The sequence below is a fragment of the Onthophagus taurus genome, chromosome 8 (genome assembly GCF_036711975.1).
Source record: "Onthophagus taurus isolate NC chromosome 8, IU_Otau_3.0, whole genome shotgun sequence".
Taxonomy (NCBI): Eukaryota; Metazoa; Arthropoda; class Insecta; order Coleoptera; family Scarabaeidae; genus Onthophagus; species Onthophagus taurus.
Genome location: NC_091973.1, coordinates 6,916,476 through 6,987,998, shown reverse-complemented (window position 1 = coordinate 6,987,998; position 71,523 = coordinate 6,916,476). Strand labels below are relative to the sequence as shown.

Genomic DNA, 71,523 nt, shown 5'->3' with positions numbered 1-71,523 from the left:
GACTTTTCGCATCGATAGTTGTTTAAAAATACTTCATAAAGAAATGACCTTGAATTTTAGCGCAACCCTACATAAATAAATATTGTAAGTAAATAATACAATATAAAGAAATTAAATTTTAGGCTAACCCTACTATCCGTGCCAAAAATCAAGGCCCTTCACTTTAGATATCGATAAAATATCCTTTTCCGTCCAATCGGAAAAGATGGTGCGTTCCAGACAGTACGTCGCGCCTTTATATTACCCACATAAAGAAATAAGGCGCGACGTCCCGTCTCTGAAACACACACCAGGACCATCTTTTCCTCCTCACCCCGCATGATGTCTAACTAAATCGCGATTTTCCGCCGCGAAACTATATGTAATATCGAAAAAATAAATTATGCACCCTTATTAAGAACACATCAGGCTACCCACCCGTTCAAAATTGAAATTCTTTCGTCCGATAGTTTTTGAGAAAAAAAATCGCAAAGTGGATAAAGTCGCCGGTAACGTAAAAAATCGATTTAATTCGCGATAAAAAGAAAACCGCTGATCCGAAAGTTATCAAATTGACATATGTTACGTAAAAATATTCAGTGATTACAACAAACTTTGTTGCAATCTTTTTTATCGAGCGGTTGCGGAGATATCGATCTCTAAAGTGAGGGGCCTTCACTTTCTGCACCGATAGTAGTTTAAAAATACTTCATAAAGAAATGACCTTGAATTTTAGCGCAACCCTACATAAATAAATATTGTAAGTAAATAATACAATATTAAGAAATGAAATTTTAGTCCAACCTTACTATCCGTGCCAAAAATCAAGGCCCCTCACTTTAGATATCGATAAAATATCCTTTTCCGTCCAATCGGAAAAGATGGTGCGTTCCAGACAGTACGTCGCGCCTTTATCTTACCCATATAAAAAAATAAGGCGCGACGTCCTGTCTCTGGAACACACATCAAGACCATCTTTTCCTCCTCAACCCGCATGATGTCTAACTAAATCGCGATTTTCCGCCGCGAAACTATATGGAATATCGAAAAAATAAATTATGCCCCTTATTAAGAACACATCAAGCTACCCACCCGTTCAAAATTGAAATTCTTTCGTCCGATAGTTTTTGAGAAAAAAAATCGCAAAGTGGATAAAGTCGCCGGTAACGTAAAAAATCGATTTAACTCGCGATAAAAAGAAAACCGCTGATCCTAAAGTTCTCAAATTAACATATGTTACGTAAAAATATTCAGTGATTACAACAAACTTTGTTGCAATCTTTTTTATCGAGCGGTTGCGGAGATATCGATCTCTAAAGTGAGGGGTCTTGACTTTTCGCATCGATAGTTGTTTAAAAATACTTCATAAAGAAATGACCTTGAATTTTAGCGCAACCCTACATAAATAAATATTGTAAGTAAATAATACAATATAAAGAAATTAAATTTTAGGCTAACCCTACTATCCGTGCCAAAAATCAAGGCCCTTCACGTTAGATATCGATAAAATATCCTTTTCCGTCCAATCGGAAAAGATGGTGCGTTCCAGACAGTACGTCGCGCCTTTATATTACCCACATAAAGAAATAAGGCGCGACGTCCCGTCTCTGAAACACACACCAGGACCATCTTTTCCTCCTCACCCCGCATGATGTCTAACTAAATCGCGATTTTCCGCCGCGAAACTATATGGAACATCAAAAAAATAAAATATACCCCTTATTAAGAACACATCAGGCTACCCACCCGTTCAAAATTGAAATTCTTTCGTCAGATAGTTTTTGAGAAAAAAAATCGCAAAGTGGATAAAGTCGTCGGTAACGTAAAAAATCGATTTAACTCGCGATAAAAAGAAAACCGCTGATCCTAAAGTTCTCAAATTAACATATGTTACGTAAAAATATTCAGTGATTACAACAAACTTTGTTGCAATCTTTTTTATCGAGCGGTTGCGGAGATATCGATCTCTAAAGTGAGGGGCCTTGACTTTTCGCACCGATAGTAGTTTAAAAATACTTCATAAAGAAATGACCTTGAATTTTAGCGCAACCCTACATAAATAAATATTGTAAGTAAATAATACAATATAAAGAAATTAAATTTTAGGCTAACCCTACTATCCGTGCCAAAAATCAAGGCCCTTCACTTTAGATATCGATAAAATATCCTTTTCCGTCCAATCGGAAAAGATGGTGCGTTCCAGACAGTACGTCGCGCCTTTATATTACCCACATAAAGAAATAAGGCGCGACGTCCCGTCTCTGAAACACACACCAGGACCATCTTTTCCTCCTCACCCCGCATGATGTCTAACTAAATCGCGATTTTCCGCCGCGAAACTATATGGAATATCGAAAAAATAAATTATGCCCCTTATTAAGAACACATCAAGCTACCCACCCGTTCAAAATTGAAATTCTTTCGTCCCATAGTTTTTGAGAAAAAAAATCGCAAAGTGGATAAAGTCGCCGGTAACGTAAAAAATCGATTTAACTCCCGATAAAAAGAAAACCGATGATCCGAAAGTTATTAAATTAACATATGTTATGTAAAAATATTCAGTGATTACAACAAACTTTGTTGCAATCTTTTTTATCGAGTGGTTGCCGAGATATCGATCTCTAAAGTGAGGGGCCTTGACTTTTCGCACCGATAGTAGTTTAAAAATACTTCATAAAGAAATGACCTTGAATTTTAGCGCAACCCTACATAAATAAATATTGTAAGTAAATAATATAATATTATGAAATGAAATTTTAGTCCAAAAGTCAAGAGATCGATATGCGAAGATATCGATAAAATATCCCTTTTCGTTCAATCGGAAAAGATGGTGCGTTCCAGACAGTACGTCGCGCCTTTATCTTACCCACATAAAGGAATAAGGCGCGACGTCCTGTCTCTGGAACACACACCAGGACCATCTTTTCCTCCTCTCCCCGCATGGAGTCCAACTAAATCGCGATTTTCCGCGAAACTATATGGAATATCGAAAAAATAATAGAAAAGTATCGCTCGCAAACTAATGATGAGCAGAATTTGCGTAAAGACTGCAAAGGGACTTGATAGAGGTGAAGACAAAAATAATACTTGAGTGTGTTAATTCATTTCCTTCTTACCTTATATAAAGATAATTAACAGAATCAGCATAAAAGCTAATGATCATACCAAGAGCAGAAGATGTTCCACCAATAAGAGTAACAGTTCTATAAGAATATTTGAGTGAAAGTATGCTCGATAATGGGCCTAAAAATAAAATAAAATAAAATAATTAGAAAAAATTAAAAATAAATGAAATGTATTTACCTAAAGAGCTGTAAAGGAAGTAACATAAAGCTGGTATCCAAGCGGCTGCAGAAGGTCCAGCATCAAATACTTCAAGAAATTCGACGAAAAGTACGCCAAACGATTTAACGGTTCCTGGAATGAGGATGTTTACTAACGTGGCCCCAAAAAGGACCAACCAACCCCATCCTCCATCCGGTGGTACTAATTTCCAATTCCGCATATTTTTCTCATTACTTTCTTTGATTGAGACACCTTTAGAAAAAATTATACGAGTATTGATAAAAAATGTTATCGATATTAAATGTTGATATTTACGATTTGTATTTTTCATTTGGCATCCGAACAAATATACACAATGAATATTACCTTTTTACAATCGTTGACATTGAACCTCGTTTCTTTCCAAGTAAACAAAGTCATTACCCGATGGTTCTTTATTTTTTGTACATTTTTAAATTTACTCGTCGAGTTCATCTTCGTATCTTACAACTCATTATTTAATTGTTATTTTAATCAAAATCGATTGGGTCAAAACTTATTAACAACAAACTAAATCTGATTTATTTTGAAACTCTTTTAAGATTGTCAATCGTTTTTTTCTCTTCATACACGTGGAAATTTTCCGCGGAAACCAAACCATGTTCGGCCTATTCCTCGTGTTTTTCGTTCACTTACCGAATATGTCAGTGGAAAAATCAATACCGATGTAGTTAACTGTACAGTTTTAATCAAAAACTTTCCATAATGTATTACTTTCTTTATTATTGTTCCTTTTGAGATTGTAACTTTATATCAAATATTACCCACGCGGATATATAAGTGAATCATGCATATGATAAGGAGTCACCACACATTAAAGTAAGCAATATCAAACCGTAAATAAAAAGATTTTTTTATTACCTTAAAACAAAGAAATATTCGATTTTTGTTGGTGAATAATGATTAAAGGATGTTGATTAAATTTTAAAACGCTTAATCATTTTTAAAATTTTTCAACAATGTTTGTACAATTAAGACATTCCAGATTGTTTGAAATTTTTTAAATCATTTTAACGATTTCGAAAATATTTATCTGTACCGATAAATTAAACTGCACTTCAATTGCATTTAATGTTTGTTTCAGTTAGAACTGGATAAAAGCGGGTCGAAGTTAAACGCTATTAAACCTTTCTGGGAAAAACCACAAGAAAAACCATCACTCTTTGTGTACACAAAACAAGGACAAAGAGTTTATAAACACAAAGCTTTTCTTTAAATTTTTTAACTTACCTCGTTTAATTTTTTTTGATTCATTTTCTTTCCTAGAATTGTTTTTCTCAGACATTGTCACGTTGTTGTACTTCCAAAAACACAAATATCGTCACGTCCATGATACGATATATAAAAATTTGATTTGGTAAATTTTTCACTTAAATTGAAAATACTAAGATCGTTCACTACGAAATTGATTTAAACAGAAGCCGAGGTTCGATATTTGATGGGAAAAACTGATAGTTGATTGTGAAACGTGCCGATAAATAAAGATTACGATTCTCACATTTACACGTTTTAAAATCGAATGGCGAAGCGAAAAACGACTCAAAAACGTAGTCAGCACGTTCTGGCTGATAGACAGGCAGAACTGACTGACTGAGCAACGCTTATTTTTCTCCATGCTATTCCGTTTTCAATGTTAACTCTCTCGTTTTACACGTCTATTATTATATCTCGACTTTTTATTCCTTTGTGGTACGCAACCAAACAAGCATTTCTCTCTCGCTCTTTTTGAGGTGTCCTCATTTTTAAGTCTATTTCAGATTTTTTATTTAAGAATATTAAACAACTTGATTTGAAAATAGTATTGACGTAATAAAACCGTATGATGCATTGGAAACATTATACATTTATTTTTATTTGTACAGCTTTATATTCTTACCAAAGCTAGATTACTAATTTACAGTATACGAGTTTCTTTTTTTGTTTTAGTTTTGAAAAATATAAAAATGAGAACAATAAAAACATTTGTTCACAAATAATGGAAGGTTTTTTTACTTTTACTCAGCGTGCTTCTTCCATTATTTGAGAAAATCTTGAAATGGCAAAAAAACTGTTCAAATACTACCATGTCTTCAATACTATATTTTGTAATCAAGTAAAGAAACGAAATAATAATATTCGATATAACGAACGAACAATAATATTAATAATCATAGTTAAAAATAAATTTTATATATATATATAAAATATATATGTATACTATATATATATATATAATACTTACTTAATTACAAATTATGTAATTATAGTTACACTAATTAATTAATTAATTGAGAGTATTACCTACAGCCAGAAAAATATCACCACATATTTTAAACTACATATTTCTCAAAATCTACCGTATGATCCACTACTTTGCTCATTTTTTTGAGAGTCCATAATTAAAGTATATTTACTTTTACGTTTCTTGTCAATTATGTCGCTTCACTTCCCTCAATAGAACAATAATAGCTAAAAAGTGGGTGTCTCGTGAGTTGTTTTGTTTCACTTTGTGAATATATTGCATCGTATACGAAAACAAAAATACGGTCTCATTTTTTTCTTTACATAGAAGTAACAACTGATAATATAAAAAACACCACGGTTGGTATTTCTTTTGTACATTTATTTAATCATAAGGGACATATATAAAGCATTCGCACAATTATACCACATACAAAAAAATGGGTAATGGAAAAAACCGTTAAAATTGGGGAGAGGACGGAGAAAATGGATAAAAAATGAAAATTTCAAATAAAAATAAGAATTAAAACGAAAATTTCATCAGGCATACTCAACACCGCACCACCCAGTACCTATAGATACTTTTTAGATTAATTTTTTTAATAATTGAAAGAATAATTTATAATTTGATCGATTTTGTTTTTGAGAGGTTTATTCTAAGGAACTAAAAACGGAAAATTAAAGAAGAATCTATTCAAAAAAGTCTTTTTATAAATGCTGTTTTATTAATTATACACATCGCAACTACGATAGTGTGGCCATAACGGAAATGTACCTAGTTTTGATTACATTATCATAATTTTCGTATATTTTCAAGGTGTTTCCGCTCAGTTATTATATTATTTATTTATATAGAAATTAAAAAAAAGATTAACCTCATATTCGCTAGGTAAAATTTTTCCTGTCGATGTTATAATAAACAAAAATATATATAATAATAATAATAATACTCGAAAGATATACTAATAAAAGAATTATTTTATGTAAAATGGAAATTATTTACATCATTCGATATCGAACTATTATAATAGAAAGTATTCAAACTACAGGAAAAATAACTATATAATACACTAGATGTTGCATTAACACGACAATAACGTATACGAAAATAATTCCTATTTAATTACAAGATCCGTAGTAACAATAACTAAATAAAGCGGAACAGTGGATGAATCGCACAAAAAAATCTACACAAGAAACGGACAAAATAAAATAATAAAAATTAAAAATTATCCTGCTGAGTTGCCAAAGCATTTCATATAAACTTTGGAAGTTAAAAATTTACATCACTTTCCATCACGCTGCACGTCTACACGTTTTATATGTATTATTATTTATAAAAAAAGAACTGCATACCAAATGTAAACGGACAGGCCACCGCGTTTTCACAACAACAACATATACTTTGCCTTATGTTCAAAGGTCTTATTTGTTCAAGGATCGTATTGTACTTTGAAAACTTTCATCATTTTTTTTTATTTTCGAGATACATACAAACGCAATTTTATTTATATATATATATTTATATATGTACCTGTTTTTTAACTATATACAGCGTATATACAGGGAAAATATACACGTATACGCGCACACACGCGTTTGTATGAGCAGCGCACGCGTGTACGCGTATATATACACATACAATGAATTCTTTTATTTGCAATTAAAATTTTGTTTGTACATGAAAACAAAAAAAAAACCTCGGTCGTATGATAAAGCATATGGAAAAGTGATAGGGTATAGAACGACACGACTATGAAAAACTAGTGGTAAAAATGAAAGGAGAAGCTTTATTCCAGTCTTTTTCTTGGTCACTTTGTATTGCCAGCAGTTTAAAGGCGGGTCTGGCCGGTGGTGTTCGCGATATTCGTAATAATCGCGGTGTTCGCAAAGCGTAGTTAAAGAGACAGTGTACAAGTACGAGGTGGTGTGGTGCTTTGAAAGAAACGAATAAATACATAATTAACATGAATGTATAACATTTTCATTTTTTTTCTTTTCTTCCAGAAAGACAATTGCTTAATTTACAAAATGGTACACGGATTATACTACGTCGGATAAGTTTTAACGGAGAAATCGTATTTAGAAATCTCCACATTATTCTTGGATCGACACTTGACGACCTCACACTTTTCACTTAATTATCGGTAGATTAGGTAGAAGTATTTTTATTTTTATTTCTTTTATTTTTCATTTAAATCACTCTATACATTTCTGTACACGGTCTGCAGTCCAAAAAAAAAACAGTCCGAAACAGTCCAAAGGCCGCAAAAGTATCTACAAGGGGATTAGCTGTGGGATATCTTGTACAGCACCTTCGACAAAAGTAACGCCACCTGCTGGTCGAGTATTTGGCTCATCACTAACGCCAGCAAACGCGACTCTTGCTGAACGAGTAGAGGCCTATTATCCGGATGTTCCGCTAAAAAAACTAACGTGGACGCGGCACGTCTAAGCATGTCCAAACTAGTTCCCATCGAATCGGGGTTTTCGCGTAGGGCCGATATACCGTGTTGATTGGCGACACCTAACGCGCTCATTTCAGCCTGTTCGATAAAGGCCACCAACAGCGAAACGCACGGCTGCTGAGACGCGACCACGCGTGCCATACAACTGTCGGCTGCGGCCAAATAATGTAGTAAGTTTATCGAAAACTCCCGCAATACTTGATCTTCGGACCGGCACAAGTGCTTCGTCAATACCGCACATAGCCGTTCTAAACGCGAAAACGGTGGCGTCGCAATAACCAGGTCCACGTTATTATTGGTCACGCACAATTTGCAGAGCGCTTCCAACGCCAACCGTTGGGGCGACAACAACGACGACGAACCCACAGAGTGAAACGGATCTTGACCCTGCGCGGACGGACATATCGCCCAGTGAAGCAATCCGTCCAATAACGGCCGAGCTACCTCTTCCGGATATTGATCCAGATTTATTTGACCGGCGACGTTGGCTATTGATACCAAAATATTTTCTCGTATCTGCAGCAGGAAATCCCACCACCATTCTCCTTCGCCTTGTAAACTACTGCAAGAATCCGAGAAGTCGGCATCCTCCTAAGAGCAAACAGTTTATAAACATCTCGATTCAAACAATCACAAGACTAATAAGAATAAATAATCGAAATATTTAGATCTTACCTCGCGATCATAATTTCTAGTTTTTAGTGTGCGCAGTGGATGTTCATGATGGAATAGTAATAATTTTCCCACTAATGCCAAAAACGTAGAACTGCGCGCATATTCGGCTTCGTTCCCAGGCACGAATGTCAAGCTGCGCAGAATGTTTGATATGCAGATGCATCGTCTACCCACGCAATCCTGACTTTCCGTAAGTAAAACCAAACTGGCTTCATCACGACTGTAGGCTTCGTCTTCGTAGTCGGACATACGGCGCCGTTTTAAGGTGCATGCTGTATCCTTAATGTTGAGACAGGTACCGTTGGCGTTATTTCCAGTTCCGTTAACGCCGCCTACGGTTGTTGTTGCGGCAGGAACAACGGTTGCCGTTGTAGTTGTTGCTGTTGTGGGAGTCGTAACTGGCGATGCTACCGTCGCCGCCTTCAGATCTTTCGGCTCGTCGCTAGCGGGTTCAGTCTTAATGCGGCCCTTAATGTCCGAAGGTAACGTTCCGTTTTCCTCGGACGCGGACTCCTTTTTAATTCGAGATATCACATCACTTAAAGTTTTTGTCCTTCGCTTTATTTTCTCACTAATATTTGTTACGTCTGGCGGCGGAGGCGGCGTTCGAGGCGTTTCCACTTCTTTTCCAATCCACGGTGACGACGACGACGACACGGGAGGCTTCGTCTCCGATTTAGCTTTTTCTTCCAATTTTCTGCTGAATGGTATTCGTCCGAATTCAGCTTGAAATGTCGGAAGTATATGTTCCGACATTTGGTGCCAAGGATCGGTGATTACCTCGGCGAGTAAATCGATACCTGCCGCGTCTCCTCTGGTATCCCAATTTTTATGATGATCTCTAACGAATATATCTTCGCTTCTATCTATTAATTTTATCGGACACCCTTTCCTACTATTAAGTGTATAATTTTCCGTTTTGTTCAACACTAAAGTTCTGTTATCAGGGTCTATTGGAGTCACTACACCCCCAAGGTCCACTTCTACTTCTATCGATTCGTCGGTACTTTCTTTATCCTTCTCCTTTTCGACCTTTGGGAAAGGACCGTCAAACATGTCGGATAAATTTTTTCGTAAATGCTCTAAAAGCAGATCTAGCAAACCGTGCCACTGATTCAAACAAAAATAACCCACTGACGAGTCGTCAAATAACAGTACGTTTAATACGTCCAACGCGTAACAACTCTCTAAAAGTAAACCTGAACGTAGACACATTATCACGCGCCAGGCGTCTATCGATCCCAAATCCGTTCGACATATTCGTTTTTTACGATAAAGCACCGGCATCGTAGCTTCAACGCTTTCAGGTGGAAACGTAATTTCTCGTTTCGGAAGTTGGCTTTGGTTGTACGAACCCGATGGCGGCACCTGCGCTTGCGCACTTTTACCCGGTTGTTGTGGCTGCATATTGAAGGGTTTTCCTGGCCGCGGACCCATTGGTGGTCTCAACGCGGAATTTGGTGGCACTCCGGGCGTTGGTATACCCGACCACGGTTGGTTTCCTTGCGGTGACGGCTGATATCCTTGGTTAGGCGAGTATCTATCCCATTGTCCAGGTTGCCTATTACCTTGATTCCATTGTTGGCCACCCGTACCTGGTGTGTATTGACTTCTAAATTGATTATTATTCGTCCAACCGGCTAATAAAGTAAGAAAGCAAAGTGAGTCTTAAATTGTTTTAAATTGTCAACAAAATTGATCTCAACTTACTGTAAAGTTGGGGTCTCTGTTGACCATACTGTGGGTAACCTTGTTGATCCTTTGCAAAGTCCGGATGTCTTCTTGGTGGCGGAGGCATGTTTTTGTTTTGAGGTTGCACCCCAGGATAACTTCCACTCCCAGCGTTTGGTTGTTGTCCCGGATAATTCTAAGAAATAATTCTATTAAAAAACAAAAACTAATCTATTATTATCTTACTAACCTGTTGGTTAGGCGAATAATATTCTTGTTGTCCCGCGTAAGGCGTAGGTGGTTGAGCTGGGGGCGGTGCACCGCTACTAGGTGGTGGTCCACCGTATCCCCCAGTCCTTGCTGTGTATCCGCTTCCTGGAGCGTTAGCCATTCCGTAGCGCGTATACGAGTCTTGTCCTTGTGCCGCAACTCCTTGCGTATTAGTGGCCGATGTGGCGGCTGCGTTATCACCGGTATAAGGTGTTGGATTATATGGTCTAGGTGAAGCATATCCCGTTCCACCAGCGTATGCAGAATATTGGTCTGGTGGAGCTCCGGGTCCTGGACCTGGATATTGATTATAGCCGGCTTGGCCGGCGTAACTTTGTCCTTGGCCTTGTGGGCGTGGTGGAGTTGCTGCTGAATACGGTGGATGAGTTCCACTTGGGAACGGACCTCCTCTTGGTGGCGGACTTGGAGAGACATCGTCAAAAGGATTAGAAACATTTACGTTATCAGAAGGACCTCCGGCTGGATTCGAAGTTGTTGAAGGAGCGCTACCCATGTGATTTGCATTTCCAGCACCTTAATAATTAATAAATAAAGGAATTTGACTAAGATTTTGTAGCATTCAAATACAGAAAGAATGGTTTTCTTACCTGCATGCGGCGACGGTGCATTTATTTGGGAGGAAGTTCTTTGAGATGGTGCATTAAAATCAGGGTTCGTTCCCGGAGGATAACCATACCCAGAATATCCGTCCATAGATTGTCCGCCAGATCCTGGAGCTGGAAAAGAATCCTGAGAATTTGAAGATCCGGGAGACGGCACCGAAGCGGCCTTTGCGCCTTTTTTCTTTGAGCTTGCTTCTACTTGACTTATAATAGGTTGGGGATCGATTCCGCCTCTATCAAACTGACATTCGTAGGCGAGTAAGTTTTTCGTGTAATGTTTGCGAAGCGTGTACGCAGCGCTGGACGACGCGCCGATTCCCAGCATACCAGCTATATCTTTCCATGTTTTGTTCTTTGTAACCTGGTTAATAATCATGGTAAAAAGAAACTTAGAAAGGATTCCTCAATGATATATCTCGCATGAATTTACCTCCATAAATCCGCCCCGTTCCTTAACGTAAACATATAACCTAAACAAGTCTAAGGGATTCTTCGATATGGTGGGACAAGTTGTTATCGGAGAACGACGTTCCTCCATGAAAGCTAAAAGTTTGTCCAGCCACGCTCTCCTTTCCGGACTATCGTCCATTTCGTATAATTTACTCAAGCTATCCGTTTTCTGTAATTTTCGAATTAAAACGTTAGCTGCATCAGTTAAATTGATTGACGAGTTAGTATAAGCGCTATTGCAAAACAAAAAAATAACCATGCTAAGCATGCTATGACAAGCGGTAGGACAGATAAGTAAATTATATAAACCTTTGATCTGTACGTGTCCGTTGGTGGCACATGACTATTAAAAACCTGTAAATACCACTAAGTTAGCCAAAAAATTTTATCAAATGTAAATGTGCAAGAAAAGGGTTTGCTTGAATTATACCAAAATATACTTTAGTACACGAGAATTTTTAAAATAAATTTAAAAATAAAAAATCCATTCACACGACTTGTACGTTTTAGTAAATAATCACGTAGTAGAATAAAACTTGTTTCTACTAAAAATTGTGATGTTTTGAGTTCCCAAGGAAATATATAATACTTACGTCGGGAAGTAGGTAGTATAAATTGGATAATATATATCCATATAATGGTCCAAATTGCAGCCTCTTTACATGCACATTGACCATTAACATATATCAGTACAATTAGGCAAATCCATTTCAAAAATAGTTTCTCACAAACCCAAAACTCAACTTAATTAAACTGACGAGAATTTAGTCACACAAAAAGTAAAAACGTCCAATACTACGAAAGTTATCGTGAAAAATTAACACGTTTTAAGAAAGTACAAGTCGCCGCTAATCACGTAAGTTGTGATTAGGATATCGCTTCAATAATAACAATGTATACGCCCGGAATAATAATTCGACGAATATGAAAATATATTATAAAAATACTAATTACCGGACTCGCTGGTGTCCTCGGCCAACTTGGATTGCTAAGTTGCTCGTACTCCTCGTGAGAATTCATACTTGCTGCCGGGGACGAAGGCACAGTGCTCTGGGGCGTCGTAGGGTGGCTATAATGGCCCATATCGTTCTTTCGAACTTTGGATGTAGGACATTGGGGATCTTCACCAGAAGCTGCGAAAAAGAACGAATCAATACCACAAGCATAAACATGTAATCGCTAATATGGATTAGTTAATTATTATAAACCATTTTGGATTAAAATCAGAAGTAAAAGAAAATAAAAAGGGGGTCGGGGTGGCATGCAATAGTGATAATCAATTGTTCTTTTTTTTACTATAGTGTACCTGCTGAAGCGTTCGATAATGTAGACTGCTGCGAACCTTCGTCTACTGGCGTTCCGTCCGGTCCTGTCGTAACGACGGACGTGACAGAACCTGCAGCCGCCGATGTAACATTTGTAGATAAATTTCCGCTAGCTATCGTAGTAATACCGTTATCCATCATGTCGGATGCCATTTGATTATGAGAGTTCGGAGTAGAGCTCGGAGGAGGTTGGGGATGATTATTTGTTATCAATGGGCTAGCGGTAGGCGGCGGCCCCATACTTGCAGGAGGTCCCATCCCGGACATGTGATGGCCGACTGTCGGCGGCCCCATGTGGTAATTTTGCGGAGGGCTCGGGCTCGGGGGCATCGACGAAGGAGTAACATTCGCGAATCCCATCTTGTGGTGTAAATGTTGCTTGAGGTAGTGTGGCTGTCTTGGCGATCCCGATGACGGAGACGAAGCTTGTGGAGGGGCGCCGCCACCGGGAGCGCTCTTGCCTCCGCTAGCCGAAACTGAAGGGGCCACGTGATTTCCAGAACCGGAGGAGGAACCCGCCGTCCCCGGCCACTGTTGTTGATACGGTGGAAACTGCGAGTTGGACATGTGATTCGGTGCTGGCGCCGCCCCACTTCTGTTCGCATACTGCTGGGGCAAATGATTACTCGGGGGCGCTTGCGAACCAGGCGTATAGCCTTGGTACTGCATGTTTCCGGGTGGCCTGGCGGGGTACGCCCCCTGAGAATATTGCTGGTTTGGTTGGTAAAGAGGTAAAGGTTGCCCTGCGACACCTTGCGAGACCATACCGGGGTGCCCTTTGTAGCCCGGATGGACGTGATGGGGCGGGTAAGTGCTTTGGTTTCCTTGCGTCGCTATCGGAGAATGGCTCATTCGACTGTTTCCACTTCCGTCCGATTGCCCACTCGACGGTCTGGGCGGTTGGGGAATGTTTGGCTGACCTAAACGATCAACCAAGCTTAATTGCTTAACTTTTCCCGGATGGATTAAAAAGAAATACTAATAAGATGTAACCAACCCCTAACACCCATGTAACCTTGCCTTTTTATACAAGCTCTACACTAATCGATCTAATACATATTCAACTCAATTTCTTTATCCTTTCTTTCGTTCTTTCTTTCTATCTTTCTTTCTTTACCATCGAAATTGTCCGATTTCGTATTCATTACTTACCTACGGCTGGAGACATGGACCTTGAACCTGTGGAACCTGTCGGGCTTGGTGTAGGTCGCATTCCTTGAGAATTTGGGGTTCCCGGGGCCGCTCCTCCAGAGCTATCGTTGCTGTTACCACCACTCAAATCCTGCAATAACAAAATCAATCTAATACCTAATCGCACATATAGTAACAATAGACAAATACGAATTTAAATCCAAACCAACTCGAACAAATCGATATCAATATCAAACAATTAACGTCCTATCAAAGGGAATTCCCAAAAGCCGAAGTCGAATATGCCGATGAGCGACGCGTAATTTCAGCCTTAACCTAATTATAAATCCCCGTTGACGCCGCTTTGGGATAAATTTAGTGGCATTGACCCAATTAATAGAGCGATGGTGTAAACAACGCGAACAGACGGGACGCGTGGCACGACGTGGAACGCGGGGCCACGACCCGAACGCGATGTGCACTATATATAAATTATTCTCCGGCCGACTGCTTCACGGTCAACTTAGTTTCGTCGTTGTCGAGTGCAACGATCTCGTTCGTCATCCTCGTCATTCTTGTTGTTGTTGTCGTCCACAACGTCACAATTTCCCTAACTAATGCAATATTGATTCAAACCAACCCCGTTAAATGCAGTATTATTTATTATGGTAGAAAGATAATAAGAAAATAATAATAATATAAAACACGTGTTTGAGTAATGTGGCGGTAAGAGGTACAAACGGTTTCAGTTTAGTTATCTTGACGATAAGTAAAAGTTACGCAAGAGGCGGGCGTTCGCTCGAGAGAAAGCAAATTTCGTTCGTTTCCGAGTTTAAAAATAGCCAGCAGCCCGACGACCGAAGAATGCAAACGATTTATTTTGAAAACTTTTTATCGACCTTGACCGTGAAACTGACGGTCGATTCACCTTCCTCCGCATATTTTATAGATCGTATGTTTATGAACTCGTCAGCTGTTCTCCTTCGCGTATTTCTCGCGCGAACTTTCCCAGAGATCGACTGTCCCGCTTTCGAACTTACTAGAAAAGGGTAGCAATGATTATAAACATGTAAAAACTGTATTCGCTTGACGTCACTCCTAGAATTCCTATCGAATCAATGTTGAATGTTACGTTAGTCATCTATCGACTTTTTGTTGGATTTTGACCACTTGAACGATTCACGATGTGAATTGTAAGTTTAAAAATAACACAATTATAATCTAAAAATATAACAATAGCAATCTAAAAATAAAACATAAACCGTCCGGTGATTACATATTGAATTAAAATAGGACATTAGTCAAGTGACATTGAACTAATCTAAAACACATCTTTAATGAATGCATAACGGATAACTGTTCGATAATCCAGTTTACCGCTTCTAGTAATCAACGTGATACTTTTATATATTTGTTGAAAATTGTATACAAATTGTATAAAGAAGCAAGATGAAAGTGTTGAGTTATTCAACTGCTCCGTACAAATCTTTTTCCAAGCGAGTGTACTCTAAGGAACATTTAAACATTTGCGAGAGGTACACGTGGGTCGACGGTTACGGCGGCACATGACGTTACGTCCACCACGTTGCCAGTTCCGCTAGAGTCAAGCGAAAACCAGCTATAGGGGTGGCGGTGTATTGATTGCTTTCCGAACGAGACGGCAACGTCGCCTGCTACGCTCGCCGCACTGCACTTCGTTCGCATTCTGCAAGAACGCTTCCAAAACGATCGGCCACTCTACACGGTTCGCTCATAAACACGACAACTAATGTTTACCGATGATGACCCAAAAGAATATTTTAAAAAACTATTATATGAAATTGAATAAAAATATCGAATTTTTAGTTATGTTTTTTAATATTTAATCAATACAAAACTTTCCATTTTGATTAAGACTCAATGGCAAATCATTCACACTTTCAAAACTACAAAAAAACTAAAAGATTCACTACTTACTGCTTGGTCTGGTGCATGCGCGTTTGGAGTAGTCGGTTGCGCAGGCCGATTGGGGAAACCCTAAATCGTATTATAAGTATTGAAAAAAAATTTTTTTTTTAAATAAAATTTGTTACCTGATGTGAAGACGCTGTAGATGGTTGATGTTGAGGACTTGGGGGAAGTCCGGGTCCAGGTGAATGACTTGGTGGTTGCGAGGGTTGTGGTGATGGTTGACTCGCGCCACCAGAACCGGAACCAGAAGGTGGTCCTGGACTACCGGGACCGTGTTGTCCACCTACTTGAGCCCCAGGCCAACCTCCTCTAGGTTCACCATAACCTGGGCTAGACGAAGACGACCCGCTGTATCCAGGCGAGAGCTGCAACAACAACAAATTGATGTTATTATCCCAAAAATGAACGGAGATTTTTTGCTTACGACTGACGCCGTGCTAAACTATCTTGTTTTATATACGGGCCTTTGTCGTAACAAAAAATTAATAATCTTTTTGATAGTTAATTTAAGTAATGACATGAATTTAATCATCACATAGTTGACTCATACGCAATCGGAATCTAATCGCATTGTTAAAAATTTAATTTTAACTCAAAAGTCGTAAATTCCAAATTTTCGATAAAAATATTTCCATTTGTATTCGTTGCGGTTTTGTAAGCTGGGCGCAATCCTAATTACTATATATAAATGAAATTGAGTATGTACGCAATTATATGTATTAAATAATGGACTTTTAGATAGGTGAGATGAGTGGTGTAGAAAGAAAGAAATAGGGTTGAATGAAGAGATGTGAAAAAACGCATGCGAGACGGGTCGCGTTTGCGAGGTGTTAGTTAGGTCGGGTCGACGCATTTTTACGTCGTGACTTTTTACACATTCCGGACGGAGCGGTAGTAAACAAAAAGCACGTGCTCGCAAGGGAAACGTGTTAAACGGACAAATAGCGATATTTTTTATCGTTTAAGCACGTCGCGATTAGTTTTGAATGAAATGAATTAATATACTTACCGTTTGTTGATTTCTGTAAACCGACGTCGGCGGGTTGTTCGAGTAGGGCGCGACGGGTTTCTGCGGGGCCCAAGTTCCGCAGGTCTGCCCGTAAGGGGGTTCCGGATGTCCGTAGTTGTTTTGATAGCGGATTACGGGATTGTTGCTTTGCAACAGCTGATTTAGGGTCGGCGTCGGTCCCGTAGGTTGAGAGATCGCCTGGCCGGAGAAGATGCGCTGAGTAGGCGCTGGCTGAGCCCCGTGCGGAGCGTGAGGGCCTTGGTGGGGCACCACTTGGTGAGGAGCGTGGGGAGCGTGGGGCGCGTGGGGCCCGCCGTGCGGCCCGTGGACCGGGGGCCCCCCGGGCGATTGTTGTTTTCCGATGTTTCCGATGTTCGCGACACCCGGAGCGGAACCCGCCGAAGGTCCGCCGGGGCCCGGACCAGGGCCAGGGGGGCCGCCGCCGCCGTACGGTTGACGCGGCGGGAAGTGAAATCCTCCTCCGCCGACGCCGCCAGCACCTCCTCCTTCGCCGAAGGGGATGCCGTAGCCGGCGGCGGCGGCGGCTGCTGCTGCTGCGGCTGCCGCTGCTGCTGCGGCCGCGGCGGCGGCGTGGCCGTCTCCCTCGGCAGCCGCCGTGGACGCGGGATACTCCGAGTTCGGCACCGAATCGTTTAAACTTTGTTCACTATCGCCGCCGCCGCCGCTCTCGGATCGGTATTGACTCATGTCTAAACCGAGAGTTTTAGGGCCGGTGTTTTTCGTTTTACTCACCGCTACGCCACAACCAGACCTAACGCTACCTTTATCGGTCCCATTCTGCAACAGCGCGCTCCTAACATTCAGATCCGGCTGCACTTTTTCGCCGCTCACGTCATTTTGTTGCTTTTCGGCCTGTGTCGCAGCCATGTTAAGAGAAACGGCCGCGATCGGCTACGAACTGCCAACACCCTGATCGTACCGTTACTCCGCCTTTTATTTTCACATCTTTAACCAGAACCACGCGCCGTAGCATAATAAATCCGTTAGCGGCACCCAAACCACGATTTTCCACACGAAACTTACGGTTTTACCAAATGATCGACACATCTGACACTCAACTTTATTCCCTACACTCCAATAACACGAGTCGAGGTTATGGGAGAAAATCCGTATTCCTACGCCCAAATATTAGATAGCGATTAACCCAACTGTAGCCCGTTTGTCAATTTTACTATTATCGCACGCTTTTATCACTTTCCCATGTACACGTTTACCGATTTTAAGATTTATAGACCTTCGCATTTTCCAGAAATATCCCAACCAAGTTCGCACTACTTTTTACTTTGCTCGTCTCACCGCCGTAATGGCGCTAACGTTCGGGAAACAACTGAAACGCGGTTACGTTTGTGCGAAGCGGATCTTGCGCGCCAAATTCAAAATCGCACTATTTTATTACCACCTTTTCTTTCCCTTAAATCATTCTAATCAACCCCATAAACTCATTTCTAATCCATCTAACATCATATTTATTCATTTTTATTCAAATTTCACTTATAATTTCATCATTTTATTATTTTTATATATTTACATACTCAATTGATTTGTTGATTTTATATAATCGAGCATTTGTTTATCACTAAATTCTATTAACCTTTTTATTATCAAACAAGATCAATTTACAATTACACATTAACAATTCTAATTCTTTATACAGGGTGTTCCGGTGACTCGGGGCATAAAATTAACTTAGAGCAAAAATGATGACGATTCGTGAAAAAAAATTATTATAAAAGTCAAAAGTCATTAAAGTTCAGAAATTTTAACACATTTTTCTAAATATTTTCAATACCATTTATGGTAGAGTGTTGAAATTTGGTACAGGGTAAACAAATATCAAGCAAAATCATTGAACCAATTTTGACTTTGATCGGGTGGCGGCAACCATGCTATACAGGTGTCCCTAAAATTTGTTTGATCAGAGCTTTTTTGTTCGCTCGTAACCCTACCTTTATTTTTGGACTTTTTAATAAAAAGTTTATTTTAGAAACTTTTATCACTCTTTGAAAATTTTGATAACATTGACCGTTTTCGAGGTATACGCGAAAATTAAGCTTTCAATGATTTTGCATCATAAATGGTATTGAAAATATTTAGAAAAATGTGTTAAAATTTCTAAACATTGATGGTCTCGTTGCAAAATTGTTATTGCAAAAACTACGATTCATTGCTCGTGAATCAGGTTTACTTTATGGGAATGATATTTTGCCCAATACTCCTTACAGTAACATGAGGGTTTTCTTGCCCAGCCAAAACCACGATTTGTTGAACTTCCCTTGCAACACTTAGTAGGCCAGACTTCGAGAGATGGCCATGGTGTTTAAATTTAGTCACAGCTAGGCTCACCATACTTTGGCTAATGAGTTGGTGATCAGGATATGTTGTAAAAAATGGAAGAAGTAAAACCTTTTTGTAAGAAACAACAAAATACTTAATTTATTTCAATAAATAGACATGTTTCGAAACAAATGTTTCATCTTCAGTACTTAAAAATAATTACAAAATGATGGAAAATTTTTTTAAAATATGTTGGGAATAGGTCTGAATTCTAGTTATATTTCTTAAAAACAAAATACTTCTAAAAAATCCTTTACATAATCAAAGTAAATCCTTAAATTTCTTGGAAATTAACTTATGAAAGATATTAAAGATAAGAGATTTAGATTAAAGATATCAACTACTTACTAAATCAGTTTTTGTCACTTAGGAAATTGTTTAAAATAATTGGTTACCATAGTTACTCTTTTCTTATGTAAGCAATATTAATATTGACTGTATTAGATTCAGAAAAAAATTCCGTAATAAAAATGGGGGATTGCCTTTTGAAAAAAATACCGATGACGTCACAACTCGCTTAAAAATGGCGGAAGAAATTTAAAATCGCGTTTTAGGGACTTTTCCATAAACCGTTTATAATGATTTTATCGCCTATATCCGTTACTTTACGGACACACTGTATGCGCAGGACTTCAGGATGTGATAGCTTGTTCAAAAATTTGAAAAAAAAATTTCTGTCAACTTACCCTCTAAAATGCACCATTTTCGAGACCGTTTATAATAATAATAATATATCTTTATTGTGCCTTCAACAATACAAATAACATTCTACATATTTCTATTTCATAATATAAATTAAAGAAGGAACACAATGGGCGGGTTCCAGACAATGTCTGCTCATACCAACCCAGTTGGTTGCAAAGAAAAAAACAAAAATTAAGCAAAAAAGAAAACATGAGAAAAAAAAAGCATATAAAATGAATCAACAAATCCCAACATGCCAGCGGTAAATATCCCAGCATCAGATATTATTCTCCCCCTTGTTGCTGAAACCTCAGCCGCATCAAACTCTTCCTGAATGTGTCTAAGCTCAGAGTTCGCATGTCATTTGGCAATTTACTATCAGATTTATAAATGTTGTTTGAACTTCATTTTCTTATACAGATATTCGGGCTTACATGAGATTATAATTTTATGGAAGAGACATAAGCTATGAAGATCTCTTCTTTGTTTCTTTTATCAAATTTTCTGATACCACAAATATACCTCAGACAACTGTTTTGCACTCTCTGTATGCGGTTAGAAGTCACCACATCAACAGCCGGGTGGTAGAGTGGCGCCATATAATTAAACTGGGATAGAACAAAAGACTCACACAGTTGCTTTTTCAGATCCATCCAGTATTATCTATTCTTAACCCTAAGCATTTGGATTCTTGAACTAAACTGATTATTTCACCATTCATTTGTAGGTCTGCTACTAGCCCTGGCATTACCGAGACACATATACATGGATTTACTTGAGTTGACTCTCAATTGACAGCACCATGATAATCAATACCTGGGAACAAAAAATATAACTGTAAATAGTCTGCATACGTATTAATTTTATAATACTCCAATTGTTTTGCAAATTGTGACGTGTAAAGTCAGCTGCGGGACACCTGTGGTAATCCTCACCACGCTGGACACATCATCTCCTATCTGCGTCCTATCAGTAAGATAAATATTTAATAAGTCAACAACCAAAGTACCACTCCTGACATGATCTTGTGCTCGCGAAACATAAGATCCCATGTTGCAGTGATTTGTGCTCCGATTACTTGGGTATTCTGGTCCACCTGCAGTTAACGTCTCCCATTCCAAGACCGGTTCCAAACGCCATAAAAAATTCCAACCTCAATATGGAAGAGGTGAACTCACGCATCTCAGAATTTATCAACACGAACTCTTTAATTTCTGCCGATCCGATATCTCTACGATTTTAGAATGTCTGAGGTCCCAGACGCATAAACTTGGGGATTTATCCCTCATGACAAATAATAAGTAATAGGTGAAAAAAATTGTAGCAAAAGTTTTTTAGTTTCCTAGATATCCATGAAATTTACTTTCAAGTCAAAAATACATATAAGATTTTAAAATGACATCAAAGTAAGTGTTCCAAGTTGTTTCCAATATTTTCTATACACAATTGAGCTCGCTGACTCGATAATGTCGGTTGGCGGATTGTCTCGGCAGCAGTTTGTATCTGATTTTGTAATCCTTGCTCAGTATTAACTTCTTCAGCTGCAATGTTAAATGCCTGTGTTTAACACTGTATGCCAGTGGCAGCAGTTCTAAACAGATGAGATAGTTTGGTGTTGCTGTGTAAGATGATTTCTGGAAGCAAAAACTGTACGCTTTGGAGATGATATCATAGCGCTGCCTAAATCTAAGGGTGTTGGCAGATAGTATGTGTAGATACTATACTTTTTAAGTGACCCCAAAAATAAAAATCAAGAGGATTGAGGTTGGGCGATCGAGATGGCCAAGTCAATGGACTACCTCGATCTGACCATTTTCCGGGAAGCACAAAATAGCTCAACGTTTGCTCTTGTTACTTGTTCTAACGTTTTAGTAAAATAAAATTTTTATTTAAAAAAATTGACCATGTTATTTAACATAAGTTGATTTTTCTCGAAAATGGTCAACTTTAGACCTTCAGTACCTTTTTTAGAAACTTAGCTTATTACGAGTTCTGGAACTTTTTTTCAAATTTTTGGACAAGCTATCACATCCTGAAGTCCTGCGCATATATTATGAAACACCCTGTATAATTAACAAATTTTGTTTATTACGTATCGATTTACAAAAAGGATTTGATAAGGAATAAGAAGATAAATAAACAATAATAAACAACATTTACTTATTAACTTTTATTTTTTAGACAATCATTTAAATTTAAGAAAAATTATTATTATCGTTATTTTAAGCAACTTTAAAATAGTGAAATTCATTAATTATTAAGTATTATTATAATTAAGTTATTACATACGCTACTTTATTTAAAAATATAAATCAAATATTTACGCGTGTGAACTTAGACATATTAAAAATGAAAATAAACTATATATATATATAAAATTCGACAATTCAATGGATATTAATAAGCCAGAAATAGTAAGACTACTAAAAAACTCAACCCAACCCAACTCAACATTCTGAACTAAACTAAAATTCAAGTCAACCAAATTCTCTGCATCAATATGTTCAGTTGTAAGATCACCAATACCAGAAAATATTTGGGAATAAAGAGCCAAAAGTATGTAGCCAAAAGGCAACAAGATATATCTTAGTTGAAAATTAAATATTGAAAATGACCACCAAAAAACTAAGTATTAAATAAGTTACTTTTGTTATTCCTCCCAAACCCATAATTTCAAAAATGTTAAACTTAGCACTAAATATAAAAAATTATAGAATAAGATTCTATAATTCCAGTCAATACTTAAAAAAAAATTTTATTATTTAAGTTAATTTCACACGAGTCTAAAAATTTAAATACTTAATTAACAATTATATTGAATTAAAAAAATTAATAAAGATGTTATTCTAATTAAAAAATTAAGTATGCAAAAAAGAAAATGAAGGTTTTATCATGATGATCCAAATTCATTCATCCACTTATCATATTTATCTAAATCTTCTCTGGAAACGCTTTTATTATTTTTAACAATAGCCTCCTCAAAATCTCGTCTAGTAACAGGCAAATCTAACTCTTCTTTTGGAAGTTGACGAATTTGATCGGGGCGTAACCCATAAATTTTTCGACGCATAGACATCATGGAAGCGTCACGACAAACGTTTGTAATATCAGCACCGGAGTATCCATCTAAATGTCGTGCTATCGCCGGGATGTTAACGTCGGGATCTAATTTGACTTCTCTTAAATTAATTTTAAGTAATGCTTCGCGACCTTCTTGTGTGGGGAGGGGGATGTAAATTCTTTTTTCTAAACGACGTCTTAAAGCCTCGTCGATATCCCATGGAAAATTTGTTGCAGCTAAAACCATAACAACTTTTCCTGGTTCATCATTATTTGCAGTTATGCCATCCATTTGTACTAATAGTTCGGATTTAACTCGACGAGAAGCTTCATGTTCAGATTCTGAACCTCTTCGCGAACACAAAGAATCGATTTCGTCGATAAATATTGTACTGGGTGCGTAAAATCTTGCCATTTCGAATAGAAGTCGAACCATTTTTTCTGATTCACCACGATATTTTGATGTTAAAGTTGATGAGGATACATTAAAAAATGTTGTACCACATTCTGTAGCTACAGCTTTTGCTAACATTGTTTTTCCAGTACCAGGTGGACCAACCATTAAAACACCTTTCCATGGCCTTCTTATACCTTTAAAATAATCAGGCATCCACATTGGAAGTACGACAGCTTCTTCAAGAAGTCGTTTAGCTTCAGCTAAATCAGCAATGTCATCCCATTTAATATTCGGATTTTTTTGAACAATATCACGTTCCAAAACATCGACTAAATCGCGTTCCATACCATGACATTCGAATTTTTTCTCTTCTTCTTGTTCTGGTTTATCCACCGCTTCAACTTCGCGAATTTCTTTCTCAAACTTTCCCAAATCAACTTTTTCACCTTTTGAAGAAGAAGGCCTTTCAACATCCTTTCTGTTATTGCGCCTAATTGGTTCTAATTTTCGAGTCTGATTCGATGATGCAACTCTGGAAATAGTTTTTGTCTTCGAATCTGAACGACGTGAGGAATTTTGAGATTTCGCCTTTGTTGGACCATTTCGATTGGAAAATCCGTGTTCGGCTGGAATTGGTGCTGGCCAAACATCTGGGTCTGTATCAACTATGCTGTTGTATTCTGATATGTCTTTAACAGGTTCATCTCTTGTTACTTTTCTTCCAAAAGGAAGATCTATATTTGTGTCTAAAGTGAAAGTGAGGAGTGTATTACTTATTTCTTTTACGTGGTCGTATTCATCTACAATTTTTCTTTGAACCTAAAATAATAAATGAAATGTGTTAGTATTATTAAGGTTGCTTTTTGATTAAAAAAGATTATCAACAAAAAAATTTTTATGGTATTATTCACACTTGATAAGAAAAAATAGTTTTTGGTAAGATTCATTTAAAACAACTCATAATACTTGCTTGTTGCCATTTATTTTTTCTTAAAGGTTCATTTAAAGTGAATATAAATCGATTGAGCATTTGTATGGTGCCTTCATAGTAAACTTGAGCACTCTCATAGTTGCCCAACATAGACATTTCTCTGGCGAGTTTGATGTTGTCACAAATTTCCTTGATGGTGACCTCCATGGCATTCTTATGGGGTTCCTCCAAAAACGTAGGAATGTACTTGAAATAGATTAATATCTGTGGATGCGAATGATAAAAAAAAATAAATCAATTGAACATAACCTAAATTATAATTTTATAAAATTGTATAAAATGTACGAACCCCATACAAGGTAAATTTTTATTTCTGTCTTGATGTGTTAATCACTGATGAGTGATGAGTTTTATGTTTTTATTTGTAATAAAAGAAAATGTTTTGCTTTCCCGGAGTTGAAAGATACGTGTCAAATAAAAAAAGTAGGTAATCGTGCAATGTCATTTATCGTTTTGTCTATTTTATTTTTCTAAATTGTTCGTAACCACAATAATCATAAAAGGCTTCTTTTTTGAGTGATCATTCACGGAAATAGCTCAATTTAATAAAAAAATATTACAAAAAAATCTGTCATATTAGGATAACTTTACGTTTATGAACGTATCCTTTTAAAGCATTTTTAAAAAATAATTCATTTTTATTAATATCATATCAATTAATCTTATTAATATTAAAATGTTGTTATTGTTAGTTTTCATAAAAAATTATTATTGAATGAAAATTTAATTAATTAGTTCTATATTACCCACTATTGCGAAGTTAGCAACTTATTATATTTGAGACTCGATAATCCATTAATTTCAACGAACTCACGATGTATTCCGTAATTGTTAGGCTTAAAAGAATATTATAAAGACTTCGTACTAGTGATGGAATGGATAGTGATTTTGCAAATATCCTTTGCGATATTTGAATAAAAATGAAATTAATAAGAAAGATATGTCAACTTATTTGGATCCAAGATACAAAATGAACTTCTTTGATGCTGATTTAACTAACGAAGCAACTCTTTAATTAATAATTGGTGACATTTCCACAAAGATCCTTCAAGAAATTAATTTTATAGCGAATTTTGATCAATAACGACCACATTATTGATACCTACCTCTCAAAAATTAACCCCCCCAAACCACGGAAATTTGTGTATGTTATCCACGGCTACCAATCCTCGATTCCGCAAGATCAACAATGACCAGCATAAAACTATTGTACGCGAACATTAACAGCTACCATCTGAAATCACATCTAATCGGAAATTACATAATTGAGAACCACGCCCATTGCGCAATGTTTGTGGAAACAAAATCGAAATCTTCCATCACATTTAGAAACTGGTCGTCAATCCATAACCACGGCAATACTATAAATAGGGGAGTCAGAGGAGGAGCGGTGGCTATGGACCACCCTATGATACAATTGGGAAAATCCAATCAACTCTCCATTAAATAATGCACTCCATTTTAATGGTTTAGCAAAATTGAAGAATCCATACTTAACATGGCCTCACTGCACGACAACTGTCTGATAATTGGTGACTTCAATCCGAATCCAACCAAAAGGAAACATAAGACAATTCCGAACTCTACTCCTGATCTACTGTTCTGCACAAGAAACTGTAATTAACACTGTAATTAAAAACTACAAACTTTGCAACATGGAGGTAGTTAACTCAACAATGAAAAACTTCATACAAGCTCATCCGGCAATCACAGTTGACACGATTTCAAGCTTTAACAAACATCTTAATGAGTCGATAGCCAAAGCGAGCCCATCCAGAACCACCAAGTATTACAATTTTCCGCTACCTCCATTTATTATCAGACTCATCACGCCTATATCGAGACTTCATCAGTTGAAAAAAGAGTTCAATAAAAAAATACAGAAGCTAATTCAGCAATACAGAACGGAAAAGTACATGGAAGCCTGTGACAAAATAAAAGTGTGTAAAGCAAGAAACTATTGGCACGAAATTCGAAAACTATCCAGATATCAAAAGACACGTGGAACTCTAACCCTGAAGAGATTGTCAACATACACATGACTACATCCTACAGCTGTCATACAGCTGTAGGATGTAGTACATACAGCTGACTACATGGAAGGTGTATTCACCTTTACCGAGGATGTTTCATTTTGTCCCCACAATAAAAACATTATAGACAATTTGTACGAATCCGCATTTTTGAAATAGGAAAAACTCCCAAGAAGGACGCTTCTCTTTCTGATCCAGCAAACTACCGCCCCATGTCACTCCTTCCCGTAATGAGAAAACTCTTCGAGGCGCACTTGAACAAGCTCCTGGCTGCTGCCACTAACTATTCTGTTTTCCAACTTCCTGGCGGCACATTTTGAAAAATTGAAATCCGCAGTCATGTTTCTGGACGTCCGAAAGGCTTTCGACTCAGTGTGGCACAAAGGATTGCTATTTAAATTGGATAGGCTAAATACGCCTAAATAAATCAATTCCTGTCGATTCGCTCCTCCATCGTGAAGTTGAAAAACCACTTCTCCGCTCAGCAAGGCCTTCTTCATGGTTCGCCTATCTCTCCCTCTCTATACAATTTATTCACCACTTTTGTCACTATGAGCACAGTAACAAAAAATTAAGGGGGTTCCCCTAGGTGCGACATTATTTTTGGAGCTGTTTTTTGTTTATATAATTTTGTGTGTTGCATTACTGAAGCGTGAATTTGAGCAAAAGAATCTGGAGCAAATTTGGCCAAGATTATGGTTTACTCAGAAATAATATCCAGAAAAATATCAACATTCGTTATCAAATTGTTAGTTATTTGGCATCCTGTATTCACAAAAAAGTTAACTCGATTGCTTTAACGGTACTTATAAATGCAAACTATAAGTTTATTGCCGTGCACGTGATAGCTTAATAGTGGCTTGGCAGTATTTTGGAAAATTATTAGAAAATATAAACTTAAACCCCTCAATTAGACTAAGTATTACCAATGAAAGGCTTGATGTTGCAAATGAAGCAGATTCTTTTTACAGAAGACTATACACTACTACTAAAAAACCAAATACTGTTAGTAGAAGAGTTAATTTTACTGCCAGAAGACCAAATTATACTTGTTAAAATTGCATCCCTCGCTTCTCAATTTCTATGTTCCTTAGATTTGGTATTCCAAACAACTGAATATTCTTCATACACTTCAATTAATTCAAATTTCTTCTTGGGACCATTTTCTTTTAGGCGTCATCTTTAAACGTGTTATATTGAGAAAAGTCGCAGCAAAATTCGAACCGTATTCGTTTTTTGACAGTTACTCTCACGATAGATAAATTGTGCGTGTCCACTTGAGTACAAGTCTCAACCTGTTCACTCTCCGAAAGTTGGTGGGGATTCTCTGATAGTTACTCCGAGATGCGTGTCCACCAGAAAAAATACTCTCGATAGCTTCTCTCGCAAGTGGACACCTAGCTATAGAGTTATTCACTTCGCTTGCTGATAATAGGAAAAAGCAAAAAGTCACGTTGCTTCAAACTTAACGTGATTGGAGTCTATTACAGGGGATAGAAAAGTGTTTGGATAACCTCCAAAATATTCCTGGAATGGTTTTCTAAAATTTTCATACACGAAGTAAAGAAATACAGGGAGAAAAATGGTTGCTTATTGACAATGCGCCAAAAAAGACTTTTAGGTGACGTTTTTTCCACTTAATAATCATTTCTATTGTTGTTAACACCAAAGTTACAAGCTCTAAAGGATAAAGCAGCGTCATAAGAAATTAAAGCTAGCCATGGAAATTGATAAAAACAGTTCAGTGATGTTTAGCGTCGTTGACTGTTGTTAGACAAGAAAAATACCTTTAAGTCTTGCAGAAGTTGCTCACGCAGTGGCTTTAGTGGAAGATGGACGCAGCGCTCGTTATGCTGCTCGTGTTCTTGGCGCGATACACCATTCAAAGATTTCGGCAGACTGGCTTCTTCATCAGACGATCTGGGTCAGGAAGAAGGCGCACCACACAACCCCGTGATATATTGTAACGACCGTATTACGAAATCGACATACCACAGCAGTTGAGATAAGAACTCGTCTGGAGCAAGTAAGAAGGAGATTTGAAGAAGCGGGGTTGAGATCACAAAGACCAGCAACTGGTCCACAGTTGCTTCGAGAACATCGTGTTGCTCGATTACAATTTGCACGAGATCATGTTCAGTGGAGCAATGCAGAGTGGCGAAACATACTGTTCTTAGACAAGGCGAGGTTCGGGTTGTACTCTCGAGATGGTCGAGAGAGAGTTTGGAGAAGAGCAGGAGAGCGGAATGCTCAGTACAACTTCTTTGAAAGAGTAATAATAAAGGTTTGAGGATGAATCTGCTTCGATGCACTGAATATTGAAAAAATTTTGGTCATACAGCCCGCATAGTGTCCCAATACCTGGATGATTTGTATATCAGCAGAATGGAGTGGCCTGCACGTAGCCCTGATTTAAATCCCATACACATGTGGGATATGCTAGGTAGACAAGAATAGCGCTAGAAGAGTGGAACCAGATTCTTAAAATGAAGAACCTGATTCGAAGTATGTCTCAAATGAGGCCCATTATTAATGTTTGCTTTACTTGTCATAGTTTAAGACACTCCAGTACATTTCATCGACATCTATGACTTTTAGAGTTTATAACTTTGGTGTTAACAACAATAGAAACTTGAACAATAAACAGAAGTGATCAGAACAAACAAGACTACAAGCTCCTTGTGTCTAAAATTAATATCTTTTGTCGATCTGTTTGCCAATCTTTATTATTTTACTTTTCTTTGCATTTATTTCAATTCCTGTATGGAATATCAATGTACAACATTGACTTCAAGACTTTGGAGCCTTACTTCTTCCATTCTCCAGTATCCGAATTTTAGGTTCAGTGCCCTATGGGAGTCTCACTTTTTGATTCTTCTTCCATATTGAAATGCTTAGACTCCAACCTCCTTATTTTGGCTATTCATGTTGTTCTTTTGTACAATGCTCTTATGACGTTGATCAACGTCAAGTATTCGTGCCGTTTCCATGACTTTCCAAATAGTCTTCTTTGGTATACTATCGAACGCTGGTAGCACTGATTCAAAGAGTGATGCTTGGTCAGAGGAGGAAAATAATTGCCCAAATTTCTTTGAACAACAACATATACACCATAAATAGTGAATGAGACAAATAAGACTTCCAAATAATATAAGATTATTTTTGAATACCTAAATTTATTAAAAAGACGAATTTATTAAAATTATTTATTAAAAAAAAATTAAACTAGAATTTTAATAACAATAATAGTTTATTTGAAATTGATTAACAAGAATTGTAACGTTGGAAAACGACAATTTTAGATGCTCAAAATGAGATGTAAGAATGTCTTGAACACATTTGATTAGGAAAATGAGTCTTTTTTATGTGCCTTATGAAATATATTAATAGAACAAAAAGTTATGGAAAAGTACTAATCGATTTTTCTGGCACCTCTGGATTTCCATGCTTTGATCAAGTTGAGAGCAAAATACATTGAAAAGCTATGAACTTGTAAAGCCCCTATTATGAATACATACCATAATAAACCATAGGGTAAACCCTAAAAAAAAGAAATGTTAGTTGTTGGAAATATGTTTGGAAAAAAATGTCTTACTTGCCACATGTGTATTTCATCAATTTCTTCTTGATCCTCATCAGGATCAGCGTTCATATAAGTCCATACATCTCTAAAATAATAAATGATCGCATAAAGTAATGGTAAATAGCCAAAAGCGATCAAACCAAATAAATATTGCTTCATATGTTTTGGATTATTTTTTCTTACAGATGATAAACCCAAAAACGAGAATAATAGACTAACACACCATATATATTCCCACCATAACGGTTGAGGAATCCTTAATTCCTCAATTTCTAATATAAATATATCTAATTTATCTAATATGTCAGCAGATAATTTAGCTAACATTACAAAGAACAGCATATAATGAAAGAATATTGAATGTTTTAATCTCGACTTATTCAAAGCACTGTAAAAAAATAATTAGAATAATAAATAATAATAGAAATAGTGAAGGTTACGTGTAGAAAAAAAATGTTGATTGACAAATTTTGAGGTTAGTTTTGCATTCTGGGTTACCTTATTTGATATTGGGCCGCTATTCTTTGTCTGTAGCTATGATCGGTTCCGTCGGAACCCGGAGGAATATAATGTAGTCCTTTTGTTGCCATTTTCGTATTTTTATTTCAGTCCATGAACGAAAATAACGCCAAGAAAGTCCGTCCCGTACCACACCGAGCTCGATAATATCCACAAATAAACCGTAAGTTGGCACCCACGTGGCGTTTAATGAAAGCATTTGATCATTTAAAACAAAATTTATCTCATATCATCATATCATCGATTATTTAGATATTTAACATTAATATTTGAGATTGGACAAATCATTTTTTTTAAGTTTACACGTTTTTGATCACATCATGCATGGATGATTTGATGATATATATATTTTTTGTAATATGATACGTAAATAATTTTGCCAAATTGATTACAACTTTATAGAAGTACAAATAATAAGCGAAACTCCCGAAGGTATTGTCAACAAAAATATATCTCTTTACCTGCAAATATCTTTGGCGGTGGTTATATTGAATTTAACCCAATAAACCTTTAGTTCTGATGAGTTCTCATTGTTTTATATGTTTGCACAAGACTTTTCTATTAACTCAGTTGATTGCGTACGAATCGAAATTTTGGTATAAAACGGCGCGTATTCGGGGTATTATTCTTATTCCAACGCTGGTAGTCGAAACGGCAGGATTTATTAACTTTTAAAAACAATCAAATAGTTCAATTTTTCGGCGATGGTACGTTCCGTAATTATTGTTCTGGTTTTATTCACCGTTTCCGTTTGTATTGGACAATTTAATTTTTCCCCGAATTGGGGAAAACGCGGTACCAATGTTATGGATAATCCTAATATAAATGAATGCAAATACTCATTAGATACTGTTTTAAACATTTACAAAATCATACGGGTAAGTTGTTTTAAAATTTTTATTAATAACACTGTGATGCAAGATTTTTGTACAGTTGATGAGTTGAGTGTTTTTGGTGAAAAAAGAGGACACTCTTTCCAATGAACCAACAATTATTAATTAAAGTATCCTCTTTTTAATGCAAAAAGCCGTTTTGAAAAATCACTTTTAGTTCTTGAGAAATAAATTTTTAAATTCGTATAAAATCGATTTCTTGGAATATGACTATGAAAATTTTCCAAAATGTTAATAAAAGCGTCCTCTTTCCAATGAACCAACCCATTTTGAAAAATAACTTTTAGTTTTTGAGAAAACAATATTTGAAATTTTGATAATTTGCAATTTTCATCGATAATTTTCAAAATTCGCTATAAAATTAATTTCTTGAAGAATCTTAGTGGAAATATCACCAATTATTAATAAAAAGATCCTCTTTTTAATGCAAAAAGCCGTTTTGAAAAATCACTTTTAGTTATTGAGAAATAAATTTATGAAATAATTTTCGAATTTTGCAATTTTCGCCGATTAAGTTTTAAAAATTCGTATAAAATCTACTTCTTGGAATATGAGTATGAAAATTTCCCAAAGTGTTAATAAAAGTGTCCTCTTTCCAATGACCGAACCCGTTTTGAAAAATAATTTTTAGTTTTTGAAAAAACAATATTTGAAGTGTTGATAATTTGCAATTTTCATCTATAATTTTCAAAATTCGCTATAAAATTAATTTCTTGAAGGATCCTTGTGGAAATATCACCAATTATTAATTAAAGTATCCTCTTTTTAATGCAACAAGCCGTTTTGAAAAATCACTTTTAGTTATTGAGAAATAAATTTATGAAATAATTTTCGAATTTTGCAATTTTTGCCGATTAAGTTTTAAAAATTCGTATAAAATCCACTTCTTGGAATATGAGTATGAAAATTTCCCAAAGTGTTAATAAAAGTGTCGTCTTTCCAATGACCGAACCCGTTTTGAAAAATAACTTTTAGTTTTTGGGAAAACAATATTTGAAGTTTTGATAATTTGCAATTTTCATCGATAATTTTCAAAATTCGCTACAAAATTAATTTCTTGAAGGATCCTTGTGGAAATATCACCAATTATTAATTAAAGTATCCTCTTTTTAATGCAAAAAGCCGTTTTGAAAAATCACTTTTAGTTCTTGAGAAATAAATTTTTGAAATGATCGACAATTTTTTCGAATTTTGCAATTTTCGCCGATTAAGTTTTAAAAATTCGTATAAAATCCAGTTCTTGGAATATGAGTATGAAAATTTCCCAAATTGTTAATAAAAGTGTCCTCTTTCCAATGACCGAACCCGTTTTGAAAAATAACTTTTAGTTTTTGAGAAAACAATATTTGAAGTTTTGATAATTTGCAATTTTCATCGATAATTTTCAAAATTCGCTACAAAATTAATTTCTTGAACAATCCTTGTGGAAATATCACCAATTATTAATTAAAGCATCCTCTTTTTAATGCAAAAAGCCGTTTTGAAAAATCACTTTTAGTTCTTGAGAAATAAATTTATGAAATAATTTTCGAATTTTGCAATTTTTGCCGATTAAGTTTTAAAAATTCGTATAAAATCCAGTTCTTGGAATATGAGTACGAAAATTTCCCAAAGTGTTAATAAAACTGTCCTCTTTTCAATGAACAAACCCGATTTGAAAAATAATTTTTGGTTTTTGAGAAAACAATATTTGAAGTTTTGATAATTTGCAATTTTCATCGATAATTTTCAAAATTCGCTATAAAATTAATTTCTTGAAGGATCCTTGTGAAAATATCACCAATTATTAATTAAAGTATCCTCTTTTTAATGCAAAAAGACGCTTTGAAAAATCACTTTTAGTTCTTGAGAAATAAATTTTTAAAATGATCGACAATTTTTTCAAATTTTGCAATTTTCGCCGATTAAATTTTAAAAATTCGTATAAAATTCAGTTCTTGGAATATGAGTATGAAAATTTCCTAAAGTGCTAATAAAAGTGTCCTCTTTCCAATGACCGTTCCGGTTTTGAAAAATAACTTTTAGTTTTTGAGAAAACAATATTTGAAGTTTTGATAATTTGCAATTTTCATCGATAATTTTCAAAATTCGCTACAAAATTAATTTCTTGAAGGATCCTTGTGGAAATATCACCAATTATTAATTAAAGTATCCTCTTTTTAATGCAAAAAGCCGTTTTGAAAAATCACTTTTAGTTCTTGAGAAATAAATTTTTGAAATGATCGACAATTTTTTCGAATTTTGCAATTTTCGCCGATTAAGTTTTAAAAATTCGTATAAAATCCAGTTCTTGGAATATGAGTATGAAAATTTCCCAAATTGTTAATAAAAGTGTCCTCTTTCCAATGACCGAACCCGTTTTGAAAAATAACTTTTAGTTTTTGAGAAAACAATATTTGAAGTTTTGATAATTTGCAATTTTCATCGATAATTTTCAAAATTCGCTACAAAATTAATTTCTTGAACAATCCTTGTGGAAATATCACCAATTATTAATTAAAGCATCCTCTTTTTAATGCAAAAAGCCGTTTTGAAAAATCACTTTTAGTTCTTGAGAAATAAATTTATGAAATAATTTTCGAATTTTGCAATTTTTGCCGATTAAGTTTTAAAAATTCGTATAAAATCCAGTTCTTGGAATATGAGTACGAAAATTTCCCAAAGTGTTAATAAAACTGTCCTCTTTTCAACGAACAAACCCGATTTGAAAAATAATTTTTGGTTTTTGAGAAAACAATATTTGAAGTTTTGATAATTTGCAATTTTCATCGATAATTTTCAAAATTCGCTATAAAATTAATTTCTTGAAGGATCCTTGTGAAAATATCACCAATTATTAATTAAAGTATCCTCTTTTTAATGCAAAAAGACGCTTTGAAGAATCACTTTTAGTTCTTGAGAAATTAATTTTTGAAGTGATCGATAATTTTTTCGAATTTTGGAATTTTCTCCGATTAAGTTTTAATAATTAAAATTTCTTTTTACTAGAAATCAGCAACCCAAAATTAACTAAAAACACTCAACTGAAACACAAAAAAAGTTAAAGTTTTCAACAGAGTTTAATTAATCTTTATTAATTATAGAATGAAATGGAGAAAGCTGTTCAATGTAGAGCAAGTAATGATTGATAAAAATATATGTATTGAACGATTCACTCGAATTGTATTAAATATTGTATAAGATATGGTATATTAATAAATAAAAAATTAATATGAGTGGTTGAAGTATGTAGTATGATGACAAATAAATAAAAAATACGACTTTATATAGAGAATATTACTTTAATTTCTTAATTTCTACAATCATAAATAAACCTGATATATTTAAATTGTAGTTAATAAAAGTGTTTTACGACAAAAAAAATATCTTACAAAAAATCGTTTTCTTTTTCATCGATCGCATAAAAAAAATTAATAATAATAATAAATAATTAAACAAAATGGTATACAATATAAACACTATATTACAAGAACGAGAATAATATTAATGATAAAAGGTACGTTATTAAAATTCGGAATCTTCGTTTACATTTAAAATCGTAACCAATTTCAATTTTTTTTTTAATAAATTTTTTTGTAAACGAAATTTCCGCAATTTGTTTTATTGTGTAGTGGGTATGGTAACGGTAACGTAATGCTAGCTGTTATTCGCGCAAGGTTCAGTATCTGCACTTGAGTCACTGCTTTCTGAGTCTTGTTGTTTACAACAGCGGCACTGTGTTTGACGTCTATTATTACACTTAGTTCGGTGACACTTTGAGCTGCCGCACGTCGATTTTGACGGCCGATACATCGGTGCGACAACTTCCACTTTAATATTAGTCGTAGCAGTTACTTTTGTTGTAAACGGGCCGCTTGAGCTTGTTTCCGGTGTACTATATTCTACCGTAACTTGCGGTTCGACAACTATACTTTGGTTATTACTCTCTTCTGTAATTGTTGATAAACTTGGTTCGCGGACGGCCCCTCCACTTTTCGAAGACGGAATTGTTCGTTTTGGCACGCGAGACGTCGGTTTTTGAATTGGTGGTTGAACAGGAATTGGAGGAGGCGTCGAAATTCGATCGTTGTGAGTTAACGGTTGTAATTCACTTTTTGGTCCTAACAAAATTAAAATTAACGGGACGGCAAATAACGAGTTTATGATAGAGCCGCAAACCGATATAAACGCGATTTGAAAAATGTAAAGCTGAATAAATTCGAATTGTGACGTGGCGAGGATTCCAATTGAAATTAAAAGTCCGATGTCGCCTTTTAAAATTGGATCGATGGTTATCTCTAAAGACATACGAACACGCTTTTCTCGCCCACCAAGCGCGCTTTGATATCCAGAATATAAAAGTAACACGTTTCTTGTTATTACGACGAAATGGAACGCTCCCATCGGACCGGTCATGGCGTTTATATCGAAATAAGTTAATAAAAGTAATCCAGCTAATATGTTAATTAGCGCAGTCCATAATTTTTTCCAGTGGATTAATATGCAACAAATAATAAGTCCAACTGTTATAGTTAACGATAATTGTATGAGTAATAATTGTTGGAACGCGATGAATTGGTAAAAATAAGAAAAAATTAATCCAATTGGATAATTTTTTATCCCCAAGTTATTGTATTCATCGCTAATTGCTTTAATTTGTTTTAACGTCTCCATTATTTTTTGAGTTGTGCGCAAATCTTTTAAATAAAACGGCATTTGCGCGTAATTTAAACGTTGAGATTTTCGAATTATCAATTCATGTTCGGTTTTCACGCTCGAATACTGATGCGGTCTTGGTTGAAGATTAGCTTGCGCGCTCGAATAAGAAAACGAATCCGTCGTACCCCACACTGATAAGTAATAATAAAAAGCACTTGGATCTATAATCCCATCAACAACCAACTTCTTAGTAAAAATTTGACTTTTATCAACAGGAAATTCCACCATTCCCGTTTGTGCCAAGAGGCGAAACGCAAGAACCGCATTTTCCGTCGCATTTGCGAACCATTTATCACTATTAGCGCAATGACACTCATGAAATTGGTTCTGCAAGTCGATTAGGAATTCGCGGAAATTCGCCAGCCAAAAATTATTCATATTCAACCCTCCGTTTGAATCTTTCAAAACGTTCGGAACATTCGTCAACGTCGAGTGATATTTGTACAAAAGATGTTGATCCAAAGGATACTCCACTTCCGTCGTGACCAAGTAGAAATTATAAAAACCAAAATAACGATTTTGCGCTTCTAAATAATGGTACTCATCCATAGTTGCTGGTAAAAACGATGAGAGCCGAACTTGACAAGAAATTTTCATCCCATTATAAATAAAAATACTTATAAATCCCAAATAAGATAAGCACAAAAGCACTTTCATAACAGGCTGGAGAATTAACCCTATTAAATAACGTTTCACTAAAAGCGCAAGGATACTTTTTTTATGTTGACAAATCACTTCGGCTGTTAAAAGATTTGCGTCATGTTCCTAAAAACAACAACATAAAATTAGTATTATTACAACTTAACAAAAAAAATTAACTCACCGGATCGGCGTTATTAATATTATTATTATTATTACTATTATTATTCTCACTCGGCGGAATTTTACTCTCATTCCGAAAACACGGAACTCCCGCTCTTCGAAATCGTATTTGAAGCGCCAACAAAGTCGGGAAAATAAATAAAAGCGTCGCACCGTGAAAAACCGCCAATATCGCAAATTGCAAACAAAATATCCTTATGGCGGGCGTCGGGAAAATAGCTCCTATCAAAAAAGCCGCCGATCGAAGCATCGTCGACGTCAAAATCGTCGGTCCCGATCGTTGAAGGATTTCCGATGGCGACAAGTTCCGGTTTTGCGTCGACAACAAAATGAACATGTCTCGCATCGCCAAACCGACGCTCAAGTACGGAAGAACGTGTGTACTTAGCAAATTCATCGGGAATCCCAACAGACTGCTAACTCCTAATCCAGCAGCTGTCGCGGCTACTAAAAGAATCGTCCCAAAAGCTGCCAAACCACTTTGGACCATCCAACCGTAAATGCAAACGATCGCCAGAACTATTCCAATTCGAATATAATCCATTTTCATATATTCTACAAGACCTTTGTTTAAAGTAGCTGTTGAAAATGCGTGAAATGAATACGACGAGGATGTATTTTTCTTTAACCTTTGAATTTCCTGAAATAAATAAAATATATTAATTTATATAATAATAATTTGTATAATAATGCCATTTATTTCTGGCTATTCGGATGTTAAATAAAAAACGTAGGATGCATAAAAGCGTTCAAGATAATATTGTTAATATTATCTGAGACGCAGAAGAAGCAGCACGAGTGTCCCTGAAAGTATTTGTTCGCTATTTGCTGAGTATTTGTGGGAGCGTGATAGGTTTGTCTAATATGTCTGTTGGGTCCGAAGTACAGAAAGCATTGAGGTCTTATATACAATCTAGCTGTTGTCCCCACCACGGCTAAAATGAAGCCAGAAAGGTCGCCATGTTAGATGTACCAACTTATTTTTATATATACTTATTTTCTTTTTCAAATCTGATTGATCACGTTAACCTTTTACTTATAAATAATTGTTAGTGTATTTTAAAAGAATTGAACATTCCTTAATAATAAACTTTACTTGAACTTCAATTGTTAATTTCAAGTCAAGTAACCAGAAACATTTTATGGATTGTTGTAAATAATCTTCCAAACAGTGTTCCAATACAGTGGAGGCTGTAGTACTGTACTTGAAAACGAAAGTTACAGTATTTTATGTAAAAATACCGTACTTGTACTAAAAATGAGTGATACAAAAAGTTAAACTAAAACTAGCAGTGCGTTTTTTGAAAAAATGTTTGTCGTTTCGAATTCCATGTTGCAACCTTCTTCAGAAACAAGTTCGAAGTGACGAATTCGGTTAAAATTTGGGAACTCAGCCACACATGGAAGATGCTACTCAACGAAGGCTTCTCCGCCCGGATTTGACAAAAACAACTTAGTTGACAATTGGACTAATTAGTTATTAATTACCTTTTCATGTATTTATTTTGAAATTTTTTCAAAAAACGCTTAACCCGAAAGTTTCTAGGTCTAGTGTTAGTTCTAGTGATAGTGCTAGTGTTAGTTTTAGTTTAATTAACACCGGCCGTGAAAGCCTTCGTACTTATGATACAAAAAGTTTTGCGAAATAAATTCTATAAAATGAACTGTGCAAACAAATAGGTAAAAAGTTATTTTAAATATAACTAATAGCTTTTTACCATCTTGTTAAATCCACGTTTCTCCGTAGATATTGAGTATTTTGGAGAAAATACTCACGTTATTTTTAAATAACGTGTTTTTTTCCAAAAAAAAAACAGGCAATAATATTTTTATTGAAAAGAAAAATGGCAATTGTTGTACCATTTTGGAATCTTGACTAAACACGTCCTCTTTTACAATTACTAGCCAAGTATTACTCCGTTTTTGCAACCTTAACTCAATCATTAATAAAAGAAAAATAACTTCTTTCTTGCTTTTTTATTAAATTTCCTCGGTACCGGTTTCGACTAAACAGTCATCCTCAGCCGAATCTACATATATGTTAAAAAAATAATAATGGAAGGTGATTAGCTTTCTCAAAAAATATATCAAAAAATTAAATCCAAAGAACCTTCCATTATTTTCATTAAGTTTTTATGCATGATTTATTTCATTATGATGACGGTGTTCTGAATATTTCATAATTAGATTTATTTGACTGTAAGTGTATTAATTATTGAAATAAGTTTTTATGTAAAATATTTTTTAACATATATGTAGATTCGGTAAAAGCAAGAAAGAAGTTATTTTTCTTTTATTTCTTAATTATATATAAATCTTGCAACATGAATTAACTCAATCAAACTAAAATTTTGTTCACTATTAAATTACGAACCTTAGCTAAAGATATCATCTACTAAAGATATCACTTAATTAAGAGACATGGAATTTTTTTATTATTTTAATTTGGCGTAAAATTCAAAGAACGGGATTATTGTATAATTTAATTTGTCTTACTAGTTTCGCCTATAACGGCATCTTCAGAGACTTGGTCAAAATTTTATGAAAATAACAACTTCAAAGATAATAATTAACGAAATGTTTTACACGTTAATACTTACATTATATAATGTATAGTATATGATTATACACGTTAAAATCAAAATGGTTGAAGACTTACATATCGGAATTAATAGTTTAAAAAGTTTATCAAGACCTCATTTTATACAATGTTCGATATAATTATCTTTGCAGTTGTTATTTTCATAAAATTTGACGAAGGCTTTTAAGATGACATATTATTTTAATTTCTCGCGGTACCTACTATTCGGGACACCTGTGATACAGAGCGAAAATTTAAACACAGAATTAGAATAGACATGAATACACAAGAATATTAGTGGTTTTTGTCTTTACAGCATTTTACATCCTGCGTATAATACGTATTTTCTTAACCTTCGAGCGGGCGCGTGTCGTAAATTTTTTGACATCAGGACCGTATTAATAAGTATTACGTTAAACACACATTTTGCTAGAGTAAAAATATTTAATTAAGACATAAAGACGGCTAAACCCGCATGATTCTAGGTCTAGTAATATAAGAATACCTATACTAACTATTTCCATAAACTTACGAAAAACCGAAAAGATTGAAATATTGATTCAAAAATGTGCAAACTATCCGAAACCTTCATGTATGACTCAAAACCTATTTATAATACATTTATTTCCCTTAATACATCCCATAATATAAATACGGCCTTATAAATCAGTAATTAATGTGTAAATTTTTTGCTATAAAGACAACGTCAATATATTTTTTTTTTTTTGAATTTGTATTTTTATGATCAAAATACATGAATACTTTAGCGTTAAATCCTTTCAAATGCATAATAGAAGGAGATATATTATAAAAACAAAAATAGTCATAAATTTTATGACAGCGCGCCCTCTCGAAAGTTAATTTCTAAATTACCGTACCTACCAAATTATAAAAAACATATGTGAAACAAAAAGAATTCGAAAATCTTCACCAAAAATAAAATTTTAAGAAAAATAACAATTTGTTTATGAGAATTGTGAGGTTATAATTGTAGGTACAATAGAGACTTGAAACTATAGCTAAGTTCAGGTCGGTTCATCCAACATGTCCGACTTTCTGATTACCCCCACCACCACCACATACGCATTCTAGATTATATATAAGACCTCAATGACAGAAAGCATTATATGAGATCATAAGCATTACATAGATAATCTTGATTAGGAACTGCTCTGAGGCTATGGCAATACCCCTACAGTTAATTTATAATACAGTTTTGCAACAGAGGATTTTCCCAGACGCGTGGAAGCAGGAAAACGTAGTTCCAATTTTCAAAAATGGTGCTAGGAATTTAGTTACTAATTATTGCCTATTACTTGCAAGGTTTTTGAGAAATTACTATACAGGGTGGGCAAATTTGGGTGTTATTATAGGCTATCTCAGAAACTATAAGAGATACGAAAAAAGTAGGTGCCATGTCCCGGTCTCTTTTTTCGAGACTAATTCAATCCCGTAAAGACCAAATCTCTATCTTGTTTTGTTTTTAAGTTATAGCCAAAAAGTTAAATTTTAGTGATTTCAAAAAATGCTCATATTTCGTTTATTTATCAAAATATAGGAATGGGGTTGATACGTTCTTAAAACACTTTTTTAAGTAGAATATACTGCCGTTGAAAAGTTTTAAATATATTAATTTGATGATTTTTGAGATACAACACAGTTGTGTTTTTTTAAATACAAACTATACTTGATTATGATGTTAAAGAACAGAGCATATTTTTAGCTTTCCAATGATGTATCGCATGTATGGTGTATTTGCAGAAAATAAGCGATAATTTTCAATTCGAAAATAGTAAGCGCTAATGTTCAAAATTTTGATTATAGTAGGCGGCTCCGGACAGTAAATACTACCTAGTGGCTATAATATATGGTTTTGCACGAATAGGACAGAATAAAGTTGGTTTTGTACCATTATTCAGGATAAGTTGATTTTGTACCAACGAATAAAAACTTTGAATAGTTAATTTAAATTTCTCAGCATCTTATCCCTGACTTTGTTCACTAATAAAAAATGATTAGCATTTAAAGTTTGTTTATTAAAAATACAAGAAATGTATTAATTAATGAATAATTAAATATGGACATCTTCAGGAACTTAGGAGTCATAAACTGTCATCTTCTTCTACTCAACTTACTGGTTGTAAAATTAGAACAGTTCGGTATCAATGAATGAAATCTTCGGTAGTATTTTCCCAGTTTTCCCCACAACATAAGATGTAGAAGTTTTTTGATATCAGCAATCTTTTCTTTTGAAATTGGGTGAGATAGAAGAAAATTATGAATCATAAACTGGGAGCGGACTTTCCATTGAAACACCGTTTGAATGGGGATATGAAGACTTATGTATCATCTTCAAAGCGGACTCCAATGTATTCTATATTTAATTTTATCGTTTTATTTAAAGATAATGCAGAACTTCTTAAACGGGAAACTCGTTTCGCAAAATTCATGAAATCAAATGAAATGACAAGTAAACTCACGTTGCTATAGTAACTAAGTAGTATTTAGCGTTTTCCTCGCCTACTATAATTAAAAATTTTAATTTTAATCTTTAATATTTTAAAAATTGAAAAATAACGCTTATTTTCCGCAGAAACATCATGCGTGCGATACATCATTGGAAAGCTAAAAATATACTCTTTTCAGTAACATCATAATAAAGTATAGTTTGTATTTAAAAAAATACAACTTTATGTTATATCTCAAAAATTATCAGCTATGTTAAAAATTTTTCAACGGCAGTATATTCTACTCAAAAAAGTGTCTTAAGAATGCATTAACCCCATTTCTCTAATTTCAAAAATAAACGAAATATGAGCATTTTTTGAAATCACTAAAATTTAATTTTTTGGCTATAACTTAAAAACAAAAGAAGATAGAGATTTGGTCTTTACGGGATTGGATTAGTCTCGGAAAAAGAGACCGGGACATGGCACCTACTTTTTTTGTAACTCTTATAGTTTCTGAGATAGCCTATAATAACACCCAAATTTGCCCACCCTGTACAACAGCGTATTTTTTCCAGTCAAGTGCGTTGGTTTGGTTCCTACGTGTCTGAACACACCCAAGTGACTCTATAGACATTTATAGTGACTTTTGGCGTGCCTCAGGGTAGTCAACTGGAACCACTACTATTTTTAATATACAAAAAAATTTGTAAAAGTCTTCAAATTTCAAAGATACAGACCAAACACTTAATAAACTAAGTATCTAAAACACTATTTCCAGTAATGCGCTGAAATTTGGTACAGTATAAATCAATGCGATGAAAAATCATTACGCAATTTATGAGTTCCGATATACAGGGTGTTCCTAAAGTTTGTTTGCTCAGAATTTTTTTATTCTATCATAACCCTACATTTATTTTTGCAGTTTCTAATAGTAAATTTAGTTTAGTAAGTTTTATTACTGTTAGATAATATTGATAAAAATCACCGTTTTCGTCGTAAATGCAAAAATGTTGGGTTCCGATTTCAATAATAGCACTAAAAATGTATTTCAAAAAAATTAAAAACACATTAATATAGAAAGAATAAATTTTTTAGTAAATTTTTTTTAGAAATTAGAATATTTTGTCCTCTTGTTCAAATAAATAAATAAAATAAAATATTTACCTGTCCAAATTTCTTTTCCCACGCATTTAAAATCATCGCGGCTTTTTCATGTGTCCATCCAATGTGATATACTTTATAATGAAGTTGATAATATTCGTATAATTCAAATTTGTCCATTAATTGCAAAACACTTTGCAGAGCTTTAGCGTGACGAATATGTCCCGTTCGATTTTTGGTGACGCCGCCGACGATTAATTCTTCGGGCCAATGCATGTATTTTGCCAGAAAACCGTGACACCCGTTTGTTAAAACGGCACCGATATCGAGTGGTTTTGTTGAATTGAAATTTGGAGCGGTTTTGGGACATTCTGGATCTTTGGGATTTAGACATGGTTTTTCTTGGTAACCCGTAGTGATTCCTCCTCGGCGGAATAAATCGTCTAATAGTTCGTAATCGAAATTTGATAAATTTTCTTTCATCCAATTTACTATATCGGTTGGATTTAAATTCGTCCATTTTATGTTTTTCTTGTATTTTCTGTAGCGAAAGGAATTCATATGTGAATTAGTTTATTTGTATTGATTCTTAATGAGAATAACGTGCGCCGCCCACCCAAGTAGAAGTTGACGCAACAACACACTATCGACATTGTTTGTCAATGAATCTGAACTTTGTTTAACGTCTCCTCCCCTTTGATAATGCGGCATTGTAAATTATTCCACGTTATCTACCATTCATGAACAATGATTGGTCTCAATTATAATTAAGGAATTAAAATACTTACGGCAAAGCAGTGGGATAATCAGGTCCTAATAATTTCGATCCTTCCCAAAAACAATCTAAAGGGGTGATTATGGTGCAGGGATTAAGTTTGTCGTAGGTGTGTTGTATGTATGAAAATTGTTCATAATTTGGAATACCCGGAGATCGGCAAATGTCTTTTAATTTCCAGGTTATATCAAAAAGGGTAACAGTGACCTCGCTCGCTTTTTTCAAAATGTCCAAATGCTCGAGGAGGCCGTGCGTATGCAAAAGACTAGAATCGGGATCGACGGCGGTTTGAATAAGCATTTGGTGCGTTGATAAAATATCTTGTTGGGGAGCTTCCTCTTGCGGCCTCGGTTCCGCCCAAAGTTGTTCAATTTCCGTGTGGAAGGTCGAACTTTTTAGGCCAACGCAAAATGTTGCGATTATCAACAAACCCACAAAGAGGACTTTACCCGCGTGGGCATCCAGAAATTTTCCCAATGATAATAATTGCTTTTGTAAACGACTCCGCAACCAAAGTACACCTCGATCTCCTGTTGCTCTACCCTAAGGAAGAAGAAAATATATTTTTAAATTATTAATTAAGAAAGTTTTTTTAATAAATTATTTTCTCGAAAAGGTCAAAGAAACGGACCGCTTTTAAAAACCCCTGAATAACAAAATTTCCGAGAAGGTTTCCGAGAAGGTCTCCGCAAAGAATCTCCGCTAAGACCCCGAAGGGGAGGCGAGACATCAACCCCCGGGACCGGCGCATTATTTTATTTCATCTCTCTCTAGCACCGTGCGCATCGTCCCGGTGGAGACGAGCCGCCACTGACCGCGACCACCCAAGTTGCTTCCGTGACGTCACAGAGGCCACCCAAGACGCTAAGAGCGCACAACATACGGACAATTCTACCCCACCACATTTCTCGAGATGTCCTTCCTAGAAGGACCAACTACTATACTATACGACATTTACTACAATATATATATATATATATATATATAGATATTTTGTTTTAATTAATATTTTAAATGTAGATATAATTAAAATAAATGTAATAATGCAATTAATATAAAATTATTACTATTACATTTATTTGAGTGGTTTTGTCGGAATTGTCTTTAAATTGTTATTAATTTAAATGTATGTTGAAAAAAGAAATGAAATCGAAGTAAAAATAAAAAAAAGTTTTGATTGCGGAAACGAAAATGTAGAAGAAGAGTGGGTGTAGTAAAGGAGCGGAGTAGTAAACGCCGGCAAAAGGACCTATGGATGGAAGGACCGTAGAGAAAGGCGGTTGTGAAGAGGGACGGGAGGGGAACCAGGTAACTTCAGCTAGCAGCGGACCACACACGTAGGCGCCGCCGGTGGTCCATTACCAAGGCTAGCATAATGTAGCATATCGGGCCGGTTCTTTCTAAAAACCTATCTATCTATCGAGCCTGAGGACGGCCCGGAGCGGACGAAACGTCGCCGGGGGCGATTATACTCGTCGCTTTATTTTTTAGGGTTCTAAACGAAACGAATTTGTGCGATTTTGAAAAAAAAAACTTAGTTTAGGGATTTGTTATTTACCTGATCCAATTCGGCGAGGGCGACCGAGGCATCGGCCCATCCGGGCCTGGTGTACAAGTCGGAAGTGTGCCTTCTGTCGGGTGCGCCCCTGCAATCGGCCATCCTCAAAGCGAAGACGAACTGACGGTTGCCCTTTCTGAACGAGTACGCCACCGCACGAAGTTCTCCGTTGAACGGGAGGAAACGGCTCCGGACGGTTCCATCTCCGGGCGGGGGCGGTGGTTTCGACGGTGACGACGGCCGGTTGTAACACTACCGTTTCGGTCCACCAGGTGCACCACCGACTGTTAGAAGAACGGAACTTATCGTAAACGTGATCACTATCGAAAACAACGACGGGGTGTCGTTGTTGTTTTGGCGAAACCTGCTAGGTTCGGTTGCGACTGTGCGCGAACGATTTTGCCTTCTACCTTCTGCGTGGTGCTGCAACCGACTGGTAAACTGTCGAGTGTCGAGGCGGTCGAGGCGGTGTTACGAACAGCAGCGCGCTGAACGCGCCGAACTCCCCGTTAAGCCCCCCCACGGTACCCCGCGTACCACTGTGGTTCTCGCCGATCTCCCCGAATACGTCCGCAAGACCCGAACGAGGAACGAGGACCCTACTCTCTAACACGATACGGTACGACCGTCTACGAACGTGGACCACACGCGCGTCGTGTTTAGAATGTAAATTCTCCCAAATTACGTTACTTATATATATATGTAGACATTTTTTTCTTTTCTGTTTGCCTCGATCCTCTACGCTCCGTACTTCCACGTTTTAACCATTCTCTCTTCCATAAATATAAACCATTTTCCATTTCAAACGCTTTATTTTCTCTAATCACCACCTGTTGCTTTAATTCTATTAATGAATCATCTAGATTCTAGAATAACCAATCAAGCGGAAATCTAACTACAATCACGAAGGCTCCAGAAACATTCTAGAATTATTATTATTAATGTATAGATAATGCGAGATGTGAGATCAAATGAGATCTCGAATGCTCCAGAAATATTCTGGAAGTATTTAGAACAATAACAATTTGGAGAAATTTTAAATTAGAAAGTTATATTTTTTATCGAGAATCTACATTCTAGAATGTTAGAAAGTAAGCGGAAATTTTATCAAAACTTAAAATATCGTTTTTTCAAAAACTAAGTTATTTTTCAAATTATTATTAACACTTTGGACAATTTTCATACTCATATTCCAAAAAATCGATTTTATACGAATTATTAAAATTTAATCGGCGGAAATTGCAAAATTCGAAAAAAATTTCGATCATTTAAAAAATTTACTTCTCAAGAATTAAAAGTGCTTTCTTCAAAACGGCTTGTTGCATTAAAAAGAAGACACTTTAATTAATAATTAGTGATATTTCCACAAGGATCCTTCTAGAAATTAATTTTATAGCGAATTTTGAAAATTGCGGCATCGAAAATTTTATTAAAAATTCAAATATTGTTTTCTCAAAAACGAAAAGTTATTTTTCAAAACGGGTTGATTCATTGGAAAGAGGACACTTTTATTAACACTTTGGGGAATTTTCATACTCATATACCAAGAAATGGATTTTATACGAATTTTTGAAACTTAATCGGCGAAAATTGCAAAATCGATTATTTCAAAAATTTATTTCTCAAGAACTAAAAGTGATTCTTCAAAACGGCTTTTTGCATTAAAAAGAGGATACTTTGATTAATAATTGGTGATATTTCCAAAAGGATTCTTCAAAAAATGAATTTTATAGCGAATTTTAAAAATTATCGATGAAAATTGCAAATTATCAAAACTTTAAATATTGTTTTCTCAAAAACTAAAAGTTATTTTTCAAAACGGGTTGGTTCATTGGAAAGAGGACACTTTTATTAACACTTTGGGGAATTTTCATACTCATATACCAAGAAATGGATTTTATACGAATTTTTGAAACTTAATCGGCGAAAATTGCAAAATCGATTATTTCAAAAATTTATTTCTCAAGAACTAAAAGTGATTTTTCAAAACAGCTTTTTGCATTAAAAAGAGGATACTTTAATTAATAATTGGTGATATTTCCACAAGGATCGTTCAAGAAATTAAATTTATAGCGAATTTTGAAAATTGCAACATCGAAAATTTGATCAAAATTTCAAATATTGTTTTCTCAAAAACTAAAAGTTATTTTTCAAAACGGGTTCGGTCATTGGAAAGAGGACATTTTTATTAACACTTTGGGAAATTTTCATATTAACATTCCAAAAAATCGATTTTATACGAATTTTTAAAACTTAATCGGCGAAAATTGCAAAATTCGAAAAAATTGTCGATCATTTCAAAAATTTATTTCTCAAGAACTAAAAGTGATTTTTCAAAACGGCTTTTTGCATTAAAAAGAGGATACTTTGATTAATAATTGGTGATATTTCCAAAAGGATCCTCCAAGAAATTAATTTTATAGCGAATTTTAAAAATTATCGATGAATTTTCCAAATTATCAAAACTTTAAATATTGTTTTCTCAAAACTAAAAGTTATTTTTCAAAACGGGTTCGGTCATTGGAAAGAGGACACTTTTATTAACACTTTGGGAAATTTTCATACTCATATTCCAAGAAATGGATTTTATACGAATTTTAATAACTTAATCGGCGAAAATTGTAAAATTCGAAAAAATTGTCAATTATTTCAAAAATTTATTTCTCAAGAACTAAAAGTGATTTTTCAAAACGGCTTTTTGCATTAAAAAGAGGATACTATAATTAATAATTGGTGATATTTCCACAAGGATCCTTCAAGAAATTAAATTTATAGCGAATTTTGAAAATTGCAACATCGAAAATTTGATCAAAATTTCAAATATTGTTTTCTCAAAAACTAAAAGTTATTTTTCAAAACGGGTTCGGTCATTGGAAAGAGGACACTTTTATTAACACTTTGGGAAATTTTCATACTGATATACCAAGAAATGGATTTTATACGAATTTTAAAACTTAATCGGCGAAAATTGCAAAATTCGAAAAAATTGTCGATCATTTCAAAAATTTATTTCTCAAGAATTGAAAGTGATTTTTCAAAACGGATATTTTAATTAATAATCGAAAGTGACAACAGCGACAGTTTTGTTAGTAATGAATGTGATGATGAATTACAAGCGAAGCTGCACCAAGAGATTTTATATCGAATGCTCCAGAAATGTTCTGGAAGTATTTAGAAGATTTCGAACGTTTTATATTTTTAAAAGTTACAATTTAAAATGCAGCATCTAGGGTGGCTACAACAACAACAATTTGTAGAAATTTTAAATTAGAAAGTTATATTTTTTATCGAATCTACATTCTAGAATGTTAGAAAGTAAGCGGAAATACAGCTTTTAACGAGAATATTCAAAATCATTTTCTAAATTATGTTATGGGATCTAGAAAATCTAATTATTCTTCCTAATATTCTAGAAACGAGTAATTAATTCTATATTTTCAAACTTACACACGTGGATTCTAGAAGTGTTAGAAAATATTAATTAATTAATTATTAATTAATTCTTTTTCAAGAAATCTAAAATTCCAAGAAGATAAGGATATTGACTTACATTTTTCCAAACTTTTTCAACATTATTTCTTCCATTTCAAATGCCTTATTTTTTTTTAATCACCACCTGTTGCTTTCATTCTATTATCAATCATCTAGATTCTAGAATAACCAATCAAGCGGAAAACTAACTTTGTACGCCACAATCACGAAGGCTCCAGAAACATTCTAGAATTATTTCAAAAAATTTACAAATAATAATGTAAAATAATATATTAATGTATAGATAATGGGAGATGTGAGTTTTCAAATGAGATCTCGAATGTTCCAGAAATATTCTGGTAATATTTAGAACGTTTTGTGGAGCATCTAGGGTGGTTACAACAATAATAATTTGAAGAAATGTTGAATTAGAAAATTATATTTTTTACATTCTAGAATGTTAGAAAGTAAGTGGAAATGCAAAATTCGAAAAAATTGTCGATTTTTTCAAAAATTTATTTCTCAAGAACTAAAAGTGATTTTTCAAAACGGCTTTTTGCATTAAAAAGAGGATACTTTAATTAATAATTGGTGATATTTCCACAAGGATCTTTCAAGAAATTAATTTTATACCGAATTTTGAAAGTTATCGATGAAAATAGCAATTATCAAAAGTTCAAATATTGTTTTCTCAAAAACTAAAAATTATTTTTCAAAACGGGATGGTTCATTGGAAAGAGGACACTTTGATTAACACTTTGGGAAATTTTCATACTCATATTCCAAGAAATCGATTTTATACGAATTATTAAAATTTAATCGGCGAAAATTGCAAAATTCGAAAATTATTTGATAAATTTATTTCTCAAGAACTAAAAGTGATTTTTCAAAACGGCTTTTTGCATTAAAAAGACGATACTTTGATTAATAATTGGTGATAATTCCACAAGGATCTTTCAAGAAATTAATTTTATACCGAATTTTGAAAGTTATCGATGAAAATTGCAATTATCAAAAGTTCAAATATTGTTTTCTCAAAAACTAAAAGTTATTTTTCAAAACGGGATGGTTCATTGGAAAGAGGACACTTTGATTAACACTTTGGGAAATTTTCATACTCATATTCCAAGAAATCGATTTTATACGAATTATTAAAATTTAATCGGCGAAAATTGCAAAATTCGAAAATTATTTGATAAATTTATTTCTCAAGAACTAAAAGTGATTTTTCAAAACGGCTTTTTGCATTAAAAAGAGGATACTTTAATTAATAATTGGTGATATTTCCACAAGGATCGTTTAAGAAATTAATTTTATAGCGAATTTTGAAAATTATCGATGAAAATTGCAACATCGAAAATTTTACCAAAACTTCAAATGGTGTTTTTTCAAAACGGGTTGATTCATTGGAAAGAGAACACTTTTATTAACACTTTGGGAAATTTTCATACTCATATTCCAAGAAATCGATTTTATACGAATTATTAAAATTTAATCGGCGAAAATTGCAAAATTCGAAAATTATTTGATAAATTTATTTCCCAAGAACTAAAAGTGATTTTTCAAGACGGCTTTTTGCATTAAAAAGAGGATACTTTAATTAATAATTGGTGATATTTCCACAAGGATTTTTCAAGTAATTAATATTATAGTAATTTTGAAAGTTATCGATGAAAATTGCAATTATCAAAACTTCAAATATTGTTTTCTCAAAAACTAAAAGTTAAATTTCAAAATGGGCTAATTCATTGGAAAGAGGACACTTTTATTAACACTTTGGGAAATTTTCATACTCATATTCCAAGAAATCGATTTTATACGAATTATTAAAATTTAATCGGCGAAAATTGCAAAATTCGAAAATTATTTGATAAATTTATTTCTCAAGAACTAAAAGTGATTTTTCAAAACGGCTTTTTGCATTAAAAAGAGGATACTTTAATTAATAATTGGTGATATTTCCACAAGAATTTTTCAAGAAATTAATTTTATAGCGAACTGACGAGAAAATATTTAATAATTAATTATTCCTTTTTCAAGAAATCTAAAAATTCCAAGAAGATAAGGATATTGACAAGAAAAATAAAAAACATAATCGTTCGTTTAATTACAAACATTTTTCATGCGAATACGATTAATTAGGATTTATCAAAAAAAATATTTTACATTCCAAAGAATTATTGAAATGTTCTTAGTAAACATAATGTCTTATCTATCCCCAATTAAAATTGGAAAAACCAAGCTAAATAAATATTTAGTCGAGATTGCTGCAGATGGCTTAATTTTCAAGTTTTTGATGTGCCCTCTATTAATGAAAATCTCAAATTGATTGAGAAGTTGTGTATAATGATACCTATAAATATAGTAATTTTAATGAAATTCTAAATTGTTTTATTAATAAGTTGGTTCAGATAATAATAATGAATTAACTAAGAATAATAATTTTTTAATAATAAATTTGAATAAGAAAGGTGTCGCCCTCTTAAGTATTTTATGTGAAGTTTGAACTAAAATACTGTTTTTAGAATTAAATTTATTGTTCATAAGGTTAAATTAACGATAATTTATTCATGGAACGAGTATCTTTATATTAACGATAAAATAGTTGTATAATTATATAACGTAAATAGATTTGTTTCACAATAAGAGTTAAATTCTGTTGTTGCATGTGGATTGGTGTCGCAAGGTGGCGCGCACGCGCATAGTATAAGTAATTTGACAGAAGGTACAGATTGTGAGTAGCATTGAACAAGTTATTAACGTCCATTGTGTTGTAAAAGTGACTGCTTTTAAGTTTGCCAGCAGATAGTTGACTGTTTAGCTGAATGTTGAACGGTTTATGATAGTTGAAAGATGTCTTCGCCAAGTGCTGGAAAAAGACGGATGGACACCGATGTCATTAAACTGTATCCTTTATGATGGGTATATATTGAAAATGTAAACAATAACACACTCATTTACATCAGCTGATCATGGAAATCTACCACAAAGAAACCACGAAACAACCAAATAATTTTAATTAGGGACGGTTATTCGTTACCTTGTCTCAGCTCATCCTTGTTTTGGTGTCCTTCAGAAGAAAAAATGCACACTCACTTAAACGCCAATTACAATTATTTTCTTACAGATATGAAATCAATACAGTTGTTTCTGAATATCTATGATTTGGCCTTGTAATAATTTTTGTATAATTTTTTGAATTTTGAACTCTTCAATATTTGGCCTTACAGGAAGTAATTAAAATTTTTTTTAGGCCAAAATTTTTCCTGTTTAAATTTAGAAATTATGATTCAAAATTGTTTCTATGACTCAGAAACAATTTATATTGCAAGTATTAATCTTAAGCAACAAAAATTTATATGTGCTAATTAATACTTCATATGCATTAAACTAGATGTTTCTGAACAAATTGTAACTATTTATTTTTTAGATCATGAAGTGTCTATTTGCAAAAGCTTTTACTACTTGTGATAGGACTTAACTTCAAGCAAAATTTCGAAAATCCTTTGCTAGTAATAAACATGTTATTGATATTTGAAGTTGGGATAAAGCAACCAAGAAAGGTGATGTGCGTACACTGATAAAAATTGTATTGCATAACTATAAAAAACGCAAATATGGAGTTCTACTGTATGTATATTCATTTAATCAGTACAAAGATTACCAAAGAATAAACAACTAACTAAATGGAAAACTTCGCAAAATTATATTTAAGTCCATAATGTTTTTTTTAGTATTCTTATCTTTAATCTTCTTCCCTCATGGTATCTCCATTAACTTTACATTTGAAATTTGCTTTCCTCGTTTTGGAACTACAACTTTTGAATTATAAGCAACTTCGCCTTGTATCAGAATTTCATTTGGACCTTGTGCCACTGAGCAGGAGGATTTTTCAGACGCCTAAATTTCACCTAAATTAGTTAAAGTTCTGGTTTTACCATTATTTCTATCTTGCAAATTTTTTTTTCAATTTGTGCAAACACCCTGAAATGAGACAACGCAATGCAAAGATTAAACTTCATTAGATCCTTTTGAATACTCTTGATCTCTCCATACATGTAAAGCTGCCTTTTGTAATACACAATTTGATCTGAAACTCTAGGAATTGCAAAATTTTTCTCACAATCAATGGATGTAGTAACTAAATTATCTTTTTTTACTCTTAAAATGTCATAAAATGCTTTATATTTCATTTGGTGAAGCTTCTTTTCGCAATTTAATGTATTTAAAATTGTTTCATCTTTCTAGGTTTTTAATTCAAGACACTTTGAGCATATATTTTTCTAAAATTTGACTTTCATTGAGTTATCACAAGGATTGTTATACAATCAATGCATTTTCTGAGGACTTTGATCGATAATAGTGTGATTCGATTCGCTGGAATGTTTTAATGAAGTTTATAATCGAGGTCATTTTATCGTCATATAATTTCGTGCGACGATCCCCACCACAACTCGGATAGAAAGAAACCTTTAGACATGTATAGTCTGGTTTCTACAAATACGTACTGATTTGGAGTGCACTTTGTCAAAATATTTTAAAGTAATAGCGCTAACGGATTTTAAAATAAATCCGTCTTGCTCAGATTTTGTAATAGCAACACTTTTAATTACGTTACCAACATAACGAGTAATAAGAAGAAATCACGCGGTACAGAGCATGCGCAAAGCCAAATAATTATGGATGTAACATACTAGCATATTTACACACATTTCCAAGTGGGATGTAGCAGTTTTTGACTTTACCACATCACGAAGCATTTTTGATAAAATATGGATATAGCCGCTTTTGCAAATAGATGCCTCATATGTGAGCAGGAAGGGTCTTACCTTTAGTTTTGTGAAAAGAACGAACTCTTTTTTATTAGTAAAGTCCACATGAATTTAAGTACCATAACCGATTTAAGCTAAAATTTATGTGGACTTAGTTTACTTACAAAACGGAATTAGAAATACGTAGACGTTTTTGTGCGATAAATTACCTTATAAATTGCACTTTGAATATATCAAAGATCATTATACACCTTTCCTACTGTAATTTTTAAGTTAAGGGGATGAAGATTTTGCTTCACGTTTGGAATTATTAAATTTAAATTGCGATTTTGACCTGGCCTTGATACTCTGGCCTTGGCCATTTTTATTTTGGACACACAAGAATTTGCAGTGTTGTATTGGTGTAAATTAGTGATGGTATGGATAGTGATTTTGCGAAAAAATTTTATAATTTTTTCAAAAATTTATTTCACAAGAACTAAAAGTGATTTTTCAAAACGGATTTTTGCATTAAAAAGAGGATACTTTAATTAATAATTGGTGATATTTTCACAAGGATCCTTCAAGAAATGAATTTTATAGCGAATTTTGAAAATTATCGATGAAAATTGTAAATTATCAAAACTTCAAACATTGTTTTCTCAAAAACTAAAAGTTATTTTTTAAAACAGGTTCGGTCATTGGAAAGAGGACACTTTTATTAACATTTTGGGAAATTTTCATACTCATATTCCAAGAAATGGATTTTATACGAATTTTTAAAACTTAATCGGCGAAAATTGCAAAATTCGAAAAAATTGTAGATTATTTCAAAAATTTATTTCTCAAGAACTAAAAGTGAGATTTCAAAACGGCTTTTTGCATTAAAAAGAGGATACTATAATTAATAATTGGTGATATTTCCATAAGGATCCTTCAAGAAATTAATTTTATAGTGAATTTTGAAAATTATCGATGAAAATTGCAAATTATCAAAACTTCAAACATTGTTTTCTCAAAAACTAAAAGTTATTTTTCAAAACGGGTTCGGTCGTTGGAAAGAGGACACTTTTATTAACACTTTGGGAAATTTTCATACTCATATTCCAAGAAGTCGATTTTATACGAATTTTTAAAACATAATCGGCGAAAATTGCAAAATTTTCAAAAATTTTCAAAAATTTATTTCTCAAGAACTAAAAGTGATTTTTCAAAACGGCTTTTTGCATTAAAAAGAGGATACAATAATTAATAATTGGTGATATTTCCACAAGGATCCTTCAAGAAATGAATTTTATAGCGAATTTTGAAAATTATCGATGAAAATTGCAAATTATTAAAACTTCAAATATTGTTTTCTCAAAAACTAAAAGTTATTTTTCAAAACCGGTTCGGTCATTGGAAAGAGGACACTTTTATTAACACTTTGGGAAATTTTCATACTCATATTCCAAGAAATGGAATTTATACGAATTTTTAAAACTTAATCGGCGAAAATTGCAAAAAAAAAGAAGAAAACTGGTAGATTTATAGTTTTTATCTTTGGCAAAAACTCAGAGAGCCAAACCTTATTGAAAGCTTGTGCTAACTCGAGGAATTAGGTGTTTATTAGATATGTTTAATTCGGACATGTGCTTGATAGCACTCTTTTATGGCTATTATCTAGTTTTATTGTCTAGTTTTATTTATTAAATCGCCTAACGTATTCGCATCAATATTAAATCAATCATTGATGTACCATGCGTAATACTGCATTGCTACCCTAGTTGTCTTATTAAGTATGTTAGTCGTTATTAGTTGCAACAATTTTCCTTAATTAGAAATAACAGTATTGAAAGCAAACATGAAGTTACAATTATGAGTGGATTGAACGATTTTTGCGTTAAATTTTATGGACCTCGTGGAAGTAAGTTTTTAATGAAGAATGCAAAAAATATTCCGTTCATTTTTTTTATACTCGCGATTTATGGAAAATTTATATAACATTCCTCCTGAATACTTTTTGCATTTATCATATTTTACTTTTATTTATCGCATATGTTGAGACGGTTGTAATCAAAAGAGGCATGATTAATTAAATTCCTTATGACTCACTGTTTGTTGAATGTAATTTATTGATATGGATTTCCACAAATTTTTAAATATTTCAGCACCGTACGAAGGTGGTGTTTGGAAGGTTCGTGTTCACTTGCCAGAGCATTACCCGTTTAAATCCCCGAGCATAGGATTTATGAATAGGGTTTACCATCCGAATATAGACGAGGTCTCAGGTACAGTTTGTCTGGATGTTATTAACCAGGCATGGACTGCCTTATACGGTAAGAAAAGGATTACGTAACAAATTTAATTTTTTTTAAATATTTCTTCCTTGTAGATTTATCAAATATATTTGAATCGTTTCTGCCGCAATTATTAACATACCCGAATCCCATAGATCCATTAAACGGAGATGCGGCCGCTATGTATCTTCATAAACCTGAAGAATATAAGAAGAAAGTAACAGGTTAATTATTTTTTAATTTATAATAATAATAACTTTTTCAACCCCTCGGTCTTCATCCTTGGATTCCCCCTCTCCCGTCTAGTTTTTTGATATATCCCTCATGTCCTCATAATTAATACTTCTCTTCGCCAACTCCGCCCCTGTCTGTCATCCTTCCCCCTGGCTTTGCAGTTTGCACATACCTCTCCCTATTCCCACAGTTCTTAAACTCGTGGCCCTTTTCCGCACAATGCCCACATACCTTATTATATTTAGTTTTTGTAAATTAGTGAGTTTATTAGTTAGTGATAAAAAGGGTTCTTTGTTACAATTAATTATCAGCATTGCAAGTATGCAACCAATAACGCGATTAGCGTATTACAATACGAATACTGTGATATTAATTGCATACTTGCAATGATGACGTCGGGTACGATAATTAATTAACACAGTGTACTTTGTTCTTTAGAGTAATAATTACTGGTGAGTGATCTGAATCTAGCCCTAACTTTTCTTCTATGTTTACGAGGTTAAGCGATATACAGGCTGGTCCATTTAACGTGAGACAAGCGATTATCTCGAAAACGGTTCATTTTACATAAAACTGAACCAAATGAAAGTTTTTATTTTAATTCTCAAAATCTCTTAATTTTAATTTAATTTTATTTAACATGCGCATGTTACACTTCTGAGTAGATTTTTAGTTCAGTTGTGTTTGTTCTTTTTCATTTAAAGTTAAACTTTTCTTGTTAATTATCATTCTGCTTTAATTTCAATTTTTTGTAAATTTTTCAATTTGCTACATTTTGTTTTTATATCTTTTTCGAATACTTCTCAAATTTTTATTATATCGTTTAAATTTTCAATATTATTTCATTCTGGTTCATTTTAACATTTAACCCTTTAATATTCAACTTGTAATTTTTTTCATTTTTGTTGGAAACATATTTTTTAAATTTTCTCTTCTTTTTCTCTCTACAACATTTTGCTTTTTTACTGAAGTTTTTTGTTAACATTCCAATGTACGTACATCTTACGCAAGTTTTGCCACTAAATTGCGTGCCTGAAGACGACTCATACAATATTGTAGCACTATAACAATTTAACATTTTTCAAATGAAAGTTGTTCTGTGCAAAGAGGGAAACCATATTACGATTTCAAGGTCATATGAAGGTCACGACAGATTTTTTAAATGGTACCCTATGTTTTTGATTGCAAAATCTGAATTTATGGATAAAAGTAAAATAATTAAAAAAAAAAATTACCGTGTGGTTTTGCCAATACGACTTCGAAACATCTTTTGTAGACAAAATCTAAATAATTTTTTTATTCAAATGGCTCTAAATATTGTTTATTTATAAAAAAAAAATGATTAAACTATACTATTAATCAACAACAAGTATAAAATTTATAATAAATGTTCAAATATTTCCCCACCCACTTCAATATAGCTCCCCCAATCTGTTAAAGGCCAAAAAAGATTATCATTGTGAGTATTGTTGTGTACCAAAATATTAAAAAAAAACCCAAGTTTAAAAAGTGGGCTGTGACTACTGTATTTTATAAAAAAACAAATTATTAAAAAAAATAATATGACAAGTCTATATAAAAGATTGTAATTAATCTTGTAATTAATAAAATTGTTAATAAACAATATCATCTTGAGGAAGTCGTTCAATTTTCTGATAATATTAACATCGACGGGAAAAAGAGTCGTAATAACTCCCACCGCTGCCACCAGTTTGTTTATTAACAATTTTATTAATTACAAGATTAATTACAATCTTTTATATATACTTGTCATATTATTTTTTTTAATAATTTGTTTTTTTATAAAATACAGTAGTCTTAGCCCACTTTTTAAACTAGGGTTTTTTTTTAGCTGAAGCTAAGCTGGAGGCAACTAGCAGCTTTATAAACACTGCAAAAAATAAAGCTGAATGAAAATAGAGTCAACGATAAAAGCAATCTAAATAGTAATTTTAATCCGAATGTGCTGAATAGGTTTTTCGTTGATACTCAAAATGATATCGTTGAAGGGCTGCTAAGTGGTGTGCTTGATCCCATTCTCATATGTGAATGTGTGGATTAAATGTTAGCGCAATCTCATTTTTCAGAAGTTGGTCCTATTAAAGTACGTGAGTTGCTCTTTTCATTTAAGAGTGTAGGACACGTGATGTTTTTTCCATCCCAACTTATTTTATAAAGAGGAATGTAGACATGTTGACAAAAGTTCTAAATTCAGTATTTGCTGATTCTCAGTTCCCTGATATATTGAAAATAGCTAACGTGATGCTCGTGCATAAAAAGGGAAATACTACGGATTGCTCCAATTATAGGCTTTTCCAAGGTGTTTAAGCGTGCAATGTATAATAAAATGGTTTCTTATATAGAGGGAAATAAGTTGCTTTGCCCAAATCAATACGGATTTCGAAAGGGTAGGTGCACGTCGGATGTTGTTGTCAAGTTTGTTGACATGTCCTTGGATTCTTTTGAGAGGGGTCATCATTTTTTTTGGGTTCTCTTGAGAAAACTATCTAAAGTGTATAACTTCGCTAGTGACGCTGTGCAAGTAACGTTGCATGGTGCGGTATCGAGTGAGCTCAGTTTGAAGGATCCATACTTGGCCCGCTTCTATTCCTGCTTTACATTAATGACTTTCCTCAGTATTTGGGTGATGATGTGGAATGTTTACGCGGATGACGGTACTATATTGGTTACGAGGCCTGATTTTGATCGGGTTGTAGAGAGATCTGACCTTGTTCTGGAGCATTGCCAATGAGCTGTGTTTGAACCAAGTATTATTATTATTATTTGTAGTGGTGTTTACCTTTTGTGTAGGATATCTAAGATTGTGGATGCCATACTATGCCTTTATTCACTGCCATATTAATTATGCTATTTTGGCTTGGGGGAACAGCCCTGCAAGTCAATATGCTTTTAGACTTCAGCGTAGGGCGGTGCGTGTGCTGGGTAATCTTGGTTATGCTGAAGATTGTAGATCTTTGTTTATTAAGTTTCAGATTCTGACGTTGCCTTCACTTTACGTTCTTCAGTCAATTATATATGCACATAAACGTATTGGTCAGATGCCTATTCATGGGGGCCGCCATGTTTAGCTAAAATTATTCTAAAAGTTGCCTCTGAAGAACTTGTAAGATTTATTTACGGTGAATCCTCATAATTGTTGATGATTATTAATAATGTTTGATTGTTTTCAATTTTTTAATATTGTTCAGATAGAGATTTGTCTTATTTATGGTTTTTCTTATGAAAATCACAATTAATTGGTGTTATTCAGTTAGTACTAGATCCTAGTAAGTGCACAACTTCCATAGCCAACTATAAAGACAAAATTTTTTTTTCATAATAGCAACGCTTTACAGTACAATGTAGCATATTTGATTTTTTTTTGCAAAAACTATTATCTTTAAGGAAAAAACTAAAGAGACAAAAAAGTACCAATAATGAATAAGTTTTACAACCCATATTTTTTTATGTTAATATTCCATGGTGTTAAAAAGTTGTTATAAAAAAATCAAAGCGGTTGTGAATTTCATCACCTTAGAGGGCGCTGGGAAATTTTAAGGTATGGCTGAAAAAAAGGTATTAAATAAAAGTTAAATGTAAATTTTTGGTTCAACTTTGACAGCTCATAGCTCGAAAACAAAAGAGTTGCGACTCTATGTATATATAAAAAACTCATGTTATTTCGTCAAGTACTACATCTTAGTAAAGTTTCCCGATTAAAAACTGAACCACCCTGTATATGTTCAGTATCGCAGTTTGACTAAAGGGCAGCGGGGATCAAATTCAAAGTCAGGTTTTATATAACTGGCTTAGGTCGTATATAATTGTAAAGGCGTTCTACTCTGTTGACGAGTTTTTGCAGAGTGATGTTGTAATGTAGGAAAACGCTGCGTTTTCTTATAAATAAATACTTTTGATTTTTAGACCTTTCCAAAGGTATTTCCGACGAGCCAGGTCACCCGATGTGCTTCTTCTGGATTTTTTTTTGTTGAGCATTCTTAAATAGTATTCTAAGAATTAAGAACTAAAGACAATGTATCGAAGCGGGTAGGAAAATGTTTAAAAATTCATATATCTTATTTGTTCTTGCTCAATTTTTTTCAAAAGATGTTTTGGCAAAACCACACAATAAAATTTTTTTATTTTTTTTAAATAAAATATTAGGGTGCCATTTAAAAAATTGGTCGTGACCTTCATATAACCTTGAAAATAAGGTGTTATTATGTAAACCCCAAGTATAAATTTGTTGTCAAGATGTAGAATTTTAGATATTATTAAGAATAATAATCTTTTTTTTTTAATTTAAATTTTGTTATCTTTGATTGTTAGAATATGTAAGAAAGTACGCCACGGAAGAAGCATTGCGAGGTCAGGAGACAAATGTGAGCTCGGATAGCGAGTCTAGCATGTCGGATTTTTCGGAAGACGAAGCGGAAGACATGGAATTATAACGCAAGCTGTACGCACACGGATGCAGCCGCTCAATATCTATATTTTCAATTGCTTCATTTTAATCAGCCATTTAATTTCCTCAGTGTTCATAGTTGCGTGCGTTGCGTGCTAAAGAGTGCTTACTAAGTTGTTGTTAGAATTGTTATTTTAGTTGATTATTATTATTTATTTAACGATGACCAAATAGCGGGAGTTTATTTATTTTTTTTAAACACCTTTTTTTGTATTTTTCAATGTTTTCAGCATCCCGCGTCTCTTCTCAAATTATTACTTACTTTCACATAGCCTTTTCCCGGCACCCTCTCTTCAAGTTTTTTTTTATAATATAATTTTAGTTTAAGTAATAATACGATAGGAAATATTGGGGTAGAAGTTTCGCTGGAGAGAATTTAACAATATAATAGATATTATCTGTGTTAAAAAAAGGTGTTTACAGTCTTCGTAAAATGAATATATTGTTATTATATTAAGCATAAATTTTTTTTGGGTCAAAATTTAAGAATCATGTTTTAGTATTAATTTTATATATCGAATTTGTAAAATGAAATTATAACAAGAAAAGAAAGAATTTGTAATATTTAAGATCAAGTACTTAGAACACCATTAATTGATTTTTTTGTACCAAATTCTATTTGTTAAATAATTTATTAGTTTGTAATTTTTATCATTTAAGCATGGGTTTCAAACAAAAAATATTTTTTTTTTTCTCATGTAAATATTTGCAGCCCTTTGATTTTTAATTAAAAATAATCGTTTTCAACTATTTCAAGAGCAAAAACTTTGAATGTTTTCATCTCATCGACGTTTTCAATGGAAATTTCTAAATGAATTCTAAAATTTATTAAAAATGAGGACAATCATCGGTATATTTTTTGTCATTCAAAGAGGTTTTGCTTAAAGTGGAGAAATACAGCACAAGATAACTCTGAAGGTGGAAATAAACATAAACATTCTTCCGTCCAGACAGATCACTACATATAAAATGAAACTGTGCCACTTTAGGTAAAACTTGAATAATCTAAAAATGTATAAATGTTGTAACATTATAATCACAGAGGGCTGTATTCATTTTAATATTGTGAACACATAGAGGAACCCTGTTTAAATATGTAAAAACACCACTAAGTGTACCTATTATTAATTGTGTCAAACAAATAACAAAAACTAAAAATTGGGCTATAAACGACTAACAATATTTTGTGTAAGATCTGCATGATTATCAGATTGTTGAAAATACATAGCTTTTTTGCAAGATTTTTAGTATAATATTTTTTTTAATTTGAATAAGCATATATTTTTTTAGTGCAATAGTTTAAATAATATATGATTTTTGCTTTTGCAAAATCTTTTATGCGTACAGTGTGTTGTAAAAGTTTTCTTACAAAGAAGGAACCAATTTAAAAAAATAAATAAAAAATTGGTTAGAATTGTTAGTCACTGCCCCACAATTTCTTGTTAAAAAAATAAATTAGTTAAGTAAACGTAAACGAGTGAATTAAATATTAATAAATAAATATATTAATAAATTTAAAGATTTTTCGGGTCAAACATTTTTCATATCAACGTTGTATCGATCCTTTTACAATCACCACTGTGTAAGAATAACTTAAAAAGATGCGCTAGATATATATTTTCCTCCCAATTTTCGAATAACCACATTGGAATCTAATCTATTAATTTTTTTGAAAACCGCGTACGTTGTTATTGTTTTAAAAAAATCCCTTTAAAGGCAGATGTTATTTTTTTACCAGTTTAGAGTATACCACTAAATACATATGAAATGATTTCTGTTTTTGGTCTCTAGGTTTAACTACTGTGAATAAATTATATTTGAACATTTACATCGCAAATACATAATAAATGAGTAACATGCGCAAATAAATATACTCGGTTATGTATATTTATATGTGCTCTTCTTAATCATAAGATCAAATTGTAGTTATGGAGTGTCATTTTTTAGTAGTTAACAATAAATTAATATTACGATTTAATAATAATCTATTGCATTTTATTTTCCTTATTTATTTACAATTACAAATATGCTATGTAGCGATTTTTCTAATAAAATGTTTAAAGCGAACTGTTTAAAGTCGTCCAATAGCGATTCACGGAAAAAGTTTATTTCTCTTTCTGTGTCGAATGAAGTTATCGATGAAAATTGCAAAATTTTAAAAAATTGTCGATTATTTCAAAAATTTATATCTCAAGAACTAAAAGTGATTTTTCAAAACGGCTTTTTGTATTAAAAAGAGGATACTTTAATTAATAATTGGTGATATTTCCACAAGGATCCTTCAAGAAATTAATTTTATAGCGAATTTTGAAAATTATCGATGAAAATTGCAAATTATCAAAACTTCAAATATTGTTTTCTCAAAAACTAAAAATTATTTTTCAAAACGGGTTGGTTAATTGGAAAGAGGATGCTTTTATTAATATTTTGGGAAATTTTCATACTTATATTCCAAGAAATCGATTTTATACGAATTATTAAAATTTAATCGGCGAAAATTGCAAAATTCGAAAATTATTTCATAAATTTATTTCTCAAGAACTAAAAGTGATTTTTTAAAACGGCTTTTTGCATTAAAAAGAGGATACTTTAATTAATAATTGGTGATATTTCCACGAGGATCCTTGAAGAAATTAATTTTATAGCGAATTTTGAAAATTATCGATGAAAATTGCAAATTATCAAAACTTCAAATATTGTTTTCTCAAAAACTAAAAATTATTTTTCAAAACGGGTTGGTTAATTGGAAAGAGGATGCTTTTATTAATATTTTGGGAAATTTTCATACTTATATTCCAAGAAATCGATTTTATACGAATTATTAAAATTTAATCGGCGAAAATTGCAAAATTCGAATATTATTTCATAAATTTATTTCTCAAGAACTAAAAGTGATTTTTCAAAACGGCTTTTTGTATTAAAAAGAGGATACTTTAATTAATAATTGGTGATATTTCCACGAGGATCCTTCAAGAAATTAATTTTATAGCGAATTTTGAAAATTATCGATGAAAATTGGAAATTATCAAAACTTCAAATATTGTTTTCTCAAAAACTAAACATTATTTTTCAAAGCGGGTTGGTTCATTGGAAAGAGGACGCTGTTATTAACATTTTGGGAAATTTTCATACTTATATTCCAAGAAATCGATTTTGTACGAATTATTAAAATTTAATCGGCGAAAATTGCAAAATTCGAAAATTATTTCATAAATTTATTTCTCAAGAACTAAAAGTGATTTTTCAAAACGGCTTTTTGTATTAAAAAGAGGATACTTTAATTAATAATTGGTGATATTTCCACGAGGATCCTTCAAGAAATTAATTTTATAGCGAATTTTGAAAATTATCGGTAAAAATTGCAAATTATCAAAACTTCAAATATTGTTTTCTCAAAAACTAAACATTATTTTTCAAAACGGGTTGGTTCATTGGAAAGAGGACGCTGTTATTAACATTTTGGGAAATTTTCATACTTATATTCCAAGAAATCGATTTTGTACGAATTATTAAAATTTAATCGGCGAAAATTGCAAAATTCGAAAATTATTTCATAAAGTTATTTCTCAAGAACTAAAAGTGATTTTTGAAAACAGCTTTTTGTATTAAAAAGAGGATACTTTAATTAATAATTGGTGATATTTCCACGAGGATCCTTCAAGAAATTAATTTTATAGCGAATTTTGAAAATTATCGATGAAAATTGGAAATTATCAAAACTTCAAATATTGTTTTCTCAAAAACTAAAAATTATTTTTCAAAACGGGTTGGTTAATTGGAAAGAGGATGCTTTTATTAATATTTTGGGAAATTTTCATACTTATATTCCAAGAAATCGATTTTATACGAATTATTAAAATTTAATCGGCGAAAATTGCAAAATTCGAAAATTATTTCATAAATTTATTTCTCAAGAACTAAAAGTGATTTTTCAAAACGGCTTTTTGCATTAAAAAGAGGATACTTTAATTAATAATTGGTGATATTTCCACGAGGATCCTTCAAGAAATTAATTTTATAGCGAATTTTGAAAATTATCGGTAAAAATTGCAAATTATCAAAACTTCAAATATTGTTTTCTCAAAAACTAAAAGTTATTTTTCAAAACGGGTTGGTTAATTGGAAAGAGGGCGCTTTTATTAACATTTTGGGAAATTTTCATACTTATATTCCAAGATATCGATTTTATACGAATTTTTAAAAGTAGTGAGTACCAGTCAGAAACGAGTTATGAATCTCCTATTGGTGTAGGTTCCTACAATTTCAAATTACATGTTTGGGTCCCTACTTTTCCGCATTTACTTTTGTATCTTTTGCATCTTTGCCTCATGAGATGGCGCTGGTTTGTTTTCCCTCGAAAATGAAATAAAAATTAATTATTTTAGTTTATTAATTTATTAATAATTTTAATTAAAAATTAAACAGATTTAACAGACTTGATTCAAAATAATAATTAAATTGTAATACTCTATAATATAATATTCTAATAGAAAAAATTAAAAGAATTTAATTTGATTGATTTTACAAAATTTATAGAATCGTGATAAAATGTAAATATCCAAGCTTATTGTTGGTGGGTTAAGGTAATAAGAAAAATAAGTACGCCGTTATTGAATATAGTCGACGACAATCCTAGTTTATTAAAACGAGAAGGAGGAAAAATGAAAAACAGGGAGAATTAATCGGTTTCGTGATGTCGAGGTTGAAACGACCCTTCATAAATCTCGGGAACAAACAGAATTTCTCGTAAATAGGTCTGGATCCTAACTGATGCAACAAGTAACTGTTGCGGACGGCGCCGTCTCGAACAATATCCCACGGTTTATCAAAATTTATTGCGAAATAAACCTACATCCGAAACTAAACCGTGTAAAAGGTTTTTTTGCCACCACAATTTCGTGTCTCGTTTATACCAGTACATTTTGTATGAAAATCCCTCTGGTGTATAATTTTATTTGTTTTGATTTATCTGCATATAAAACCTATTTTGAGGAATTTCATATTGGTCAAATTGAAAATCGATTTGGTTATATACTGAAATTGATAACTAATTGCATGGGCGTCCGTGTTCAAAAGGAAGAGGGGGAGTTGTGCGGCAACGGAAAAGGGGGTTGGGTGAGGACGTATTAGGGGAGACTGCAATGCGGAGGCGGCGGTTCCCCGGGGGTTATTTATTACAACTTCCCCGGGCATGACGTTTCTAATAAATACTCGTCCCTGCTGAGGACGGAGACCCGAGGCCGATACTTTAATTTAAAACTTCCCAAACCGGACCGTTGACGTTTTGAAATGTAATTCGGCAACTTTCCGCAGCCTCGTCGATCGGAATCGTTCAAACTACCGACCAACTTTAATTAATAATGTCCCAACTCAATACGCCCATTTCAAATTTCCATTTTTTTTTTGATAATTCTGAAAATAGCTTAATCGGAATTTGTCCAAACTTGTTAAAAATTATTCAAATTTACTTAATAAAAACTTCGACAACCAACCCCTCTTCGAAAACTTGTTAAAAAGTTTAAGTTAAGTTTTTTTTTTAATTAGATTATGTTTTGCAGCTTTTCCCAAATCGCTAATTAACATATAATTATATGTTTCACTTGACACATCTGTTACATCCCTATTCTCGTTTTCTAAGTTTAGTCCATTAATGATATATCAAAATTCGAATGTGTTTCTTAACCTCAACCTTATACAACGAGACTCCTGAGGATGGTCTATCCCGAAACCGGTAGAGTTAATAAATTGTTTATTTTTAAAAACACAAAAATATAGTAGGCAATTGGTACCAACACAATTGAATAATTGGATGCTCTTATGCAGGAGGAAGAATACTTCACACTACTTAACAGAGGTACCAGAACAGCACCTGGATACGAAGAAAAATAAGAAAAATATACAACTATTGCCTTACTACCCAGCATTTCCCACAAGATTGGAAGATTTATCAGTTTTTCAATGTCTAACTTTTTTAGAGCGATTTAAGCGAATTATAAATTAATTGAATTATAAATATTTATAAATAAGCTCTGCGGGGAGAGGGGGTTTCCGTCTAATCGGAAAAGATGGTGCGTTCCAGACAGTACGTCGCGCCTTCATCTTACCTACATAAAGAAATAAAGACGCGACGTCCTGTCTCTCAATTTTATAGCGAATTTTAAAAATTATCGATAATAATTGCAAATTATCAAAACTTCAAATATTGTTTTCTCAAAAACTAAAAATTATTTTTCAAAACGGGTTGGTTAATTGGAAAGAGGACGCTTTTATTAACATTTTGGGAAATTTTCATACTTATATTCCAAGAAACCGATTTTATACGAATTATTAAAATTTAATCGGCGAAAATTGCAAAATTCGAAAATTATTTCATAAATTTATTTCTCAAGAACTAAAAGCGATTTTTCAAAACGGCTTTTTGCATTAAAAAGAGGATACTTTAATTAATAATTGGTCATATTTCCACGAGGATCCTTGAAGAAATTAATTTTATAGCGAATTTTAAAAATTATCGATGAAAATTGCAAATTATCAAAACTTCAAATATTGTTTTCTCAAAAACTAAAAATTACTTTTCAAAACGGGTTGGTTAATTGGAAATAGGACGCTTTTATTAACATTTTGGGAAATTTTCATACTTATATTCCAAGAAATCGATTTTGTACGAATTATTAAAATTTAATCGGCGAAAATTGTAAAATTCGAAAATTATTTCATAAATTTATTTCTCAAGAACTAAAAGCGATTTTTCAAAACGGCTTTTTGCATTAAAAAGAGGATACTTTAATTAATAATTGCTGATATTTCCACGAGGATCCTTGAAGAAATTAATTTTAATAAAGAAAGCGGAAATGCAGCTTTTAACGAGAATATTCAAAATCATTTTCTAAATTATGTTATGGGATCTAGAAAATCTAACTATTCTTCCTAATATTCTAGAAACGACTAATTAATTCTATATTTTCAAACTTACACACGTGGATTCTAGAAGTGTTAGAAAATATTAATTAATTAATTCTTTTTCAAGAAATCTAAAAATTCCAAGAAGATAAGGATATTGACTTACATTTTTCCAAACTTTTCAACATTATTTCTTCCATTTCAAATGCCTTATTTTTTTTTAATCACCACCTGTTGCTTTCATTCTATTATCAATCATCTAGATTCTAGAATAACCAATCAAGCGGAAATCTAACTTTGTACGCCACAATCACGAAGGCTCCAGAAACATTCTAGAATTATTTCAAAAAATTTACAAATAATAATGTAAAATAATATATTAATGTATAGATAATGGGAGATTTGAGTTTTCAAATGAGATCTCGAATGTTCCAGAAATATTCTGGTAATATTTAGAACGTTTTGTGGAACATCTAGGGTGGTTACAACAATAACATTTTGGAGAAATTTTAAATTAGAAAGTTACATCTACATTCTAGAATGTTGGAAAGTAAGCTGAAAAGCAAAATTCGAAAATTTATTTCTCAAGAACTAAAAGTGATTTTTCAAAACGGCTTTTTGCATTAAAAAGAGGATACTTTAATTAATAATTGGTGATATTTTCACAAGGATCCTTCAACAAATGAATTTTATAACGAATTTTGAAAATTATCGATGAAAATTGCAATTATCAAAATTTCAAATATTGTTTTCTCAAAAACTAAAAGTTATTTTTCAAAACGGGTTGGTTCATTGGAAAGAGGACACTCTTATTAACACTTTGGGAAATTTTCATACTCACATTCAAAGAAGTGGATTTTATACGAATTTTTAAAACTTAATCGGCGAAAATTGCAAAATTCGAAAATTATTAGATAAATTTATTTCTCAAGAACTAAAAGTAATTTTTCAAAACGGCTTGTTGCATTAAAAAGAGGATACTTTGATTAATAATTGGTGATATTTCCACAAGGATTTTTCAAAAAATGAATTTTATAACGAATTTTGAAAGTTATCGATGAAAATTGCAATTATCAAAACTTCAAATATTGTTTTCTCAAAAACTAAAAGTTATTTTTCAAAACGGGTTGGTTCATTGGAAAGAGGACACTTTTATTAACATTTTGGGAAATTTTCATACTCATATTCCAAGAAATGGATTTTATACGAATTATTAAAATTTAATCGGCGAAAATTGCAAAATTCGAAAATTATTTCATAAATTTATTTCTCAAGAACTAAAAGCGATTTTTCAAAACGGCTTTTTGCACTAAAAAGAGGATACTTTAATTAATAATTGGTGATATTTCCACGAGGATCCTTGAAGAAATTAATTTTATAGCGAATTTTAAAAATTATCGATGAAAATTGCAAATTATCAAAACTTCAAATATTGTTTTCTCAAAAACTAAAAATTACTTTTCAAAACGGGTTGGTTAATTGGAAAGAGGACGCTTTTATTAACATTTTGGGAAATTTTCATACTTATATTCCAAGAAACCGATTTTATTCGAATTATTAAAATTTAATCGGCGAAAATTGTCAAATTCGAAAATTATTTCATAAATTTATTTCTCAAAAACTAAAAGTGATTTTTCAAAACGGCTTTTTGTATTAAAAAGAGGATACTTTAATTAATAATTGGTGATATTTCCACAAGGATCCTTCAAGAAATTAATTTTATAGCGAATTTTAAAAATTATGGATGAAAATTGCATTTCCTAACCTCAACCTTATACAACGAGACTCCTGAGGATGGTCTAGGCCGAAACTGGTAGAGTTAATAAATTTATAAAATATTATACAATTATAGTATTATTTATTACAAAAATATAGTAGACAATTGGTACCAACATGCCTTTCTCAATTCGTCCGAAACGCCTCAGGATGCTCTTATGCAAGAGGAAGAATACTTCACACTACTTAACAGAGGAACCAGAACTATTGCCTTACCACCCAGCATTTCCCACAAGATTGGAAGACCTCTATCATCATATGCACCCCCAAAAAAGATTCATCTCTATCCGACCCTGCGAACTACCGTCCTATCTCATTGCTACCCGTAATGGGGAAGCTCTTCGAGGTACACTTGAAGAACAAGCTGTTCGACGTTGTTGCAAGGAAATCCTCTTTGCAACAACAATATTTCAAATGCAAACAACACTTTGTTAACAAATTATTAAACAATTTCGAATGGGCCGTAAAAAATATGTTGCTGCCTCGTTCACACGATAGCTCCTTTTCTAATATCCGTACTAGAAGTCACGGCCCTTCAGTTTAGAGATTATAAAATTAATTGAATTATAAATATTTATAATGTTCTGCGGGGAGAGGGGGTTTCCGTCTAATCGGAAAAGATGGTGCGTTCCAGACAATACGTCGCGTCTTCATCTTACCTACATACAGAAATAAAGACGCGACGTCCTGTCTCTGTAATACACACCACGACTATCTTTTCCGAAAATCATGTGCATAGATGAGCATCGCTGCACGCCATGATAGAACGGGAAGGGATTTCAAACGTGCTGTCCGCCGGAGTTTAAACCACGGTTTATGTCAAAATTTGCTGGTTTTCTTGGTAAAGAACATGTGACAATATATTTCTCTGTCAGTCAGCCAACTTTTCTGCCATAGACGTCGTTTTCTTTTGTCTTTAAAGATTCCCATGGCCAACACCGCACATGCAACAATACAAATTTTTCTCTTTTTACCCATCACTTAACAGTCAACAAACGACTTAAAGACGCAACGTCGGTAACGAAAATCACGTTGAAAATTTCTACATGACACGATAAATGACACTTTTTTACCAAGTGTATGAAACATGACGTTTTTTTGCCATACCGTTCTTTCTCGCAACCGTTCTACCAACCACCATATCTCAACACGCTACGATTTTTGAAACAAAAAAACGTCTGTGTCTTCGGTTACTACTTAGAGCGGCCGACGTCTTCGAAGTCGGCCGAGATTCTTTCTTCCATAAAGTTCAAGCAGGGTAGACTTGGCCTTTTTTTTCTTGCATGGTATATTCTTCCCTTGAACCTTTGTCTTAATCTTATCATCTGCAAATGCAAGACTGGTTATTATAACTGAGTGTTTTTTTCTGCGAGTTTGTTTACTTTTCAGTTGTGCTAGTTTGGGAACATTCAGGGCTGGATTAACCAGTAGGCGCTTGAGGCATATAATATACATATTTGTGGCTCCTCCTCTAACTAGGCAGAATACTATTAATGAAATCCTTGCATCTACCAACGTTTTGCTTTCCTTTTCATTCAGCTTGGTTACAGATGTTGAGGTCCGAGATGCTTTAACATACTCCAAGACCACTAGTGTCGGAATAATAAAATAAAATAAGCAATATCTATATATATATATAAGTTTATGGAAGCAATATCCGTCATACCAATTTGAATTCCAACAGAGTAGATCTATATCTGATCCCTTGGCAGTGCTTGTCTCAAATTTCCAAGTCGCACGTTACCAAAAACAAAAATCCGCCGCAGTGTTCCTGGATGTTCGGAAGGCATTAGACTCCGTATGGCACAGAGGACTACTGTACAAACTAGCTGTGTTGAAAATCCCATTTTATCTCCTTAAACTGCTAAAAAATTTTTCTTTCAGACCGTTCCTCATTGGTTAAAGTGAAAAACTCTTCCATCTCGCCAGCATCGTCTACTGCCACGACATATACAGACGCCCGACTTTATGCCGACGATATTACTCTTGTCGTACATGATGTGGACATTCCATCATCAGTCCTAAGGCTACAGGCGCCTTATTTTTCAAAAT

General features: G+C 33.4%; 6 protein-coding genes and 3 long non-coding RNA genes across 15 annotated transcripts in view; 3 read left to right on the top strand and 6 right to left on the bottom strand.

The window, feature by feature from the left end:
- LOC111419194 (solute carrier family 16 member hermes) overlaps nt 1–4,908 on the bottom strand; it is an 8,448-nt gene extending 3,540 nt beyond the window's left edge. Inside the window, exons 1-3 of one of the 4 annotated variants that reach the window (XM_023051969.2) lie at nt 4,534–4,908; nt 3,283–3,516; nt 3,096–3,222 (exon numbers count right to left, since the gene is read on the bottom strand). In XM_023051969.2, coding sequence (XP_022907737.2) covers nt 3,096–3,222; nt 3,283–3,516; nt 4,534–4,588 — 416 coding nt within the window. In that variant the 5' untranslated portion in view covers nt 4,589–4,908. Of the gene's footprint in view, nt 1–3,095; nt 3,223–3,282; nt 3,517–3,630; nt 3,908–3,939; nt 4,038–4,164; nt 4,453–4,533 lie in introns of those variants that run through there. The other 3 variants (XM_023051971.2, XM_023051972.2, XM_023051970.2) reach the window with 3 other exon arrangements.
- LOC139430998 (uncharacterized) lies at nt 4,042–5,137 on the top strand. The gene is made up of 2 exons (XR_011641350.1): nt 4,042–4,122; nt 4,388–5,137. It is a non-coding gene; the product is annotated as an uncharacterized lncRNA (long non-coding RNA).
- A 747-nt stretch (nt 5,138–5,884) lies between these two features.
- Nucleotides 5,885–18,430, bottom strand: LOC111419209 (trithorax group protein osa). 3 transcript variants are annotated; one of them, XM_023051987.2, is made up of 13 exons: nt 17,096–18,430; nt 16,209–16,451; nt 16,093–16,152; nt 14,158–14,287; nt 12,987–13,925; nt 12,635–12,813; nt 11,990–12,034; nt 11,661–11,849; nt 11,216–11,591; nt 10,588–11,141; nt 10,377–10,533; nt 8,667–10,306; nt 5,885–8,582 (listed from the first exon to the last, which is right to left on the bottom strand). In XM_023051987.2, the coding sequence occupies exons 1-13, from the start codon at nt 17,981–17,983 to the stop codon at nt 7,812–7,814; spliced, it is 6,171 nt and encodes a 2,056-aa protein (XP_022907755.1). In that variant the 5' UTR covers nt 17,984–18,430; the 3' UTR covers nt 5,885–7,811. The 3 variants fall into 3 exon arrangements, with proteins under 3 accessions (XP_022907755.1, XP_071054653.1, XP_022907756.1); XM_071198552.1 differs by lacking the exon at nt 11,990–12,034; XM_023051988.2 differs by lacking the exon at nt 12,987–13,925 and having other exon boundaries at nt 17,096–18,429.
- A 4,433-nt stretch (nt 18,431–22,863) lies between these two features.
- Nucleotides 22,864–25,164, bottom strand: LOC111419208 (katanin p60-like 1). Its single transcript, XM_023051986.2, has 3 exons — nt 24,872–25,164; nt 24,562–24,786; nt 22,864–24,410 (listed from the first exon to the last, which is right to left on the bottom strand). Exons 2-3 carry the CDS (start codon nt 24,727–24,729, stop codon nt 23,025–23,027), a joined length of 1,554 nt encoding a protein of 517 aa, XP_022907754.1. The 5' UTR covers nt 24,730–24,786; nt 24,872–25,164; the 3' UTR covers nt 22,864–23,024.
- Nucleotides 25,165–29,846: 4,682 nt separating this feature from the next.
- On the bottom strand, nt 29,847–30,788 carry LOC111419217 (jagunal). 2 transcript variants are annotated; one of them, XM_023051998.2, is made up of 3 exons: nt 30,697–30,788; nt 30,211–30,586; nt 29,847–30,156 (listed from the first exon to the last, which is right to left on the bottom strand). In XM_023051998.2, the coding sequence occupies exons 1-3, from the start codon at nt 30,786–30,788 to the stop codon at nt 30,028–30,030; spliced, it is 597 nt and encodes a 198-aa protein (XP_022907766.1). In that variant the 3' UTR covers nt 29,847–30,027. The 2 variants fall into 2 exon arrangements, with proteins under 2 accessions (XP_022907766.1, XP_071055210.1); XM_071199109.1 differs by having other exon boundaries at nt 30,068–30,156; nt 30,215–30,586.
- Nucleotides 30,789–31,048: 260 nt separating this feature from the next.
- LOC111419219 (uncharacterized) lies at nt 31,049–34,875 on the top strand. Its single transcript, XR_002706924.2, has 2 exons — nt 31,049–31,595; nt 34,694–34,875. It is a non-coding gene; the product is annotated as an uncharacterized lncRNA (long non-coding RNA).
- On the bottom strand, nt 34,872–46,102 carry LOC111419197 (protein patched). Its single transcript, XM_023051975.2, has 5 exons — nt 45,596–46,102; nt 44,051–44,580; nt 43,326–43,803; nt 37,132–37,770; nt 34,872–37,073 (listed from the first exon to the last, which is right to left on the bottom strand). Exons 1-5 carry the CDS (start codon nt 45,695–45,697, stop codon nt 35,247–35,249), a joined length of 3,576 nt encoding a protein of 1,191 aa, XP_022907743.1. The 5' UTR covers nt 45,698–46,102; the 3' UTR covers nt 34,872–35,246.
- Nucleotides 46,103–51,619: 5,517 nt separating this feature from the next.
- On the bottom strand, nt 51,620–52,414 carry LOC139430947 (uncharacterized). The gene is made up of 2 exons (XR_011641306.1): nt 52,107–52,414; nt 51,620–52,046 (listed from the first exon to the last, which is right to left on the bottom strand). It is a non-coding gene; the product is annotated as an uncharacterized lncRNA (long non-coding RNA).
- Nucleotides 51,784–62,779, top strand: LOC111423006 (ubiquitin conjugating enzyme E2H). The gene is made up of 5 exons (XM_023056254.2): nt 51,784–51,972; nt 55,647–55,723; nt 55,968–56,135; nt 56,192–56,320; nt 60,660–62,779. The coding sequence occupies exons 1-5, from the start codon at nt 51,920–51,922 to the stop codon at nt 60,779–60,781; spliced, it is 549 nt and encodes a 182-aa protein (XP_022912022.1). The 5' UTR covers nt 51,784–51,919; the 3' UTR covers nt 60,782–62,779.
- The last annotated feature ends 8,744 nt before the right edge of the window (nt 62,780–71,523 follow it).

Coding starts and splice junctions, on each gene's coding strand:
- LOC111419209 (XM_023051987.2), bottom strand. CDS start 17,983: ATGGCTGCGACACAGGCCGAAAAGCAACAAAATGACGTGAGCGGCGAA. Junction 14,288..16,092: donor CGCATGCACCAGACCAAGCA/GTAAGTAGTGAA, acceptor TTGTTATTGCAG/GATTTGAGTGGTGGTAACAG. Junction 11,142..11,215: donor TGCACCGTCGCCGCATGCAG/GTAAGAAAACCA, acceptor TTAATTATTAAG/GTGCTGGAAATGCAAATCAC.
- LOC111419208 (XM_023051986.2), bottom strand. CDS start 24,729: ATGGAGGTCACCATCAAGGAAATTTGTGACAACATCAAACTCGCCAGA. Junction 24,411..24,561: donor GAAAAAATAAATGGCAACAA/GCAAGTATTATG, acceptor TTATTATTTTAG/GTTCAAAGAAAAATTGTAGA.
- LOC111419217 (XM_023051998.2), bottom strand. CDS start 30,788: ATGGCAACAAAAGGACTACATTATATTCCTCCGGGTTCCGACGGAACC. Junction 30,587..30,696: donor GCGGCCCAATATCAAATAAG/GTAACCCAGAAT, acceptor ATTTTTTTACAG/TGCTTTGAATAAGTCGAGAT. Junction 30,157..30,210: donor ATGAAATACACATGTGGCAA/GTAAGACATTTT, acceptor TCTTTTTTTTAG/GGTTTACCCTATGGTTTATT.
- LOC111419197 (XM_023051975.2), bottom strand. CDS start 45,697: ATGGCCGATTGCAGGGGCGCACCCGACAGAAGGCACACTTCCGACTTG. Junction 44,581..45,595: donor CCCTCGCCGAATTGGATCAG/GTAAATAACAAA, acceptor CTTCTTCCTTAG/GGTAGAGCAACAGGAGATCG. Junction 37,771..43,325: donor GGGAAAAGAAATTTGGACAG/GTAAATATTTTA, acceptor TATTTATTTCAG/GAAATTCAAAGGTTAAAGAA.
- LOC111423006 (XM_023056254.2), top strand. CDS start 51,920: ATGTCTTCGCCAAGTGCTGGAAAAAGACGGATGGACACCGATGTCATT. Junction 51,973..55,646: donor GACACCGATGTCATTAAACT/GTATCCTTTATG, acceptor TAGAAATAACAG/TATTGAAAGCAAACATGAAG. Junction 55,724..55,967: donor ATTTTATGGACCTCGTGGAA/GTAAGTTTTTAA, acceptor TAAATATTTCAG/CACCGTACGAAGGTGGTGTT.